At 49.9% G+C, this 70,253-nt stretch overlaps 2 protein-coding genes across 3 annotated transcripts; both read left to right on the top strand.

Moving 5' to 3' along the window:
* The first annotated feature begins 19,226 nt into the window (after positions 1 to 19,226).
* Positions 19,227 to 24,906, top strand: GINS3 (GINS complex subunit 3). The gene is made up of 3 exons (XM_065640984.1): positions 19,227 to 19,469; positions 20,054 to 20,287; positions 22,900 to 24,906. The coding sequence occupies exons 1-3, from the start codon at positions 19,296 to 19,298 to the stop codon at positions 23,128 to 23,130; spliced, it is 639 nt and encodes a 212-aa protein (XP_065497056.1). The 5' UTR covers positions 19,227 to 19,295; the 3' UTR covers positions 23,131 to 24,906.
* An 18,635-nt stretch (positions 24,907 to 43,541) lies between these two features.
* Positions 43,542 to 59,501, top strand: NDRG4 (NDRG family member 4). 2 transcript variants are annotated; one of them, XM_065640637.1, is made up of 17 exons: positions 43,542 to 43,611; positions 47,111 to 47,202; positions 47,698 to 47,742; positions 52,752 to 52,857; positions 54,087 to 54,207; positions 54,454 to 54,516; positions 54,723 to 54,783; positions 55,091 to 55,177; positions 55,273 to 55,329; positions 55,712 to 55,815; positions 56,361 to 56,417; positions 56,513 to 56,564; positions 57,148 to 57,195; positions 57,437 to 57,472; positions 57,667 to 57,718; positions 58,393 to 58,431; positions 59,085 to 59,501. In XM_065640637.1, exons 1-17 carry the CDS (start codon positions 43,575 to 43,577, stop codon positions 59,237 to 59,239), a joined length of 1,212 nt encoding a protein of 403 aa, XP_065496709.1. In that variant the 5' UTR covers positions 43,542 to 43,574; the 3' UTR covers positions 59,240 to 59,501. The 2 variants fall into 2 exon arrangements, with proteins under 2 accessions (XP_065496709.1, XP_065496710.1); XM_065640638.1 differs by lacking the exon at positions 58,393 to 58,431.
* Positions 59,502 to 70,253: the final 10,752 nt, after the last annotated feature.

Here is a 70,253-nt window from a genome sequence, read left to right as displayed (position 1 = left end):
CCCTTTGCAGGGCTGGGCACTTCTCAGGCAGAGTAAAGGAAGAAACTGAGCTCGAGCTAAGGAAAAAGAGAGGTAAATTGCAGACAGAAAATATCTGCCATACTCTCACTATAAGTCTAATAGTACAAGAAAACAACAAATTCTAAAAGCTGCTCCTCACAGCCCTCAGAAAAGAGAGCATTAAATGTCTTTCTATCACAGTCTACTCTGGAGCACACTGAAGTGTTGTGTTGGGGCAAGGAAAAAAACTAAACCTGCCAGGGTGTAATGTCAAGATGCACTTTGCACTGTTAAACATGCACTTGGGTGGATGCTGTAAGAGAAACACTGATGTCAAACAAGGTCCCCTCACTTCTTTTGCCTCACATTGTCACTGACTATGCTCTCAGAAAATCTGTTGATGGATACAGCAGCCAGCAGCACCTGGCTCAACTTCCATACAACAAAAGGTCTGGATTTTGATGGCATTGTGATTCACTGTACATGCACAGCTTGAAAGGCAAGCAGCAGCAAAGGAAATCAGATGAAACCTAGCTGTGAAAACATATGTATAATGAGAATCTCAGCTCCTTTAAGTCCCGTCTGCACATCAGGACATGCAAACACAAATCAGTTCTCATGTCTTGACAGTGGTGCACAAGGTAGCGGGATAAAAACATACAAGCCAACAGTGGCAGCTGCTTCCCAAAGATTAACACGACTTGTTCATTGAAGATCCACAGCCTTCCAGGGCAAACTGCAACCCTCAGCACCAGTTATTTCTGTCTCCATATCTGGGTGTAAAAGCTGGAAATATCTTTAAGGGTCAGGACAAATGTGTAACGGCTCTATCCAGGCCACCTATAAATTAGTCCTCCCAGTGACCAGTGTTTCACGTTGTGCTGGGGACAGCAGGTGACAGGGGCCTGTCCAGGGACACTGCCACATCAGGAGCCAGTGTCTGGCAGCCCTACAGAGCATGCAGTCTGGATGCTGTCCTATGTGCCTTCAAAGCTCGGCCCTGAGCGGAATCCTCACTGTTAACACTCTTTCACAAATATCACGGAATTTAACAATCTGAAGGGTTGTTGCACTACACAACAAGCAGGGATGGCAGAGCTGTGCTCATTCCCTATACACGTTCGATAGAACGGAAAAGGTTCAGATCCAGAAAAGAGCAATGAATGAATGAATCACAAGAGATAAATCCCGCTAAAGTCAATATGAATGTTGAAGCCCATTAATTTTAGCAGGAAGTTCCGAGATTAAATTGGTTGTTGAGTCTGGGCCCAAGTCCACTTAAAATAATACAAATGATTAGGAGGTAAATCGGCTGCCATAAAGGTCACTATGGCTTAGAGATGCAGCAGCAGAAGATCCCTTCTCCCCCCTGAGCAGGAGCTTTGTTCATAAATTACTACATAATGGTTGCAGACCCACGGAGAGTGGTGCCAGCAGCTGAGGAGCTGCTGAGAGGCTTTGCACAGGGAAAAGGATGTGACTGAAGTGAGTGCACTAAAAACAGGCAAGAAGAAAATACCATACACAGTTCCCTCATGTGTGGGATGGCTCTTCCTGCACAAGTGTCTGGAGAAGGGACATGGTTGCTGAATAGTGCTGGAATTTTCACTCCAGCTCTAAGAAATGCTATTTCTTTTTTCTCAGCCCGGACTCTGCGTGTTCCTCTCCTCCTGGCTGTGTCCCCACCAGCCGCTGCATGAAGCTGGCTGTGAACGTGGGGCCGACCGCCCCAGCAAACACGGACCGGTTCAAAGTCTCGCTCCTCAGGATCATCACAACGCAATAATCTGCTGTATCAGATACCGTGTTTTGATCCTCCAGCCACCAGAGTTACACTTCCAGGAGACAAGAGCCAAAAAAGAAGCTGGTGAAAAGCTGGAAATGAAATACTCTCCAGCTGGGGAATTAAGTTCCAGGGCAGAATTTAAGAAATACTGCAAAACACTCTTCCTTCAAAAAGCCTTTCTAGTGTGAAGTACTGACACCTCTTCAAGCCCTTTTTATTCACTCACCCGTCAAAACCGATGAAACACCCTACCCAAAGTAATGATTCTCACAAGACATGTGGAGCAGGGACTCAATGAAATTAACTGGTTTTGATATTGGTATTTTGTATGAAGGCATTTCAGTAATAGTACTGTGAAGGGCAATGAATGGCATTTGACAGTATTTAGAAGGGAACTAACATGCTTGTATTCCCTGACCTCCTTTGTTTTATGTTGCAAGGTAAACTAACAAAGCCTGGCTGTTCAACAGAAAACATGTATATTGACCTTACTGCTAATTTCAAGATGTATTCTGTAAGCAAGTCAGACTCTGTTTCCTGTAGAAATAAATAAAACAGACTAGAACATTACCTCTAGCAACAATATGACGTAGAATATGCTGAAAGAAAATAAACTGGCATTACTTGCTTACATTTATAAGCTTCACTGATTCATGTATATTGGGTAAAATCCACTAAAAGAAAAAACAGAGCAATTAAGGTACACACAGTTTTGATTGAAGGCCCTGTAAAATGACTCATTATTTTGTGTCTGCTATGATGAGAAAACACAGCTGCAGCCTCTGCTGCATATGAGCCTGTACAGACTGATGAGATGCAGATACCCCAGGGGTGGCTCTTTCCCTTCGCGCTGAGGATGACTGTAAAGGCTTCACCACTAAAACCCCCTTGTGTAAGCGGGACAGGCTGATGGCAGCAGGACAAAATCCTGCAGCCTTCTCTACCCAGGACAGAAAGGCAGAAAAAAGTTCTATTGGGATGGGTTGAGAGAGAAGAGCATTCACAGCACATCCTTTTGTGTGAAAAAGGCTGCCAGCTGGGGTGAGCAGCTTGCAGGGATAGCTATTTTAAGTGCTTTGTTACAGCGAGGGCTTTTGGAGAACTAGATCATGCTTATACTGGCATGAAAAATATACTTTATACCCCCTCCCAAATCTTTGAACGAATACTTCTTTACTGTTCTCAGCTGCCCACACTGCTGGCAGAAAGGGGTCTGGAGAAATTCTGCACGGAATCCTGGACCAGCCAGGTGGCAGCTGCTGGGAAGCCGCCACAGGTAGCATGGCAAGAATTATTTGTATTAACATGGCTACAAAGCTTTTCTTCTGCAGATCCCAAAGTACCTTAGAAAGTTGCAGTCTTTCACAGAGAAAACTTAGACCCAGGGATGCAAAGGGTCATCTAGCAGGACATAAAATGAGAGAGACAGCCCTCCTGATCCCAGCATCTTTTCTTTGCTTTCTTTACTCAGGGTAGGCACTGGAATTGTCATCTATGGGGTAGCTGTTGCGATTAAGGAGATGAGGGAGGGTAATTGCAGACATGATAAAGTGAGCCATTTCTGCAGTACATAAGCATTAAGGTAGTTGCAGAGGTTGTTATGAGAATGAAGGGGTGCAGGTCAGCCATAATTTTCCTATAATGTCAGATGCTAAGAACCGCATCCCAGCAGTCCTTATTATATGTGACAACTGAATCCCAGGCTTTTAGCATTAAACAAAAACCCAATATCTGTTGAAATAGCATCAGCATGAGATAAAAGAGAAATATCTGCAAAGAAAACACGAGACTTCAAAGCCCTTCATTGATTCCCTCCCACTAATGTCACTATGTCCTGAGGCATCACTCCATATCTCCATCTATTTTGTATTTGGATACCACAACCACCACAGCGTCTTCAAGTGTAATTAACTGACACTGAAATTGTTTATGCTGCAGCCATCCCATGAAGGTCCCGGGGGCTGGCGCGCATCCCAGCACGCCACTCACTCTAACACAACATGTCAACATCCCAGTGCAAGGACTCCTGCCGCTGTCAGTGTTCCAGACCATGCACCATGCACGTCGCCTGCACTGACAACGCAGCACCCTCAGCCCTGCCTGGCTGGGGCAATGGATCGGTGAGGAGCTGCTGGAGCTGCGGGCTGAATTTGGTCTGGTGCATTGGCTGGAGGTGAAAGAGTCCCCCACACTTCAGATCACCTCTATGAAATTGCCACATCCTTCAAGATCCCCTTTTAAGGTTAATCCATGACGATCAAATAGTAACTTCCATTCAAATATCCTAAAAAAGAGGAGAAGGATTAGAAAGGACTGTGTGAAATCCCCATGATTAGCAAAATACCACTGTGTGATGTCTGAAATTTTTATTATTTCACAGTGTAATTACATTGCTGTTGGACTTGGACACAAGGAAAGCAACCACAGACAGCTCTGGCGATTGCTGCATTTTTAGCAGAGTGCACATACAGTCCGTAGGACACCTGTTTACTCCTCCAGGGCCCTACAGAGTTAAGAAAATAGTTTTGCAATGTCAGAAATAGATTCCTGCTTTTTGACAAACATCAAGAGTCACATTCTCATTGGCAGTGAAGAATTTGTTCTCTATTTTTGCATATCCTAGGTGCCTATGCACTGATCAAATTTATAACCTCGATCTAACGATAAAGCTGAAAGAGCCCTATAAGCCCAGATTTTCGCTGCGTGGCAGATAAAATTCACTGCATCTGTAAATCAGACTGCCTGATTTTCTTCCTTGTCATGTTCAGTACAAAACGTTTTGCAACGTATAAGGGTAGAGCACCCCAAAGTCTCATGCTGAAAAGCTGATACGGTGTTTGTTCAGTGGAATTTAGCAGACACAGAGCTCAACTCTCATAAATGAGAGGCGAGCTGGGAATCCATCAAAGAGGGTTTCTAAGGCAAACACGTCCTCTTAGCAGGGTCTTATCTCTGCACCGGTAGATCAAAGAGCACTCCTGCACAGCCATGCAGTGAGCGGGCACTATTGCTGGTCCTCTGCAAAACAGGTTGACTTACGGGACTGTGAGATGAGCATTGCACATGAAACTCGTGCTGAAGATTTTGGGGGTTTTAACAAAATAACTTAAACTCAGACTTTCAGAACACAAAAAGCTCCACAACACCCAAGGAGTCCAAGTGAAGGGATTTCTCAAAGATACAAACTAATTTTATCAGCCACCAAAAAGGGATGATACAAAAGCGTGTTTGAAAATGTTTCCAGGAACTTCATGCGCCCTGGAATACTCACTAGCCACCAACACTTGCGATTTTATAAAATTATTTTCCATTTGAAAATTTTTTTCTATGCCTCCACTGCCTAGTGGAGGACACACACACACGAAAGGCCAGACAGGGGGAAGCAGCAGTACCTCTTGTACCTGAAGTGCTGTCGAATACACAAGATCAAGCTTGAAGGTGGCAGTCTTAGGTCACTTCTAAAACCAGTAATTTCCTACAAAGGTTTGATTTTGAAGGAATAATGTCACATCTAAGAGATTATGAAAGCAATAGTTGTTCCTTTGGTGGAAGAAGAAACTGCCCACTTCCTAAACTACCTCAGCAACCTTATGTAGCATTTGTTATAAAAATCCTTCTCTGCTGACAGAGAAAAAGTAAAGGCTGTAAAACGACGAATAGTTAGTTACTTTTACTTTCAGGTTCACTGGGTACGTGACCTGCTCTGACTGTCCTCTTTCATTCTTCCTGGAGCGATGGCTGGAATGTTCTGCCGCAAACAAAAAGCATAAAAAGGATCACAGGGATCAGGTGAATCCGAGGCCACAAACGACGTCACGTAACCAGGAATGACTGAGACCGCACCAGTCAGTTTCTCATGAAGTCAAAGTGATAGTATAAGCATGACTATTTTATCCCCTTCTGCTTTTGCTTTGATCCCTGGGCAGGCTCCAGCAAACTGGTTCAGGGATCCCTTGCCTCTGTCTTCTGGAATTCCATGGCCCCTTCCACCACTCCAGACCCTGAGCATCCCCACTCTCTAACTGGTGTAACCTACTTAACCCACCTGGGAATCAGGACAACACTGCTGTCCCCTTACAAATGGGGCACAGAGGAACAGCCAGACTGTTGTGCAAATTCTTAATTTGTTTAATTGTGTTTTGGCATTTGACTATGAGCTCCTCCTCACCATTGCTTCCTCTCGTCTCTAAGGTTTCAGCTGTGGATTGGGCACTTAAGTAGATCTTTGGCTTCTGGCGTAAATGACTTCTCCAGTGCCACACGCAGACAACATGGGAATCCTGGATCCAACACTGTAATTCTTGGGTTAATTTAAAAGGAGATCCTGTCATGAAAAATCTCCCCTTTGAGATTATGTACCTCACCAAATAATAGTAGTATAACCAGAAAGCAGGATTTTCTTGTAAGATCCTGTACTACACTAAAAAAGATTAATATGTTCTAACAAGACAAGAGAGGTTAAAAAAGCAGAATAACTATGACTGTGACTAAAAAGAAGCATGCAGGGTGGTAGTCAGAAAAAGCCCAGCATCAGCTTAACACTGCTGTCAAATTTGTGAAAAGCAGAGAGGAACTGAAATAATTTTAGCCATTATTCCCCATTAAGGCTACAGCTTCATGGCAAAAAGGCATGTTTTTACACCAAATTAGTTATCCAGCTTGAATCTGGCACATTGTGCATACACTTTACCCAATCTTTACTTATATGATCCCACATCTGTCTTCTGCGGAGCCTCTGCTTCACTCAGTCCACAAGGCAGAGATGCGAAGGAACTTACTCTGACTCACCACATCGGATGAGTCTTATTAGTTCCAAGTCAAGAGCACAGAATGCATCAAAGTGCCTTTTTCAAGCAGAAGAGCTCTGCCAGAAAGAACAGTGGTAACAAACAATGCTCAGAAGAGAATTGGCCCTGAAGACAGGGCAGGAATATTATTGAGTTAATAAGAAAAGCAAACTGAGAGGTTTGGAGGAGAGAGAGGAAGGAATTTATGCATTAACTCGCCCATCACTGTGAGGTTTGTCCATTTGTAGACACTTGGACCACAGTCGTCCTCCCCTCAAAGTCAATTGTAAAACCTCCCCTTGATGCACTGATGCAGGGTCTGGCTCTGCATGGAAATTTATGTCTTGCAATGTAGAAATTGATTAAACCTTTCAGCCTTGGTGAGGCAAGAGATGTCTACATGGCCCAATGGCGCTCTCTACCAACAGGGAAACTGAAAGAGCCAGAACTGTCTTTCTCCGAGTCACAAAGTACATCCTTGGCAGAGCTGGGAGGGGTTCAGAAAACTGTAAGGTGCAGAAATCCCAGTTCTCAGCTCAGCCCATGCATAAACAAATCATAATTTTTAATATCTGCTGCCAGTTACACTGAGATGGAAGGGTTCTGGGATCTGCTGACTTTGTGTCCTGGCAGTTCCTCTGACAGACTTGATGCCCCCCTCTCTGTGCCATTGATTCAGCGAGTAGGAGAACAGTTTCAGGGTAATGATGAGATACACAAACAAGGTCAGCAGCCCTCCAACTAAGAGAGAAAAAAACATTAAAGTGAAGCAGGACCAAGTTACCATAACTTCCCAAGTGCAGACAGTACAGGAAACTCCTCTGTGTTTGTTAATCAGATAGCAGATATCTCTGTTTGTACAGTCTGCCAGATGCATCCAAAATAGACATCTACAAATCATTCTGTTGTCTAATATGAGATGCAATGACACTCAGCTGGGCAGGTATAATTTTATTTTATACATACTTGGAACTGAACTCAGCGCAGCTGCATGTCAACATGGATATCTCATCTGACATGAAGGGTCCTCCTAGAGCTGAAAGGATGGGATCAGTCAGCCTCATCCCAGTCTGAATTCTTTCAGCAGTGACATACAGAGACCTTAATGAGAAATTCTGCACTGGAAAGGACAACTGGGACATGTTGTCACCTAGGACATTAGTAACACCACCGAAAAGCAATCATTTAGCAACATGTGAGCCCACAGGTGCCAGAAGAGCTATCATCTGTCCCTGTATTTAGAATAGGAAGTGACGGTGGTAGCATTTTTATTTTTTAATACCAGCCAGTATAGACAGTTAAAACCACAGAGCATAGCAGAAAAAGGCCCCTCATTCTAATACCTTTCTCTCTTCCCAGATATCACCATACAATTTAGATGGTACCATTAAATCCTAGCTTGCATACAGCAAGCCCTACACAATAGCCTGTATAAAAACAGGGACACTCTAAGAAAGTGATTTTATTCATTAAAATTTACTGTTGCACTAGATGGAAGGTCAGCCACGTGCCTGTCGCTCTCACCCCTCTGGTGTGTGAGCACACACACACACCAACTGCAATATGTTCACAGCCCATTCTTAAGTAGCCCACCCTAGACATAGAAACACTGACGGGATTAATAGCACAGACAACAGGACAAAGAATTCCATTAGCCACAACTTTCTGAAGTTTCAAGTGATTTATGAGTTGTTTCAGCAGATGGAGCCATTGCAATATACACCATGAATTGCCAACTAGGTCACTTCAGCATGTTCAAAGGAAAAAAAAAAGCTTCTGACTGCTACGAGGATATTTTCAAAAGAATCCTTGGCTGTATCCAGGCAAATGTGTGTCATCCAGGCAACTACCTGCACTTTTAGCAAATGGATTTGTTTGCCCTAAATCTCCTAGGACTGATTTTTAGATCTATAGGTTCATTAGCAATTATACATCAGTATCACAACCAAAGCTTACGGTTTTAGGATCGTAGGATGGTTTGAGTTGGAAGGGACTTTAAAGATCATCTAGTTCCACCCTCTCTGCCATGGGAGGGGTTTAAACATGCATTTGAAAGGTTGCAGGTCCCCAAATCATGCCCACTCAGTAATTCTGGTACACAAAGACTGGCCTTTGCCATTATAATGAGCTGGTTCCCCTTAATGGTGCCAAAATCCATTCTTTTAAAGGTCAGATGTCACTACCATCGAAGTAGCAAACAGCTACAATTGCAGAACTGTTATGTTGCAGGATACCCCTGGCTGATGGAGCAAGACTTTCAGAACATTTACACACACACATATTTAGAAAAGTAATATGACAATTCAAATTTCCAGAAATACATTCATCTATGAGTACGACTCCTTAAAGGTTCTAGGAAGATAACTATGATCATAAACTTAAGCATAAAACAGTGAGCAGTTCATGGTATAATTAGAATTTGTGATAAACGGATTAATAATCTCCTGCTCAAGCATCTAATTAAGAAGAAGCTGCATTCATCAAAGGATTCTGTTGACATTATTCATTACTGGAGGGGAACTGGGATTTAATACCTCCTTGGTATGCAAACATTACCATTTTCCCTGATGGAGGCTGCACACATGTACAAGGGGCAGAGATTATTATGCTTAATATAGAAAGGCAGAATGCCTTCAAGAACTGACCCCTATGCTCCGCATGCTGCATAACACCTGCTCGTAAGCTACACAAGAGTTACTTAGCTAATCTGCCCCATATACCTTTAAATGTTTTGTAATTAGAGTGTTAAAGATAGCACAGCAGCTCTTCTACAGTGACAGTCACATCAGTTCTGGGACATGTTGCCATATACTACTGGGCTGACGGTAAATCAGGGTAACATTTCTAGTCCAAAACAAATCTCTCACCTGGGGTTACGGATTTGACTCGACAGAGCATGACAGCAGGGAACGTTACAGTGAAAGTTAAGAGGCTGCAAGACCAGCCTATGCTTTCAACACCACGGACCTCTGAAGGATGCAAATGGTATGTTATTACATTATTCAGGGACAGCTTGGCCTTATGAGTAACATGCCATAAATCAAGGAGAATGTGGTGAAACTGAGAGGTCACAGAAGGGCTGGACAGAGACCAAAGTCAGGCATGCAAGAAATTTCTGCCATGCATTTCCACTGAAGGCTGGATGTCCAGCTTCTAACATATCATTTAGTCCTAGGCTCGAAATCAAAGCCTTCTCATTGCGCTAACTCCTGTGGTAGTTTTGGATGGAAACAGCTATTGAAATTGAGGCTGCAAAACCCTTCTCTTTGGGGAATAAGTCTAAATTTAGACCCTAATCTTCAAGTGAACGTATGAAGCTGATCTACTTCACTGCATTACTAATGTTCTTTACAAATGATGTCTTAAAGGCATTTTGTTTCCCTCTGTGTGTATGTGGCAAAGAGTTGGATTAAAAAGATGGATTCTGCTAGAAATACCCATTATTATAGAAAGCAAGCACAATTAATAAGCAATCAGTTAACTTGTCTCTTAAAAATACCTTTGTATAAAAACTGCAGGAAGTGCAAGCTAAAGAGAAGCTGAAATGAAGGAAATTTAAAAAAAAAAAAAGAAAAAGGAATAACTGTTTTATACACTGGTGTGAAAACACCATTGATGTGTATGTTCAGAGGCTGGGCTGGGCTGACCTTGTGGGCAAAAATGGCAAACTCAAACTTCTTTGGCGATCATCAGTCAGGCTCCTGCAAGTCAGGAGTTGCATTTATGGAGCTGAAGCTTCTGAGCCCATGGGCTCAAAAGAGGTTACCTAGGACTGACACAGTGAAGTGATGAGACTGCAAATAAGAAAAAGCACATTCACGGCCAGCTGCTAAGACATCCTCCTGCAGAGGTCAGACCTCTCTTGTAAGGAAGCCCCTGAGGACAAAAAAGCTGGGCAAAGAATCTATATGAGCCTAAACTGCTATTGTAGAGCTGTCTGTGTAGTCCCGGAGTGGCTCTTCAAACCTTTTTGCACCAGCCTCCTGAATTAGGGAAGGGAATCAATGCCATCTCTGACATCTCAGGAGGCCGGGTTTCCATGAGACATGAACTATGAAGCCTAAATGCTAATTTAAATTCATTGTTTTTAAAGGTGTCATTCCTAATCAGCTTTGCAGAAATAGCTGGCTGTTTTGGTGTGGGCAGCCAGAGTGAACTTTGATGATGCCATTGCCTCCTCAGCTAGTTATTTGGAAGGAAACTGAATGCAAGGGAAACATTTAAAAGCAGAGGAATATTCTGCAATAAAGATGTAACCTTGTGCAGAGAAACAAGATGAGCAATGTTTATTAGGAACAGGAGCTATGTGTCTATTTTGTAGTGCTTGTGATGGGTTGGCCTCAGCCAGCAGGCAAACACCCACCCAACCCCTCGCTCACTCCCCTCTCCTGCAGGATGGGGAGAAAACAGAAGGAAGGTGAAAAGACTCATGGATCAAGTTTAAAAGGGAAAGCAAAAAGAGGAATTCATTCATTACTTCCCATCAGCAGGCAGATGTCCAGTCAATGCCTGGAAAGCAGGGTCTCAGTACATATAACCATTGCTTGAGAAGACAAACATCATGACCATGAACGTGCCCCCTCCCACCTCCTTTCCCTAAACTTTTATTGCTGAGCACAATATCAAATGGTACAGAATATCCCTTCGGTCAGCTGTTCCAGCCATGTCCCTTCCCCATCTCGCCCACCTCAGCCTGTTCACTGGAGGAGAAGCCCCTGCTGCTGTGCAAGCACCACTCAGCAACAGCCAGAACACTGGAGCATCATCAACACTGTTTCAGTCACAAATGCAAAGCAGAGCATGATACAGGCTGCTATGAAGAAAGTTAACCCCATGCCAGCCAGACCCAGTACAATGCTCCATAATAAAATTATTCCTAATGTTTAAAGCTTGAATGCAAAGCATGTTTTAAAAATTTGCTGCAATTTTAAGCAATTGCATTAGACCTTCACCTTCAAGGTTTGCCTCGTGCATTTCACATCATCAGCGTTTCAGCTAGGCTAACCATCTCTTGTGTTTCCACCCTTTGTGGAAATGGGGCAACAAATGGCTGTGTGCACCAAGAAGTTCCCAAGTGCATCCCAGTTCACCAGTCATTCCAACATTGTCCCAAACTGGCTCTGCTGAGACACACTAGCCGGTCTCACCTGGCTGAGATTGTCATCTCCTTCACCTGGTTCTGCTTGGGAACAAGATTTTCTACCGTGTGAACAAAGCTCATCCGTACAGGAAACCAATAAGCCGTTAGCTACAGAGCTGTGAAGCCCCTCTTTAGTACTTCATGTCCCATTGATAATTACCTCCTAATGGAGTCTGGCACCTAAGAACTGTTGCAGAGCTGAGCCTTGGTCTGTGGAACAAGCTCATAAGGAACCATAAAGCCCATCATGTTTCACTTGAAGCCAAAACGACTGTTGTCCCCTCTGACATCTCTACTAGAATGCCATGGAAGTGTGGGCGTTTAGAAATGAAGCAGAGAGACAACTCTGTACAGCACACAAGTCTCAGAAAGGACATAAGGGAAAGGGTAAAATGTATATGACATGTTGCTTAATGCACTCAGAGGCTCCAGAATGGACACCATTAATCAAAAGAGAAGTAAAGCATTTGCATTTAAGCACCAATCAAAGAAGGTTTCAATCTCTTTAAGGACTGCTAATTGTAATATTAAAAGACACTACCAACAAAAAGAAAATCACCATTGGTAAATGGATATAACTGAACTTTCTGGAGTTGACTTACATCTATTTATGCCATGGAGATATTTGGCCCTGAAAATCTGTGAGGAGATAGATTTTTGAACTTTATATTTTGAAAATACCATCTATAAACCATCACTCATCTCAACAAGATTACTTTGGGTTTGCCAAACCTTCCCCACTGAATGTGCTTTTCTGCTATTTTACTAGCTCTGCTTGTAAATACAGGATTATAAGAAAATGTGGAAATCAAAAGACAGGCAGTCTCTCCTAGAAGAGGTTAAAACTCTGCCAAAAATCCACATCTGGGTTTGTGTGATAAAGCCCGCCACTGAATACAAGCCATAAAGTCCAGAGAAAATACCTCTGCTTTTAAAATATCTCATGCGGTTTTGTCACTTTTGAATCTAACATTCCTGGATGTTTAGCTGACGACACTCGCGCACTGCTGACTTACCAGCAATGAGATATAGTGCTGGCCACTTGCAGGGCTGTTTCATGAAAACCAAGATAAACTTTCTAGGATCAAAGAGTAGTCCATGCCTGAAGGAGAACAGCTGTCAGATCTGAGGTGCGCTGTGACAGGATGATCTCAGAACGATCTCAGAACGGCGGAGCCACTCGGCTGTCAGGTGATGCAAAATTCCTGTCTTGTCTCTTCTTCACGTTCCCCCACACCGTGAATCACAGAACTTCTTCCAGACGGGATGCTCAAAATGAACTGCATCATCCCCTTAATCCTTGGACTCCAAGGGCTGATATCTCACATGCTTCCTACACGCTTTGCAAGCTCCCACCACCTGGGACCACCTGCTTGGTCTGGCAAGGGACACTGGGCAGAGAGGTGACTCCTGCACCCTTCCAGGTGTCCTTTCAGCAGCTCAGCAAACACTGCTCCCAGCCCGCCCCTTTGATGGTTTCCTCTCATGCACAGCAGCTGCCTCTCCGGCCGCCAAAGATGCCAGGAATGCAAGCAAGGAGCTCTGGTTTTCCTCTGCTCCTCGTGGACCTCCTAGTTGTTATTACACTAATAGTCTTTCCCACTGGGGCACAGAATTTTTGGTGTGCTAATGCTGATTATAATCACATTATATCAGCCAAAATCTCAGTATGTATCCAGTGTAACGTGACATTTCTATAGCATTTTTTTTTAAATTGAAGGATTAAAAAACTCTCTTCTCAAGCTATGTACAAGATTCTCTACTTTTTGACACGACGCAGTGTGCTCCAGCAGGTGCTTTAGATTGCATTTCCCATCTGTGGTTAGAAAAGAAACAGTCTGGATCTTTTCCTATTCTAGCATGCCTCAGAAACGTGGGACAGCCTGACCAGAAATGAAAAGCAGCAGCCAAGAGGCAATCAGATGTAAGGGATTCAGAGATTCTGCTGGCCAAAGACAGCAAGCCATGGGCCAAAAGGAGCATTCACACTCTGACAAAGCAAAGGCAGATTCTGTTTCTAAGAACCCTGGGATATCAACATTCTGCGCATGTAACGCTGATGGATGAACGGCTGGAATAATGCTGGTAACACTGCAACCATGGTTCCAAGAGCACAGGCAGCTGAAAACATGAAATGTGGATGATTTCCATCCTCTCCAGCTAGTGATCCTGGGTCACTGGTACAGACAACATGGCAGGTACAGGAAAAAAAATAAAAAGGAAAAAAAGAAAAACAAAACAAAACCAACCAAACAAAAATAACACAAAATCACAAACCCAAAACCACAAACAACAACAAAAAGAAATCAAAACAATGCAGGTACAAGAAAGCTAAATAAAGGCAGCAAAGAAATTGGTAGTATTCATGTTTTGGTAACTAACTGATTACACGTGAGTTGATATGAACATCCCCTCGCCGCAACTCAGAATTCAAGCTCTTATTCTAGATCTTGAGAAATAAGTAATGTTGCTTTTTATTTTTTTTTCCCAGTAAGTTACTCATTTGTTAAAACTCTCCAGACTAACATGAAAAACAGTCAGAACCTAGAATGAAGAAAAAGATTCTCAGGATATAAAGCAATTTTTTTTTTTTTACATAATTTCTTTAAAAAAATGCTTTCTTCTGTGCACAAAGATTGATTCATTAGATTTTTTTGTCTCTGGGCATTGAGCAGCCTTTTGCTGAATGGAGTCAGAGTGCATGCAACTTAAGTGGAAGAGCATCATTTCCAGCACCTCCCTAGGATCTCCCTCTAAAGAATGAACACAGTACTTTTCTTTTAACCATGTCATTTGAGTGGATGTGAATGAAATAAAAATACACGTGAGGTTTCTACTCACATCATCACAGTCACCTCAAGACACCAAAAGTTTGAGAAATCTCACTCCTTTCGAATTTACTGCAGATATATAATTCTGTGCAGTAATCAGCAATTTTCTTAATTTCTTGCTGAAGGCAGTTATCACAATTACCATCTTCCCACACTTCTAAACAAAAACAATAGTAAATTGCCATCTAGAGAGCTCCAAATGCGAAAACCAAACAATTTTGGCAGTATTCCCATCTAAATCATAAAAAGTTTTAGCAACACGGCACCACTCCTTACAGCAAGAAACCTCCATCAAATGCCTGCTGCTGATTTCACTGTGACTTCCCATTTACCACCAAAACTACACAGTGGTTAAAAATGTCTTGGAAATTGCTGAATCCACTCCCACATAATAACAGAGATTCACACACTGAATCTCAGCTGGGAAAAAGAGTTCTAGAAGTGCCCCTATTTTCAATTTGATTGTCAAAAATGCTGTTTGCAATACCAGCTATACCGTGTGGTTTATCTTATCAATATTCCTGTTTAGTAGGTGCTTAAAAGATTTTGAAATTCATTCTACAAGCCAGCCAGAGTCCCTGCTGACCTCGCTGCCTCCTGGTAAGAGACTCTTGGCTGGAAGGGCCTTCCCATAGGATGCTGGGTTACCCTAAATCCCTTCCCCTCTTCTGTGGTTATTCTCCTAGTCGTAAAATGTGACACATCCCTTCTCCCTTCCTCCATGTGGAAAGGATAGATACTTTGAGATGTAAACATGAATACGGTGTATTGTTAATACTATGACTGAATCTCTCACATTTACAGATAAACTGCAGAGGAAAGTGATTATCTCCTTGGTTTAACTACTGGATTGTGTTGCTACCCTTTTTCCTTCAAAAAATAAAGTTGCACTGGAACTGCTGAATCTGTCTCTTGGAGAGCAGGATTTATTCATATGAAACAGCACTTAACTCCCTTATGATAATCCTACCGAAGCCAATTGGTTTACTTGAGTTATATGCCCGTATTTGCACAACAAAGGGCTTGCAAAAGCTTGTATCAAACATACAGTGTGACATTACTTACAAATAAGAACTCTCACTGCTGCAGGCAAGTTAGCTGATTAGGAAATGCAAACTGGTTGAGTGAAAGTTCCAGGAGGGAATGATCTGAGTAGCATCAGGAAGCTGGAGGATGTGGGGAAAGAATATGTGCTACGTGTTGCCTTCCATCGGCGGGACACCATGAAGCAGAAATGTCTGCTCCCATGAGTGTGCACACCTGTCGCGTCCCCCCCGAGAGCTCTGCCCTTCCCTGGGCTCCATCCCTGGGGGTCTTCCTTGTGCAGAATGGCCTGCGTTTGGAAGGGCTCCAGCCACTTTTGGGCTTTCCCTGCGTGTAACACAAGCGCAGGACAGGCACGGGAGCGCTTGCCATCCATCCCTGGCCAAGAAACACAGCGGAGCAAGTTTTGGAAGGCAAAAAGTGACCTTGTTATCGATACGTGTTCTACTTTGGAAAATACTCCACGGTACCACACACCTCTTCTCCTTCTTCCTCCACATTTGTGTGTGGTCAGTACCATTCCTCGTTCTTCAAGTTCTTCCTCCTCAGGAAACAGGGACGGCTTGGCCTCTGTTCCTGCTGCTGCTTTCCGTGGCTCTGTGGTTTTCCTTCGCTCAAGAACAAGAACCTGCCTAGTGACTTTTGCAGGATGAGAAGGCAAACATACTACAAAAACGGGTGATATAATTTTGGCTGCCAAACCCATTATTCTCTAAAACTCTCACAAAGGAACAATTCTTCAACCAATTTTACAAACGTCTTTCCCTTTGTGTTCTTTCAGCTTTGCCCAGCACCTTAGGCTTTCTGCACCTCTGTGCCTTATTTCAGTATCACATGCTATAGGCAGAGGCATCCTGGGTCACAGGAAAGCAGTGCTTTTCTTTCTTTTGTTTTTCCAGATGTCTTCTGCACCCTAGAAAAACATAATATTCCATTCGCAAATTTCTCTCTTCTCACTCACAGTGCAAGCTTTCATATTTAGCATAGAGATCTGTTTCATAAACCTGATTAAGCAGAGAATATTTTTACTAATCCAATTCAGCAAATTATAATTTTATCAGAACTGCCCTTTAGAAAGAGCTTTTGGAAGTTGCTCTGTAACTCATTTGGAAAATGTGCATAAATAGAAGGATTTATTTTTCAAGCAGAAAGACTTAATCTCTCATTAAAAAAAACAAAAACAAAAACAAAAAACAAGAAAACAAACACAAAACCAACACAGGACAAGAGTTAATGTTGCTAACTCTAAGACTCTAAGATAATGTCTGTTTTCCATACCATAGATAAAAATTCAGCATCTCACAAGAAATGACCTTTCACATTAAATCTCCTTTCAGGAGCTGGCATTTTCCTTACAGCTGCTACCAGGATTTAACGCACCTGACTAATGGGAAAAGGGGACATTCTAAAATCAGCAGTGTGCAGGCTTCACATTGACAAACACACAAGCACACATTTCTTGTGTTCCTGGGTCTCTATTTCTGGTACTTGTGTAACAAATAAACAGCATTTAGATTTTCACAAATCCAGCACGCCACAGCTCACAAAAAAACTTGCCATTTCTTTGTTAGCTGTATTTTTAGAGCATATTCCACCATGGTATCTAAGGGATGCGTAAGTGATAGAAGTACATCATCATCCTGAGGTCTCAGTCTTCACTGTCTGTGCTTTATTTTTCTAAGTAGGAAATAAAACAGCACAAGATCTAATAAACTGGCTTCAAATTTGATTATTTTTGCATGGTTTGACTTTGATCAAGATATTAAAGTACCAACATGCTAATTAATGAAGACAAAACAATATCAAATCACAATGGATCCAGCTTAAGCAAACAGTAGCACGAAGTATGCTGAAGTCATAAGAATTAAAAGATAATTGAAGAGGTATTGGCTTACGCCTTAGTCATGGACTGCAAATGTCATTAAACAAATCAAGCCCACTATAAATAACTCTGTAATTTTTTTTCAGAGACATTGTCAGGTCTCTGAGTTTCAACCCTGCTCAATTGTTTGTTTTTCTTCCTTAACACAACAAAGACCGAAATATTCACTAGATTATTTAAACTTTATTTTATAGACCACTGTATACAGAACCATAGAACAGTTTGCGTTGGAAAGGACCTTCAGAGCTCATCCAGTGCCACCCCTGCCAGGAGCAGGGACATCTTCAGCAGCTCAGGTTGCTCAGAGCCCCGTCCAGCCTGGCCTGGGATGTCTCCAGGGATGGGGCATCCACCACCTCTCTGGGCAACCTGGGCCAGTGTTTCACCACTCTCATCGCAGAAAATGTTTTCCTTATATCTAGTCTAAATCTCCCCTCCTTCAGTTCAAAACCATCACTCCTTCCTGCCTATCAAAACAGACCCTGCTAAATAGTTTGTCCCCATGTCTTATAGGCCCCCATTAAGTACTGGAAGGCTGTAATAAGGTCTCCCCAGATACATAGAAAAAGTAATGTTTTCAGCATATACAGCTTAGGGAATAGCAAGAAAACTTTAATGTGATGAAAAATCAACTGATTTTGAAACAACAAAACAGTGAGAGAAAAAAAAGCATAGAGTCAGGTTCTAATATGAAGTATAATTCAGATAAAAATGGGGCTAAGCACTGTTTTTATGCTTACACAATCAAACCCAGAATTTAGGACAGGGTATTTTATTCTGCCATCAAAATATGACTTCATTACTTATTTTATAGCACTAATATAAATTAATTTGGGATGTAGCCTCACTTTGGAATCCGTGGTATACACAGCTCATTAACACCGACTCCTGCCTGTTCAGCACAGCCACATGCATCAGTCTGATCTTGTACGCTGCAGGATAACCCACGTCCTTAATTGCCAAAAAGAAACATGGTGATAACCAACCACATGCGCAGCATTTGCTTGGCTGTTCGCACGGCTAAGTGGTGGGTTCAGATGGACATATTAAAGCCGGGGGACAACCCCTCCGCTGCCAGAGCCGCTGTGCTGAGGGGACAGACATTGCACTGGGCCAGCGGGTCGGTACCGCTGCTCTGCAGCAGTATGTGTCGGACCCGTGTTGTACGATTCTGTGCCGGGGGGTCCTGCTGGAGGACAGGCAAATGGCCTCAGGTTGCGTCAGTGAAGGTTCAGACTGGGTGTCAGGATAAATTTATTTCTGCAAAGGGCTGTCGGGCGTTGGAACAGGCTGCCCAGGGAAGCGGTGGAGTCACCATCCCCGGAGCGGTTTGAAAGATGTAGAGATGAGGTTCTTGGGGACACGGTTTAGTGCCAGAGTTAGGTTATAATTGGACTCAGTGGTGTCACCCAGCCAACACGATGCTGCGGCTTTATCAGGGGGCAGCGCTGGCCACGCCCCGCGCACGCTGCTGTCCGCAGCAACCGCGCAGGCCGCGCAGCTGCAAACTCGGCCTGGCGCCGGCACTGCTGCGCTGTGCCCTGGCCTGTGACACCGGGCTGCAGGGGAGGCGGCGCAGGGAACTGCCCGGGGCCCGCTGCCACAGCCCTCCGTGCCCACAGAGGCTGTTGGCGGGGGACACCCGCCGCCGTGGGGAGCGCACGCAACGCCGGCACCCGCAGGACAAGCCCGTCCACACCCCGCGCGGGGCGGGCGGTGCCACGGCGCATGCGCGGCCCCGGCGGGCGGGGCTTGACTGGCTGCGCGGGAGCCGCTGCGGGAGCTCCGGGGCGCTGGGGCTGCTGCGGCGCCCGCCCGGCCGGCCATGTCCGAGGCGTATTTCCCCGTGGGCCCCGGGCTGGGCCTGGAGGAGAACTTCTTGTCGCTGGACGACATCCTGATGTCGCAGGAGAAGCTGCCGGGCCGCGCCGAGAGCACCCTGCCGCGGTTGGCCTTCGCGCTGGGCCAGGGGGCCGGCGCCGGCGACTCGATCACGGAGGTAACGGGTGGGGGAAGAACTACAACTCCCAGCAGCCACCGCGCGGGGCGGGGTGGGACAGCCGGCTGGGGCGGAGGCGCGGGTGGCGCTGGGAGTTGTAGGCGTCCGCCCCCACGTGTCCGGGGGGGCGTGCGCTGAGCGGAGGTGCCGGCGGTGGCCGCCGTTCCCGCGTGGGCTCCGAGGCCCCTGGGCTCGCTGCCGTGACCTCTTTTCCCGCGTCCAAGCGGCCCTCTAGTTTTGGGGTCACTGCAAGGAAATTTATGCTTCTAGATACTTTTTTTTAAAAGTTATTTTTGCTTTTATTGTATGCATTTTGCATGGTGGTTTTTTTTTTTTCTTCTGGTGTTTAAATCTGCCAATTATATTATACATCAATTTAAAAAATCCACTTTCAGAATCTTGCAGTAATAACGCTTCTAAAATGTGTCTGTTTTATACTAAAATTACAATAGATTGTTCTGAAACGAAAATGACTTTTTGTAATACTGGGTCTTCACTAATTAAGTTCAGTGTCTGTCTTTGGGGTTGCTTTACGTGTACTTTCACGGCAAGGACAACTTTTTTGTTTTTTCTCATTCATGCAGGGAACAAAGCTGGAGATACCTCTGTGGCTTGCTAAAGGTCTGCATGACAGCAAAAGAAGAATAATTTCTGTGGAACTGCCAAAGATTTACAAGGAAGCCTGGAGGACTGTGTTCAGTGCTGATGCCACTGTGGTTGATCTGCATAAAATGGGGCCGTACTACTATGGATTTGGCTCCCAGCTCCTGAATTTTGACAATCCAGAGAATCCTGAGATAGCTCAGACTCTCCTGCAGGCAAGTATCTGAACTAAGTCTTGAAATTTAGTTTTATGTTTTTCCATCTTCCTAGTTGCTCAGCAGTCTTCTGCAAAAAAATTCTGTTGTAATCCAAATGGCTTCTGGATTGAATATGGATTTCTAGATCAAGCTGTAGGATGACCCTCTTGGCAGCTGCACAGTCTAGTGGTGGAAGCCTCACGTATACATCCAGGAGTGTAATTTTAGTTTGGAGTTTCCACAGAGTAAATACGGTATTTCATAAAATCCTGTAAAAAAGGGCTAGAGGAGATGTAAGATTATTTAATCATGCCAGTGCTCTAAGGCAGAATTAATTCACACTCTATTATTTCTGTTTTAAAGCTCTGTAATGACGAGGCTCCGCACTGCTCTGGGCAATCTGTTTCAGTGCTTCACCATCCTAATCTTAGAAGGTTTCCTCTAGTGTCTAAACTAAAGCTCCTTCCTAGCAATGCAAGCTCAGTTCCATTTGTCTCATACAAAGTAAATGCTGAGGACAGTTTATTCTCTTCCTTCCTGCAGCCGTCCCAATTCCTTTGGTATCTCCTTGTGGGTCCTGCTTTCTAACCTCTGGTTGTCCTTGCTGTGCACTGCTGGTATCTTTCCCGTTGATCTGCATCCGCTGTGATGTGCAGTGCCCTGAACTGCAACCAGCCTCCTGCTCACGACTTGCACCCATGAAAACAAAAAGATTACCACAAGGTAATCATGTAGGCCGTGATACTCTTTGCTCATCGTGGTGCAGCATCTTGGTTTTCATGATAGTGTGACACTGATACGCGTTTGCTTTGCAGTCCACAGTAGGATGGTATGGATTGCATATGCAGACGATTGTTCCTCTCCCTGTGTTTGTACAGTTCCCTATTTCTGCCTTAATATAAAACCTTACATTAGTCCCAGCTGAATTACATCCTGTTGTTTTCACACCATCTTTCTAATTTGTCAGGATTATGGTGAATTAAGAGTTCTGCTCCCCAACATTCTTGTGGTCATCCCTCCTCCTTCTCCTGCGTGTTGCTTGCTAATTTAAGAAACATATCTTCTGTTCCTTTAGTAAGCTTATCAATCAATATATTAAACAGTACTTGGTTCCAGATAGACCCCTGTTGAACTCTGCTCAATATGTTCTCCTGACAGGAGCTATGGATAATTGTCTTTACCAGCCCGCTACGGGTGGTTTAGCTAAATCTTGCGGGAGTGCCCCATGACAGATACCTGCCTGCTGCTTTTCCTCCCTTTGTACGGCCTGGCATCCCGCCAGCATAGAAAACTAGGCTGCTCTCTGAGTTTGTTCTTGGCAAGTCTATGGTGGCTGTTACTCTGCTTTCTATTTTCTTGCAGAGGTTTATGTGTAGTTTATTTGTTCCAGTATGTTTCCAGGAATTGATATTGATGGATTTTTAATTCCCTGGCTCTTCCTTCCTCCCTTTTCATCTCCCCTTTCTCTTTTAAAAGACAGATCCCATCTTTGCTAGTTTCTGGACTTCTGTGCTTCTTGAGCTTTTAAAGATAACCACTAACAGCTCTGAGATTTCTTCAGCCAGCTCTCTAAATTGTCTGGCATGATTGCTATTGGCTTTTTTGTTTGTTTGCTTCTCTATTCTTTAAATGAAGGCTGATGCAGAGAGGCTTTAAAGCACTGCTGCTTTCTTGGAGGTGTCCACTGAAAGCTTGCTTTCTGCATTGAGGAGGTGACCACGCCTTTCCTTGTCTTTTCTTTTTCTGCTAATGGACATCTTAGGAAAAAAGCTGCATTAGCACACATCGCTTGTCAGAAAAATCAAAGCATGCAAGGTATACTTCATTAAAAGCAAACAAGAAGGGAGTTGTGCTGACTTAATAAACCAAACACACAACCCCTCTCCCAAATATTCAGGAGTTATAAAGTATAATTATTTAGTGACAAAGCCAAAAAGAGAGTTATTAATTTGTAATGTATTCCAGAACTAAATCTCTAAAATACTACAGTTCTGATTATTCTAAAATCTCCTTCTGAAATAACAAAGCACAGTTTTCAAAGAGTTTTGACCCTTTTTTTTTTTTTATTCCCAAAAGCAAAGATAAGGAGGGAAATAAAAAATCCTTAAACATGTCTAGTTGCTTATCTTTTTAAAGTGTTCTTTATTAGTTGTAGATTTGGGGTGTTTTACTTTTTTTCATGGTTAAGTGTTTTTTCAGCATAGTGAATGGGTTCCAGGTGTGGTTTGGCTTAACTTGCAGCTTGTGTGTTCCTGCAGCAGCTGCTGTGGCATGAGATTCATTCCACCCGCTCTAAAGCAATGATTGCTTGCGAAGTGAGATGGAATAGGTCGTCACTGTGTAATACCCTGCGGTCTGCTCAAGCCTGTCATTAGGAAGCAGCCAAAATCTAATTGTGTGCTTGCTGCCCATCCAGTAAGTGTATCAGGCACTCGCTCTCCCCACTCAGGCAGGAAATGGTTTGTCTCTGTATGCAAGGTTAATAGGTACTGTGCTGTGTGCAGCCCCTTGGCTAGTTGTGAGCTAGAGCCTACAACTTTAGATTTTGAGTCTTGAAAGCTCAGGCCTCTGGCATTTGAGCTGAGGAAGCCTCTATGTTACCTGCCAGTAATTCTGCTTATCTTCTTTAGACATTTATTAGCCGTTTTCGTCATATCATGGATTCCTCTCAGAATGCCTACAATGAAGATACATCAGCACTGGTGGCTCGACTGGATGAACTGGAGCGAGCCTTGTTTCAAGCTGGCCAGAAAGGGCTGAATGACTTCCAGTGCTGGGAAAAGGGACAGGCTTCTCAAATCACAGCTTCCAGTCTGGTCCAGAATTATGGGAAAAGAAAGTTCACAGAGATGGACAGTTAAAAGCCTGAAGAACATGCAGCTACAGTGGAGGACACTGAGAGATTTACAATCTGTCTGTCACAGAAGAGAAAGATGAATGAGCTTTTGGGAAGGACAGGCTCCCTGTCCATTAATGGGAATTCTTCTCTATAGCAACTTTGGATTAGACTTACGGAAATTTTAAAGGCAGCCAGCAAGGGTGTAAAAAACAGATGGCATTGCATCACTGGATAGCTTTACAGCTTACTCATACAGCTCCTGAGGATTTACAGTTAAAGTGTTTGCTAGGTGGCTGACAGGGTAAAAGAGGGTTTTCTAAAAGGGTAATTAATATTTATTATTATCTTCCAAATTGATATTTACAATACTGGATCTGTTTGGAAAAAAGTGAAATTCTTTGTATTTCATCTTGCCCTTCCCATTCTAATCTCCTGAGCACACCTGTTTCCAGTTTCCATGATTTTTGGAGAGCCCCAATGATGTGGAAAAAAAAATGTGGTACAAACCGCATTGAATTTTTCGTGTTTCTTATATGTTGATGTGGAACAGGTACTGTTTGTGAGGCAGGAATGTTTTTTTCTTTGCTGACTTTTGTACACATTGTTAGTGGCCCTTAGAAAAATACCTCTTTAGCCCATGTAGCAAGTAAAGTGGCCATGCAGGTATCACATGCCACCTCATCCTTTCTCTGCCTTTCGGCCCATGTGGGCTTGATGCTGCGTGGGATGGAGAATGTTCTCATTTCATGTGAGTGGCTTTTGCAATGGATACATCTCTGTGATGTGTGTTAAGCTCCTCTGCTTGTTTAACGGAGGGGGCAACAGAAGGCAACAAAGACCTAGTCCAGACTAACAGCAACTTTTATGGAAACTCTGCCCCATTGTCAACCTCTGAGCCATCTGTTTTCCCATAAGAAATTCTTCTGATTACTAAATTTGATTAATAGAAGGGACAGAGCAAAGGAACTGAGTTTCCTTCCTTCTAAGCCATCAAAATGATCCTAGAAAATGCCATGCTTGCCGGTAGGAGTAACTGGAGTTGGAACTTGCTAAACAGCACGGTGGTTATCATGTCATGTGGATGTCCTTAAACCTAAATTATCCAAAGTCCCGTTGGATTGGAGACAGAAAACATGGTTATCTCTGTAGGACATAGTTCCCATGGTCATCAGGATGGTCGTCCTTTGTAAGCAGGTATTAGACATCTTATGAGTGGACCTTGCAGAGTACTTAAGTGGAGGACCCAGTCAGTAGTGACACCCAGTGTTTCCTCTTTTGTGGGAACCACCAGGAGGTGACAGCAAGATCCAAATCTTGGAGGAGTTGTTACTGGACTTGCAGATGCATGTGGATATTGGATACTTCAAACTGGAAACTTCAAGGACAAAGAGTGTGTGGCCATTCCTTGGCCAGAGGAGTGAAAGCTTTCACTCTGCAGGTGGTGAGAGGGGATGGCGTGCTGGCTTCACAAACACCTTGGTGCCTCTGCCTCAGCTGCACAGGGCCAGCCACAGGAGACTAATGGGAAGCTGTGCCCGACAAAGTCTTTCAAGTGCAAGATCAAATGCTGCTGCACTTAATGGCACATAATAGCCTATACATTTTCATGAAGCTTTTGTCTATTGTCTGTTTCTGGATTTTTATGTTGAATAAATATTTTGTAAGGGGACACTTGTAATGTAAAATGTCTGTTGTTAATTGCCTTGCAGCAGAAAAATGAGTCCTTGATGGGAGAGTGCAGGTCTCTACAAAGCTGTGGCTGTGATAGTAATGCAGTCCTGCTTCTAGCACTCCTCTTCTCTTACAGGTAAAGCGGTTGGGAGCTACACTCGTGCAGTCGTGTGAGTGTAGAAGTAGCTCCTGTCTGACTTAGCCCATGTGGGCAGTAGCTGTTTGCTCAAATCATGGGAGAGACACTGCTGAGCAGTCAATAAGCTATTGATTTTATAAATTGCATTTTTGTGAAACATGAGTGGAGGTGATTCAGTGTTACCTCGACTTTGTTATGGGTAGCAGGTGGGAATCATCTGTCTCTGTGTTTGTACCCTGCTGCTCTGAGCGCTGTTGCACAGACTTTGTGTTGCATGTCAGAGATGAGCTCGGTGCTTCAGCTGCAAGGGAAGCAAGTGTAAGTCCATCTGTGATGAGAAGCATCTTTCAATTGGAAGGGTGATTTTAATGAGATGGTGGCTTTGAGATCTAGTTGGTTTATAATCAAAATCACTACCTCATCAATTTCTGGACTGGTTTTGGTGACTACCCAAACTCATTTTCCTACATTTGTAAGAACATTTTTCTTCTCTACTGATGGGTGCAAAATCCAAGCAGATGGTTGCTCACTTGCCAGCATTTTGTGCAGCTACTTTTCAGAGTGGAGACAAAAGAATTCCTGAGGTAGTCCTCAATGTCACTGGCTTTTTGTAAGTAGACAATGCTGCTTTTAGTAACCCTGAGTGTTTAGAAATAACCACCAGTAAGAGCCTTAAAAAAATCTGATCCTGTAATCTTAAATTACAGTATTTGGTTAGTAGATTTGATGTTCTGTTGATTTTCTTTTTTTTTTTTTCCTTTTTTTCTTTCTTTTTTTTTCTTTCCTCCTTGCTGCTGGAATGCTTTTTTTTCTGTCCAGAAATACAACAAAAGAATGCACTGTACTTTTCATGAACACAAACTGTCCTTTATGATTGCACTGCGGCAAGCTGTAAGTTAGAGGAGTTTGAACTGGTATATTTTCAGAATGGCACAATAAATCCTCATTACAGAACTATGCAGAAGAGGTCTGAAAAGACTTCTTGCTATGTCCCTCAGCTTTTAAACTGAAGAACTGTTGATGTTTATGAGCAAGCAGTCTGTAGACACACTTTACAGTATCGCCACAATAGTTTTCATTGCAATCAAACAAAAAAATAGGCAGAATTCGAGATGCTGATTAGTTGTGCATTCACATAACAATATTTGTTTGGATTTTAATGCCCTGTTTTTGAAAAGAGATGAGCTGACGTGGCCTGCTCCTTCCCCTAAATTGAGGAGTTGGACTCAGTGATCCTTCTGGGTCCCTTCCAACTTGAGATATTCTATGATGAGCCCTATCTAACCCACCTCAGGATGATGTTTGTCCAGCCAGGCCTTTAGAAGCTGCCTGTGTGGAAGCGCCGCAGCCTCCCTGGGCAGTCTGTTCCCGCGCCTGGCTGCAATATGTGATGAACAAAGTTGGAGCTGAGCATTCAGTGACACAGCAGAGGACATGGTCAGCTGAGCTTCCCAGCCGTGAGTTCCTGTTGGAATGGTTAGTGAAACTGAAAATTTTTCTCACTTAAATTTTACATTCTCATAAAACTCTCCACTCCTCTTGTTTTCTATATTTTTTTCCAAGCAGACGAGGCAGCTGTGGTGGGTTGACCTCCAGTTAAATATAAATAGCTTTGCAACCAGCACACGCACACTTCCTCACCTATCTAAATTACCCTTTCAGAAAGCGTTCTTGTTTCTTCCTTGGACTCCTTTGCTCTAAACAATGTCTTAGTTTGTCCTCTGGCATTGGTTTATTTTTGGTCAGCAGAATGAAGCGGTTGGTTGCTTCTGCCAGTCTGGAAGCAATAGGTAGTGTCATCTGGACCAAGAGCAACCAGGAGGAGCAGCAGGAAGAAACGTTTTGAGAACTGACATGCCGTAACAACACGTATTATTTTTATGACAGAAACAGTGGCACCTAACTGAGGCGGGAGCACAAGACTTTCTGATCTTGATCAGTGATTTCCTACCCCCTTTTGGTGACCAGCTATTACAAGAGCTGCACTCAAAATTTTAATTTAACGAGTTGCTTAAGAGAGATGTGATGTAATTCAGTACAGGCACAGTGTGAATGCTTTCTTCACATAGAGCTGCTTCTGTCCCCACATGTGCTTTTTATAAAACACGTTGTCTGGTAGCACAGCATATGGCTCAGGAGTTTGTGGTTTTATATAAAAAAACCAGCTATTCATATGGTGCTGCTTCTGCCTGGCAGGAGGGAACTCAAAGCTGTTCCTTGCCTCAGTTTCCTTTCTGACAAACAAAGGTAACACTCCCTTATTAAGAGTATGTTTTGTCCTCTGGCTTGTAGGCAGTGCTTTTGTTACAGCAAATATGCCAGCCAGAATGTCCCAGCTCTGCTGCATCCGCCAGAACTCAAAAGCCTGCTTGAGAAGTGCTTGTCAGAGGTAACAGCTTCTCCTTTCTGCAATCACTCTGGTTTCCTTCATCAGTCCCATTAAACCCTTACTGCTACTCTTCTTCAAGACTGCCACATATCTGAGAGCTTACAAGAATAAGTGCTTTTCCCATTCTCCGCCTTCCTCTACTACCTAAAGAGCCACTTGGCCCTGCAGAAGGTGGCCAAGCGTGCAGTGCTAAGCACATGTTTCTCCTCTGTTTTCCTGACCTTACCTGCTCGGAAGCGCCTTCATAGAGCTGATGGCAGCCTGAGCGCAAAATGCTGAGCAAATCGTCAGCGGGACTTCGTGCAGAAACTGGTGGAAGGATAACAGATTGTCCTGGTTACATCACGTCACGCGAGTCAGTGATGGAGAAGGTCATGCACACTTCCAACTTGCGTCTGGTGGTTTTGCTTTTCAAGACTGGCTTTTGGGGCTGAACTCTAGTGGGTGTAACATGGTTGTCTGTGTTTTGTGTTGATGAGGCAATGTGATCAAGCCTGGGGCAGGCAGATGCTGCTTTTGAAAGAAGCTATGTCAGTTTGGGCTTCCCTTGGATGTGTCTCCTGGGTGAAGACCATCTGAGTACTTGCCTTGAGTTATATGTTCTACTGCAACATTGCTGGCTGAGAGCTGCTTCTTACATTGAGGCCTAGGGGTGTGTGGATGTGGGAACAGCCTGATGGCCTTCGTTCTGAAATTAAACCTGGCACTGGTGTCAGCAGAATCTTGAGGATGGTGTGAACCTGTTAATGTCATGCACTCATTGCTATGGAGAGGATGCCAACCTACTGCAGCTGGGCTGGAGCTGAACATACAAGTTACTAGTATATTGAGTTTTTATGTAGTTTAGTGTGTCCTCTGACCCTGTGTGCACCAATCAATCTGATCTCTTCAGCTCTAAGACACTTCTGCAATGAACTGGGGTCAATGAAGCTGGAGCTTTATACCCTGCTGGTGTTACGCGGTTTTAGAGACACCATTTTGCTCTTTTTCTGCCAGAGTCTGCAGTAACCTCTTTGCTGCTGGCTGAAGTGCACACGTTGGGTTTTCCCAGTGGTTCCTGGCGGGGTTTGGAATGGCGAGCACTGGAAGGCCGTGGCTTGGAGGGCCTGTGCATGCACTGCTCGGCAGCAGCCAGGAGAGGGGGCACTGAGCTGGAGGCATTGTTTTTGTGCAGGTCCTACCGTAACTGCTTTAAGTTGTAGTGAGAACCCTGTCTGGCCTCTGAGATCAAACTAGGTGTCTAAGTGACCTTCTGTTGTAGCTGCCAGGAGAAAACACAAGTCAAGTGAGATTTAAACCAGAGTTTAGGTCGTGCTACCTCGTCCTAGATTTGAGCATACAAGAAGAGTGGGTGTCGTGGTTGGCAGAGGCAATGAAAATGAAGTATTAATATTACTGATGGCTGTGTAAGGAGGAAAGCGGTGAGAAAGCTGCCAAGAAAGAGTAGCAGAGGAGGAGATGGGCAGACACTTGGCTGTGCCACTTCAGTTGGCACGAGTGCTACTTGCTTACTCCTTAGCTGGAAAGCCTGAGAAGTGCACTTAGGATTGAGTGTGTGTGTGTTTAAAGGCTGTGATGCACAGAGATCAGAGAGGGAAGAGACCAGCAGGGCATCCACATGTCTGTTCTCTGTCTGCCAGCCTGAGCCCAGTGCTCAACATGTACCATCTAGAAATTCAAAGCCCTTCTGCCAGGGACAAATTTGCTGTCCTGTGGGCACTGGCCACACTGGATGGAGCTGTGCTCTGCCTGTGGCTGTTCCTTTTTCTACAATATGTCCTCATGAATTTGTTGGGACAATGAGCGGCAGAGAGAAGGGCTGGAACACCTCTCCTATGAGGACAGGCTGAGAGAGTTGGGGTTGTTCAGCCCGGACAAGAGAAGGCTCTGGGGAGACCTTATTGCGGCCTTTCTGTACTTAAAAGGAGCTGATAAGAAAGATGGGGACAGACTTTTTAGCAGGCCCTGTTGCGATAGAACAAGGGGTGATGGTTTTAAACTAAAGGAGGGGAGATTCAGGCTAGATGTGAGGAAGAAATTCTTTACAATGAAGGTGGTGAGACACTGTTCCAGGTTGCCCAGAGAGGTGGTGGATGCCCCATCCCTGGAGACATCCCAGGCCAGGCTGGACGGGGCTCTGAGCAACCTGAGCTGGTGCAGATGTCCCTGCTCATGGCAGAGGTGGCACTGGATGAGCTTTGAAGGTCCTTTCCAACGCAAACTACTCTGTGATTCTAGGTAAAGTTGCATCTACCCTCTTCTCCTCACCAGTTGTTGGAGGGAGCTCTCCTAGCTGCCAAGGAGCAAGAAAAGCAGCCTCAGAGAAGTCGCCACCCATGGTAGCTGTGGAAGCGTCTGGCCATGGGAGCAGCGTGCCTGGGAAGGCACCGGCCGCATGGAGCGAGGCAGGGGGTGGCAGCTGCGGTGGTCCCTTTGGGTCTGCTTGGGCAGGAGACGAGAGGTGGGAAGAGAAGCAGCGAGGAGAGAGGAGGAGTATCTGGAGGCTCTCAGGAAGCAGGTTCAGCATTCACTGTGGTACTCCCTCATTTGAAGGGGTCCTGAAATGCCTCCACTTGCCATTGTAAAAAGTGTAACATCTCAGTAAATAAAATGCAGGACTGCGCATCATCACATGGTTTGTCTGAGACTGAAGACTGGGGCGAAGAGAGCTGGAGTTGTGTGGGGAGATGAAGGAGGGGAGGAGGAGGCAGGAGCTGGAGAGGGACCTCAGGGAGTGAAAAAGAACCCAGAGGGGGCTTGAGACAAGGCTTGAAAATGAGGGAAAAGGAAGAGTGTGCTTCCACCTCCCCCGGACACGATTTCCATTGAGTATGCTTAATGGGTTTTGCTTCACAGAGGAAATTGCTCCTGGGAGCCTCTCCTTCCTTGGGTAATGGCCAGGGTTCCGTGTGCAGGAGCCCAGCTTGCGGGAGGCGCGGCAGAGCCAGCCCCACGGCAGAGCCAGCCCCACGGCAGAGCTGCCCCCACAGCAGAGCCAGCCCCACGGCAGAGCCAGCCCCACAGCAGAGCCAGCCCCACGGCAGAGCCAGCCCCACGGCAGAGCCAGCCCCACGGCAGAGCCAGCCCCACGGCAGAGCTGCCCCCACAGCAGAGCCAGCCCCACGGCAGAGCCAGCCCCACGGCAGAGCTGCCCCCACGGCAGAGCCAGCCCCACGGCAGAGCCAGCCCCACGGCAGAGCTGCCCCCACAGCAGAGCCAGCCCCACGGCAGAGCCAGCCCCACGGCAGAGCTGCCCCCACAGCAGAGCCAGCCCCACGGCAGAGCTGCCCCCACAGCAGAGCCAGCCCCACGGCAGAGCCAGCCCCACGGCAGAGCTGCCCCCACGGCAGAGCCAGCCCCACGGCAGAGCCAGCCCCACGGCAGAGCTGCCCCCACAGCAGAGCCAGCCCCACGGCAGAGCCAGCCCCACGGCAGAGCTGCCCCCACAGCAGAGCCAGCCCCACGGCAGAGCCAGCCCCACGGCAGAGCCGCCCCCACAGCAGAGCCAGCCCCACAGCAGAGCCAGCCCCACGGCAGAGCTGCCCCCACGGCAGAGCCAGCCCCACGGCAGAGCCAGCCCCACGGCAGAGCTGCCCCCACGGCAGAGCCAGCCCCACGGCAGAGCCAGCCCCACGGCAGAGCTGCCCCCACACTGCTGCTCCCGGGGCTGTGTGCAGGAGGGCTGTGCAGCACAGAGCAGCGCTGCTGCTGCCGGGCCACTCCTCGGCTGTTGTGGAAAATTACAGGGGGCAACACAGCCCCCAAAAGCCAAGGCATTTGTTCTGGTTTTCGAAACACTTCATTAATGTCATTGACAATACCAGCAGGTTCCTGAGATTAGCGTGCTTCTATTTTTGAAGAGTTATTTTTCATGGCAGGTTGCCAGGCAGTGCCAGTGGCCTTAGTATCCTTTCTATCTGCCTTGGCAGGACACACTGTGGTCTTTTGCCTTTCGTTAGCCTCTGTAAATCTGTATAGCTGCAGCTCTTCACAATGCTCCCCCAAACCTTGGGGGAAATGTACCTTCTTCAGGTTTTCCAGCGAGTCCTATGGCAAGGCAGACATCTCTTGTGTTGAAGGACAGAAGCTGCTTTTCCTCTTGGTGCTGGGTTGCAGGAAAGCCACGGGCAGCACCCAGGCTGAGCCGGGTTTGGGGTGCAAGGAGCATGTAGGGACAGAGATGAAGTTTGCAGATTGTGGTGTGCACCTCCTTAGGGTGCTGTCTGGCTGTGCCTAGGTCTAGGTGCAGAGTTTCAGGCACAGCTTCTCAGCAGAACAATACGTCACAGTGATGGAGCAGGTGAGGGATGTGGCTGCCTCTGTGCGTGTTCCTGGGCTGGGCCACGGCTGCAGCATCGTGCTGTGTCAGGAGTCATGGAGGAAGCAGCTGGCATTCCCTGGGGGAAGGCAAAGTTCCTCTGCTCATCAGCTCATCCCCCTTGGAAACACAAACCGTGGGGCCTGCTTCTCCCCAGTTCCAGCTGGAGGGTGTAGGAGCACAGCAGCACCCCAGGACCAAACCCATTCATACTGGTATTTTCTCCTAAGTGTGTCTTTAATGCCTGTTGTGACATCAGAGCTGTGCTTGAGTCCTGCCATTTGAATGCATCGCAAACTGCTTTTGCCCCAGGTTCTCTTTGACAACTACCCATTAAAAGCATTTTACTTTCAATTAGCCTATGAAATGGAGAGGGGACCCCAAGGGTGAAGGCTGCTTTAAAGCTTGGAAGCCCTCTTCTGTTTGTGCTAGGATTCTGTAATATCAGAGAAAAATAGCTTCACGGTAAGAAATCCCAGTTTGCCTGCAGATGAGCTTGAGAAACTGCAACCCTAAAGACAGTCCCAGCCTTGCCCCCTTCCAGATTTCTATGTGCCTAGAAATGGGCAGTGGTAAGGAGATGCCTCCTGAGGGTCATGACAGTGCAGTTCCATCTCCGTTGTGATGCTACAATTTAAAATACATGGCAAAAAGCAAATGGAGATCACAAAAGCCCAACCTGTGCTCTCAGCTGGTGTGGCTTGCAAGGCTGGGCTTGTCTCTAGCTGTCCTGCTGGTCCCTTGAGGGCTCTGGGTTCTCCCTAGGTAAAGCAGAAGCACTAGGAGGATTATGACAAACCCTCACAAACAGGAGGTTTTTGTGGGACATAAAGGGCAAATTTTTCCCTGACCTCAGACCAAGAAGCTACCAAATGCTTGGGATGCAGGGTGGCTTTTTTTCTCAGGCATTAAGCAAAAGGTGAGTGAGGAGATGACTACACAGCAACATAGTCCTGTAGCTGGCAGCCCAGCAGAGATGCATCTGGGAGGAAGCAGTAAAGCAGATACAGAACTCAAGGCACCATCAAAACAATCCTCAAATGTGCCTGTTTCTCTTGCTGTGGGGCTGTCCTCTGCAGTGCGGGTGTATCTTGGCAGGCAAACTCCCATCACAGCAATGATTTATGATGAGTTTCTTGCCTTCAGTTCACGTGCAAATACAAGATTTGCAGTTTGTTTAAGTGTTTAATTGACAGCTTGGGGAGTGGGAGCTGAGGGATCCTGCAGCCCCTTTCCTTAGTGCTTTTCATGCCCAGGAGTGGCTGAATGACCACTTTTACTGTGCTGGGGCAACTCTGCAGCAGGGGTCAGGGAGCAGAGTGCTCGTGGGCTTGTCGGGGAGCCATGCACAGGACTGGGTTGTCATTAACAGAACAACCGTTGGAGTCGGACCCTTAGCAAAGGCTTTCAGAGAAGAGTTCCCCCTCACCTGCGCTGGTGGACACCCAGCGAGCGCTGGTGGAGCGGAGCACAGCTGAGCCAGGTGCAGCTGTGTTTTCCCGGGCAGGGCGGTACTCTGTTGTACTGCGCCTGTGAATCTGTGCTGGCTCTAGTGAAACCAGCAGAGTTATTCCAAATTTGCACCAAATCAGCAGGGTTTATTTGCAGTCCTGGTGGATTTACCAAGCTCTGCCTGGAGGCTGAGCTGTGATTTTTCCTTTCAATTTGGGCTCTCAGGTGCACAAATGCAGCTCTAGCTGCCTGGCTGTGTCTGTCCCATGCTGATGCAGGCAGAATGGGGTGAACAGATCTGTGCCTCCCTGGATGGCCAGGCCTCATCGTGGCCATGCTGTTCCCCTGATGAGCACTGTTCTGGATTTACAGCAGCATCCTCCAAGTGAGGCCCTCCCTGTGTAGCCCTGGGCATGCAGTGGATTGAACTCCTGAGCTCCTCTGCAAAGTGATCGCACTCACCCTGGAGCCCTCTGAGTCCCAGCTAGCCAGGCTGCACCCAGCACCTTGGGGCTTCAGCTGAGTCAGCAGGACAGGATGGCATAGGGAAAGGAAAATCACGGTGAATCGGGCCTTGGGAACAGCATCTGCTTCATGGCAGAGACCAATTTAATCTCCTTAGCAATCGCCTCAATCGTAGAATCAGCAGGATGCTAATTAATTGAGAGGCACTCAACAACAGACATTGAGATCCCTCCTGGTTTTAAGTGGAACCCGTTTGGATTTGGCGGTTGTAGCTGGCTGCTCTCCTGACGAATGGGTCTGCCTTGGGGCTAAAGCCCTGCATGGGGTGTCTCTGCACTGGTTAGCTCACAGCTGCCCGTCCCTCTCTGCTGGCTGGGGTTGGGGTGTCCACACACCAGTGAGATGATGCCACATGATGCCACGTTGGCCTCTTGACCAAGGCAGCCAGCAGACAGGGGTGGCTGCAACCCACTAAACCCCTCACCCTGCCTGTCCCCAACCCCTCTGGCCTGGAGCTGGCCCCTCATCTCCATTCTGAAAGCCCACAAGCTGATTAAGCCCAGCATGTTAATTAGCTGTGACAGCTTATTTTGTTATCTTGCATTTAGTTATTGATGGGGTGCATGTGACTGGGTTCACAGTGAAGGTCAGTGCCAGGCTGGGCCAGAGCCCCTTGTTTGGTCCATGCTGCGATCTGGGATGGGGCTCCAGAAGCTCTGCCAGGACCAGCTGTAAACTGGTGAATAGTCACACAGCCACCAGCAGCAATGTCAAGGAGGATTTTAGCCTAGGGATGTGCTGTACCCTGCCACAGGAGGACATGGAGGCTGGAAGAGAAGTGGGTTTGAACAGGTATTTGGCACCCACTGGTGAAAACCATTCCTTCCAGGGCTGTTTGACACAAGGATTTGATTTAAAACCCTTGAGCTGGAAGGATGCACAGGCCAGGACAGCACCTGGTGTCCAGCCTTCCCCAAGCCATTTTGGTGACTTTGTCTTAGTTTTGTCTTGTGCTTCTTCTGTAAGAGACACTGCTGAAAAAGAGAAGGAGAGGATGAGCAGGCTGGGCTGGTGTTCCCACACATGCACCCCAGCAGTGCTCCTGGTGCCAGGTGAGGTCCAGGCTGCTCCTAACGGGAACCTGCTAAAATTTGGTGTCTCCAGCTTGGGCCTCGCAGGGGCTGGAGGGGCAGCAGGCTGGACACCCAGGGAGGCTGGACCTGCAGGCAGGCAGCTGTGTGCAGAGCAGGGGAGCATGTTCAACTCCCCACCATTACCCAAGAGCCTGTACTTTCCTCCAGACTAAAAATTGTGTGCCTTGAGAAAAGGACTCTAGAAATGTTGGCTCCTGCTTCCCATTATTGGTGGGTCAGTGTGTCCTCAAGTCCCCATCTCCAGATAGGTATAGGGAGTTTGATGGAGGCTCTCCAGAGCAAGCAGTTGCTGAGTGAAGAAGCAATGAGAAATCACGAGGATACATTGGTGGAGTTTGGTTAAAAGCTCCAAACTCCTGGCTGAGACACTCAAACATACTGAATGTGCCTTTTGAAGGATCTGGAGAGCTGGGAGAGGAAGGTTTATGGCCCTGCAGTGAGCCATGAGCTATGGGAGGAAGGGCTGAAGACCTGCCTCTGTGGTGGAGAGGGTTGTGTTGCAAAGGGCTGATGCTAGGAGTTAACCGGCTGTCCTGAAACAGCTGGGGTACCGCCTTCGGCCAGCCCTCTGCCTCTCTCCCAGCATCTGCCAGGTCCATGGCTCAAACACAGCACAACAAGAATGCATTAGTGAGAAGCGGGATGAAATCGTTAGGATCGATGGACTTCCCTAGAGCTAGAGGTATTGATGAGCTGCAGGCCAAGGAGAAGGTCAGGGGCAGAGCTGGTGGGGAGCTGGGTGTTTGACTGCTCCTGTCAAGGCTTTTGGGATGAGCAAGGAGGAAGGGATGCAGGTGGCTGCTTGGACCCCTCCAGATGCCTTCTCCTGCCTAGGAGAGTACTGGCTGTGCTGGAACTCTTCCTATGTGTGCTGCAACTCTTCCTATGTGTGCTGCTCTGCCCCGCTGCATCTCCCTCCTGACCCAGGCGTTTCGGCAGAGAAGCTGATGCCTGGAAAACCCCAGATGTGTTGCTGTGCTCCAGGCTCCTCTGTTTTTCTGACTGTGACCCTAAAGAGCCCCCAGCCTTTGGGGCACAGCTGGCTCCACTTCTGCCAGCCTCCCCCACCCAAGCACAGGGAATTCGGTCCCTGGCTTGTTTTGTCCAAGGCTTTGCTGTCCCTGCTATGTGACAGCCCCTCCTTGGCTCTGCCACCCTGTCAGGAGCCTGGGCCAAGGCTCCAGCCTGGCTCCATCTCGGGTGTGCTGACAACATCCTGGGAGTTTGGACAGCACAAATGGAGCAGGCTTGGCCCGCCTGGATCAATCTCTGCCTGCACAAGTGACGGAGCACCAAAGCCACCCAGGGCTGCTGCGGCCATCTGTGAGACTCCTGAGACCCCCCCGCAGGGGTATCCATATCAGGCCAGGCTTAGGTTTGACCTAGAGCAGCTTAGTTTCATGGGCAGCCTGCTGATGTGTTCACTGCAGGCGATGGGCATCTGCCACCTTCCAGGGAGAGGTGGTGGGTGCCCATCCCACCAGGTCTCTCTGCAGTTTGAGCATAGAGGGGAGAACCCAGATGCAGCCTCGTGCAGGGATCAGCAGCATCTTGCTCTGTCACTGAGAGGGTTACTAGGCTCACCTGAGCTTGCTTATCGTTCCGATGTTAGAAGCCAAATATAATCTGCTTTAAAAAATCTGCCCTGCCAGGCCCAGGTGAGTGGTCTGTGTTTCGAGACCCAAGTGCCCTCAACGGCTGGCGTGTCCTGGTGTCACCGTGAGACAACCTTGGTATGTGCTTGTGAGACTCCCTGGTACCCAGGCAGCAGTGGGACCCTCTCCTCACCTCCTGGCTGAGCTTCACATAACCAGCCAGCAGAGAGGTGCAGCCCACGCACGCCTGGCCCCTGTGTCCTCAAGTGAAGTTGGTGGCAATGGGGGAACTGTGGAAACTGAGAACTATTCAGTCTTCCTAATCCATCACCCCTCTCTTAAACCACCATGGCAGCTCCCAGTCAGAGCAGCCAGCCCTCAGAAATGGCATTATCCAGCTCTCCAGGGGAAGGTAAGAGCGGGCAACTTTGCTCCATTGCGATGGGTGCTGCATAATTGAAAATGCTGATTAATGCTACCTTTGAGAACATGCCAGTCTCTGGCCTCCGAGGAGAGAGACCCTGCTGTCTCTGCTCTGTCTCACGCCTATCAACTTGCTAAAAGCATCTGCACACATGCCGTCACTCTCTGAACAGTTCGGCTCTGCTCTGCTGACAGGTATTTATTTAAAACCTGGCTTGGCTCCGAAAAGGGGCTGTCGCAGAAGTGGCACAGCGGGGCTGGGTGCTGCTGCTGCCTGCTTGTGTGACTGGGAGCAGGCAGGGAGGAATGAATGGATGGAGGGATGGATGGAGGGATGAATGGATGGATAGAGGGATGGGGCTGCTCAGGGGAGATGGGCAAGAGGTTGGCTTGTGGGCGCAAACGCTTTGGCAACCCAGTAAGTCACAGCAGGGCTGCAGGTGGGCTCTGCAGATGAGGACCTGGGAAATAGCACCTCCAGAAGAGGTGTCTGCTGGTGGTGGGAGAACTCTTCATGTGCTAGGCCTGTTCCTGCAGCTGTCCGTCTCTCCCAGTGCTTCTGTGTGTTTTGAGGCAGCTCTTATCCAAAGCCACGTGTTTGTTGGTTCTAAGACACCTTGTTGCCACATTAAGCATCCTTCGTTTTGTACCTTTGCTTCGAGTGCCTTTCTCTGTTTATCCCTGGTGCCACTCTGAGGGGTGTTGGGGGGTCATGCTGCAGTGGGGGTGGAGGTTGCACCTACTTTGGTGTCTGCAAAACCCAAGGGAAATAGGTGAACCCTTCTGTGGTTTCCATGTATTTCGATCCAGGCTCTGGTGCTCCTGGAGGTGTTCTGAGACTTGGAGATGGAGGCTTTTGGATGCTCAGCTCCTCCCTGTAGCACAGAGCCCAGACCTTCAATTCCAGGCAGAGGTGCCCATGCAGAGGCAGCTTTGGGAACGGCAGAGTCCCCGGAGCTGTCTTGTTCCTGGCCCAAGAGTGCAGCTGAGCCGTGGGAATTTTTCTTGGCAGGTTACTGGGCCTTTTATTTCCCTGGCTTTTGGACAAAATCCTTCCTTTTCACTGAAGCAGAGGGGCTGTGAGCACAGGGAGGAGCAGGGCTTGGAGGAGCAACCATCCTGCAGAACTGGTGGGCGGCTCAAACAACAACAGCAAAAGGGGGGGACTCAGGGTCTGAATGAACAGGGAAACTTGAACAGTGCCCAGCCCTATTAGAGGGATGGAGCAGAACATCTCGTTAGGACAGAGCCCGCAGCCAGGATGGAAAATTATTGGTAGCCCCGTGTTGTGAGTGCAGGAGGCAGCCGGGGGGGCGGGGGTGGCAGCTCGCCAGCCCCAGCACATGCTTTGTGCTGCGGTGTGGGAGCAGACAGGGCACGGAGGCAATGCTTCCCATCCCGGGCTCGCTGGCTGTGTTGCAGGAAGAGGGTGCTGAGTTCCCTGCAGGATTGCATCTTCCCAGAAGATGTATGGTGTTAGGCTGTAGAGCGGCGTGGCTGGCTCCTGCCAGTTGCTGCCTGCAGCCCAAGCCGTGAACTCATGCACAGGCAGAGCCACGTTGCAGCCTCCCCTTGTTCTGCATGAAGCCCAGCGGTTCTGGGGGGCCTGACCTGTCCTGGGACCAATCTGAGGGCTCTGGCCAAGGTTTGAGGGGTCTCTTTTGAGGTGTCCAAGGTCCGATTGCCCTGCTGTTGTTCTAGCCCTGATTATTTTGCAGCCAGCAAGCTGTGGGCCTTGCGTTGCCCTGAGGATGCAAGACTGGGGCAGATCGCACCTGCCCTAGAGAAAGCAGGCAATGGGGTGCAGGATGTGGCCCACCACGGGCCACCAGTGCTCCAGCACTGCTGCCTCAAGCCCGAGCCAGCCTGGTAACCTTCTTCCTACAGCCATGGCTCCACAGCAGGCAGTCCCATGGCTGTGGAGCAGCTCTGCCTGGCAGACACCCCTGCCTCAGCACAAGCATAGCCTCATGGTCACCGAGGTCACCCTCTCACTTCTTTGTGTGCACTGCTGGTTTCTGAGAGACAGCTCATGGACAATTTTGGAAATAGGTCCTTGGGAATATGTCTCACCGACTGCTAATTCTCCTTGTTTCTCCCCCGTTTGAACAGCTTGACTGAAACAGCCCTTCAAAGGTCCTAGGCTTAGCAAGGCAGGGCCAGCAGCCACATGCTCCAAACAATGTCTTTATTTAAGGGCAGCAATAAAAACATCACGCTCACGCACAACCAAGGCTAAATTTAGTTCCGACTCTTCTGTGCATCATCACTGGACTGCATGTGCCTTGGGGTGGTACCTCATCCCCGTGAAACCCTTCGATACAGGCGCATCGACCGCACTGATCCCCTGCCCAGCCAACACAGGCAGCCAGCACATCTGCCCCAAGCTGCCTGCCCCCAAATTAGCCCCGTGTGCTAACAGGATGCACCCTGGAGCTGTTGGCCTGCGTCAAACCCTGCCCTGCCTCAGAGCGTAGATTCAGACCTCCGCTTCCCTTGCTGGTCAGTCACTCACTGCCAGGGGCGGCTGAGTGCTCCATCCATCACCAGCTGTCCTCCACTGGACAGGCCCTCATGGCACTGCCAGAACTGGGTTTTGCTGTGGGAAGGGTGGCCGAGAGGTATGGATGTACCTGCAGCAGGGTTGGAGGTCCCAGCTCACCTCTGCCAGGTCAAGACAGCACCGTGGTCCCTGCAACAGGAGCTTTGAGAAGGAACAGGGCTGTGCTGGAGCAATTTTGTTAGAGTTTTATGGCCTTTACCCTCTTTCTCATGGCAGCTCTTCAGGTTTCTTTTGGAGACAGGGAAAATGGAAAGTCTCAGGGCCTCGTGTCCTGCCACCTCCCCTCTGCCAGCAGTGGCGTCACTGGGTTCAGGAGTTCTGGCCACTCTGCCTCTCCATGTGCAGGTGTGACTGCTGAGACAGCTCCAGTGCTGGGGATCCTGGCTAGAAGGGCAGCCCATTGCTCTCAATCTGGTCTTATTCAAGAGAGGCGGCTCTTGGAGAGTGGGGGGGGACACTGCTGGGAGCTGAGCTTTTGCTGGAGTTTTGCCCTGGAGCTCCAGCAGCATCCCCATCCCAGCTCCCTTCTCCCCAACCACCTGTCCCGCTCTCTACCACACCACACTGAGAGTGGAGGTGCCATAAGGCTGTCTGTGGATACGGCTTGTGAGCCTGGCAGCCCCTGCCTGGGCCCAGCCACTCTGTGCCTTGGTTTCCCTACCAACAAATCCTGCAGGAAGAGCTCTGACATGGAGATACATGAAACCTTTACATGGATGTTTCTGGCTTGCAGTGATGCTCGGTACAGGTAGACAGTGTAAAACCCCATCCCCACCCCTGCACATGACCCTGGGCTTCAGGGAGGATCTGCAGCCCATCACTACGTGGAGTGAGCCGGGTCTGTCCCAGTGTCTGTGCTATGGAGTTGTGACTCAGAGCAGCTCCAGCTGGGGGGACAGAAAGGAGCTGCCATTTTTGCATTGGTGACGACAGCCCCTCCTGTGCTCCTTGCGCTGCTGTTAACATTGGCAGTGCTGTGGAAAATCACCCTGCGCTGCTGGTGAAGGATTAAACTGGTGCACCAGGGGAAGGAGGGGGCTGGAAAATGATGCTGGCTGGGGTGCATCCTTGGGAAACACACCAGACGGCTGGGGTGGAGGGGTCCAGCTTCCAGCCAGCAGGCTTAAAATAGCATCTCCTGCTGCCTGGCTCTGCCCCCTCAGTTCACCATGGGGGAGGATGGAGGCTGGCTGGGGGTGAGAGGGTGAGTGGCCCTGGTATGGCACACTGCAGCCCACAGTGGAAGGGCACTGGGTTGGGTCTGGTGAGTGGCACTGTGCTTCTGGCAGCCTTTCCTAGCCCCCTTGTGACCTGACTCATCCCACAGCACCCAACTTCTTCCTCCCACTTCTGGCTCCTGTCCCACTGGGGAGGATGCCCAGCACCCCGTGGCACAGACGAGGTGGCTCCCAGGCTGCTTGGGTTCTGCAGGAGCCCAGCCAGAAGGCCCTGTGCTGCTGGGAAGGCTGATGGTGGCCAGCACAGGTGCAGACTCCAACCCATGGGGGAATGGCTCACTGCAGGGTGTAGAGTTCGGTTTGTCCCCTCAGACCCACATGCTTTGGTGGACTGAGGTTCAAGATGTTGGCCTGATGGGCACCCTGAGCCTGTATCCATCACCATCCAACTACACCAATAAACATGGCAGCACAAAGAAGGTGGGAATCTAGCCCCAGCCCCAGAAGACCAAAGTAAAACTCAGATGGGAGAGACCAAGGGGTTTGTCTGTGGCAGCATTTGGTGCATACCCCTCTCTGGGCAGGCCCTGGGCACCAGGGAACATGCCCTGTGCTTGACACATCCCAACATGATCCCCTGTCTTCGGTGCAAGAGACAGAACATCCCTCAGATGGTTGCAGCCCAGCTTCAACATCATCACTGGTATCTCCAGGCAGAGGGCTCCTTGGGTCCTCGGGAAGTGCTGATGCCACAGCATCACCTGGAAATTATCACCAAGGGTATGTGACTAAATGTCAGGAGATGACACAAACCTGTGAACGGCATCCCCAAACCCCTAGCAAGGTCCTAAGGAGTCCCTGTCCAGGGTTCTGACCTCCCTGGTGCCATCTCTGGAGCCAGATCTCGGTTCGACTGGCTTAGTGTTGCATGGCTGAGCTAAAAGCACAGGGAAAGCCATGTGGAAAATCCCACATTGACCTGTATTAAAAGAGCAGTGAAAAATAATGTGGAAAAATCCATGCTGTAAAACTCTCTCACTTCCCTTTAATCATGCAATTCAGGGTGTGGATGGCTCCATGTGCAGGTGATTTCTGAACCCCTACATTGGGGGACACCCCAGTCTCTGCAGCTTAGAGCATGGAGTGCTCTTCCCAAGCCTAATTAATTGTGCAGTTGTTTCAGTCACATGGCCCTGCACCTTTGGCAAGGCAGCCATCTAAAAGCTGTTATTTGATAAAGTTGGACTTCATATGGAGAAGATAAATCGTCAGTGTGAAAAATAATTTATTCCTGTAGAAATCCCTGGCAATTGGTGGAAGAAAACGTTTAAATTTGCACAATGTCAGGAAGATCTGAATCCAACTCTACCTCATCCCTGACCAGTTCAGAGGAAGCCCCTTGGCTGCTGGACTCGCAGAAGAGGGTGAAAGGTAGCCCAGAAGGAAGGAAAGATCTGACCCCATTGAAGTGCTGTGTGCTGGGCTGGCTCCTAGTTGAAGGACTAAAGGGCCCCTGTGCTCTCTGACAACCCAGGTGTTGTCTCCCTTTGAGGTGACGTGGTGAACACAGCCTGGATGCAGAGCTCCTGGTGACTCAGCGGGAGAGGCTGAAATCAGCTGAAAGCTGGTTGCCATCCAAAAAGCCTGGGACAAGCTGTTAAAAGAGATGTACCAGGGATGGAGATGAATGTCTGTGTCAGCAGACATTCCTCCAGGCCCTCGGCAGGAATTTGTAGGATGAGCTGCCTGTGGCTACTCTCAAAATACTTCACGGCCCAGCAGTGAAAGGTGCTGTGAAACACAGGGGTACGCTGGCCACCGTGGCTGGCCAAGAGATGATGAGGCTGAGGCCTGGGACACCGGGTTTAACCCAGGTGCTGGGAGCAGCCTATGGGCACCCATTGCCATCCTGAGAAGTTAGGGTTGGGGGCAAACTTGGATCTCTGGATGACAGTGGTGCTAATAAGACCTTGGTTCAACCTCCTTGAGATGCCAGCACTGCTCCCGAGGCCCATGGCTGGTGGTTACAGGGACCACCAAGAAATCCCTCTCCAGGACCAGCCTAGGCCTGCAGCCAGCTGGTCCCCAGGAACTCCAGGGCAGAGGTTTTATCCAAGATCCCAGTACTCAAATCCCAACCCTCTTGTAGCATCTGGCATGGACCCCTCTTGGTGTAGGAGAACCTGAGCCTCACATGTCCTACAAGAAACCTTGGCTTTCCCATGCTGACAAGTAAATAGCACTGAAACGCAGGATGAGGCAGCATCAGTCCCTGACTCATGCACGCTGTCTTTGCAATGGAGATATGAAATATTTTGCCTGGGCTCTCCTGGCAGAAATGCCCAGCAGGGAAGAGGAGTGAGTGATAGCCTGGACACCAGACCAGACCACAGCCCTGTGCCTGGGGAGCAGCCTGAGTCCTCCCGGGTGAACATCACATGCGGCTGGGTTCTGTGCAGAACCAAGCCCATGGAGGGGAGGTGATGGGAGTCCTCAGCAGTTTCCCCATGGGGATGTTTTGGTAAGGGCCAGTTCTGTGTTTTGAATGGTGTGTCCTGTGCGGTTGCCTCAGGCAACTTAGCAGTGGAGGCTGTTATATCCCTAACTGTGGAAAAAAATACGATACCGAAGAAGTACAGAGGAAGGACTAGTGGCAGGATGGGCGCCCAGCTCGGAGGCAAGTGGGAATCAGCCCTTGCTCTAGGTGCAGGCTGGGGCCCTCTGTCCTTGCTATCCCACTTCAGCTACCCCCCCGCATCGCTACATCTCCCGTGTAACCCCCCCATCCCTCTATATCCCGTGTAACACCCCACCCCCCGCCATCGCTCCATCTCCCATTTAATCCCCACCTCCCCCAGACCCCGACCCGGACCCATTGTCCTCCGGGCGCTCCCCGGCGCCGGCCCCGCTCCCGGCCTCGTCCCCTCCCCTCCGGCCCCGGCGAGGGGAGGAACCGGCCCGCGGGGGCCGTGCCCAGCCTCGCCCCTGCGCCGCCCTGCGCGCCTCTCACCGGCACCGGCTCCGGCACCGGCTCCGCTCGCCGCACAGGGGCCGCCGCCGCCGCCCCCTCCCTCCGCCCCGCCCCGCCTGCCGGCGGCGCCGGGACCCGCCGCCCCGGGATGAAGGTTCTCCGGCACAAGATCGAGCTGCTGACAGGTACGGCCCGGCCCAGCCGCCCCCGCTCCGCCGCCGCGGGAGTGCTGGGGCGGTGGGGGCAGAGGGCGAGGCTGGGAGGAGCCGGGTGATGGTATAGGGGTCGGGGGGGGGGCGAAGAGCCTTCAGCCCCTGCCTAGGAGATGGGGCTGCCGGTCCCCCCGCTCCTGCCGCTTGCCTGTTCTCCCCCAGGTATGGAGCTGCTGGAGGGAATGATGCTTTTTGGGGTACAGGAGGTGATGCCTGTGGAGGTGCTAAGGCTGCAGTGGGGGAAGCCCAGCCTGGTGCTGCTGGGAGGGGAGGGGGGGTCTGAGTTGGCAGCCTTCTGGCATGGGGGTCCGCCAAGCAGACGGCCCGAGGCGGGGGTGCCTGTGGGACTGCTTGAGGGTCCCTGCTGTGCCCGCTCCTTCACCAGCCTCCCCTGGGAGTCTCCTCGCTGTCTGAGTACTCCGAGGATGGGGCTGGAGAGGAGGTTGCTCGTAGCAACAGACAGCCTACACCCCCACAGAGCCCCTTGCTGCCACCACCGCCCCCCAAGCCTGGGGTGCTCCCTTGCATCGGTGGCACCAGACCCCCCAGTCCGGTGGGTCTCGTGCTGTGGCCTGCCTGCTCCTGCGCTCCCCGCTTGGACCACACTGTTAGGCTGCTTCATAGGGGCTGCTGGGGTGCAGACCTGTGCCCCACCATGGAGGCAGAGCAAGCTGTGGGTGTTTATCCTGCACCGGTGGGGCAGGAGGTGGCCCAGGCTGTGTCGCACCAGTGTTTTCCTTCATCCCATCACGGCTCTTCAGTGCTCCTGCTCAGGGGCCAATGCTGTGGGCACAATTCCATGTCTGGACTGGGCTGCATGTTCCCTTTCTCCCTCTCCCTGCCTCGCCGGAGGTTGCTTTGGTTTTGCTGCCTGGCAAGAGTCAGCCCTCATTCCTCTGGATTTGCCTCCTTGTCTGTTGTGCACTGCTCAGATAGTCTGGAGAATCTATGCTGACATCTCGTGGGTGCCACATTCACACCAGTGCAGGGACACAGGTGGTCAGTCAGAGACTCCTGTGAGGCTGGTGCATCGTCTGAGGGAGCTCTGCCTTCTGACCAGACACACTGGCCAGTGTTAAACCTTTCCCATAGCCTCGTCATGGTGATGATAATAATAATAATAACAACAATAATAGTGTATTTCCTTGCCATGAGCTGGTTCTCCTCCAATAAGCCAACACTGGGCTGCGGTTCCCTGGGGAAGGTAAGCCGATGTGGCTGCTTCCATCCCCATCTATAAATGCAGTGCCAGGGCCCCAGTGGGGCAGAGTACTAGTCCCAAACAGAACACTGATGTTGTGCTGGGTTTGGGACTGATTTGGGATTAGGGAGGAGGCTTCTCCCAGCTGTGCCCAGGAAATGGTGACAACCACACTGGGAAGGCAGAGTGGGAGCAGAGAAGAGTGCGCTTGGGGCAGCACCCTGGGGGTGGGTGCAGTTGGGGAGAATTGGGGTAAGCTGGAGAGAAAAGGGCTCATTGCCAGTCGTGGCTTCCGCACCAGCCCTTTGCAGTGATAGTGGCCCAGCTAGGCTGGGCGACACTGCCCACAGCCCCACTGCTGCGCTGGCAGGAGCAGGGACGAGGGAACCTGTGGGGTGGCGTGGGAAGCAGAGCATCCCCGGGAAGCCGGCAGCATGGCTGTGATCCTGCTCACTGGCTGTTGCACGCATGGGACCCCCTGATGTACCGATCCCTCCTCTGTTCCTGTGCTCAGCACCGCTTTAGTTGACTGTCCCGCGCTGAGGATGCTGGTTGCCGCAGGGCTCTGCCATGTCCCTCATGAGCCAGCTTTCCCTGCTGCGATGCGAGCAAGGTCATGGGGCCCTTCCTCATTGCTCAGCCACCCACCCTCCCATATTAGCTGGAGGCTTTAATTAATAAAGGCATTCACCATACGCTAAGTGCTGTTCCCAGCCACCCTGGGGCTGCAGCCACACGGTGGGTTGGCGTGGTCAGCGTGGGACGCTCCTGCTCTCTTCCAGACCCAGCTACTGGTGAGGCTGATTTTTCTCCCATTTTTTAACCCTGGGATTGTACTCCAGGAGATCGTGGGGTTGCTCGGTCAGTGGCTCTGCAGGCTGCATTGTCTCAGCTGTGCTGGTGGCCTGCAGACAAGGGCTGTCCCCTTGTGCAAAACCATTTTCTCAGCAGCAGCCCAGCCTGGAAAAGCACGCCCCAGATGCATGCATCTCCATGGAGCTGTTGGCACCTCTCCCTGCTGGGGTTTTGTGTGGCCCCTGGCCTGGTAAGACCCTCCATGTAAGGGGTAATGTGGATACCCCTGGTAGTGGGCACCCTGGGACTCCTGGGGACTTGGTGATGGTGTTTCTCCCTCCAAAAAGTTCTGGTTTGTTGGATGGCTCCCAAGGAGCATAGCAAAGTGCCGTGTCTGCAGAAAGCAGCCAGGTGGCACAGCCTGCTTGGTTTCTGAACGGAAAACCCGGTCAGATGAGCAAGAACTGGCTTTGGAGGGAGTTTATGACCAGCTGCTATATTCCTGGTGGTCTTGCAATCCTCCTGGCGTTGTTTGGCCTTTCCGCATTGCCAGCCCGGGCGGACCTAGGTTTAAAGGTGGACAAAGCATGGAGCAGCCTTGGCTGAGGCTGTGGATGGAGCAGGGTCTGTGTCTGCTGTGGTGCTAGCGTGGCTCCATATCACTCCCAGTGTCTCCAGGGAGATTGCAGATGGTGGCAGCCAGTGCAGGGGTTATGGGAGCCATGCTGGCCCATTCAGAGCAACAACAACTCATCTGAAGGCTTGGCCTTGGGGAAGGGGTGGAAATTGAGGCTGCGAAGGCAAATGCCTGAGATCTGGATCCTGCCTGAGCACAGATAATCCCCTTGCACTGGGACTTGCCAGTTACCAACCCTATCTGTACACAGAGGAGCCTGGATTGTCCTCCGTGTCCCCCACGTCTGTCACCTTCTGTGTGCAGCCAGCTGCTGGGGGTGCAGGCTTCCCTTTGCTCCCCTCTGCTTTCTAAGCTGGGCTTTTGCCTGGAGGTGTTTTTGGAGATGCTGGCATTTAGGAGTACGAAGTCCTGGTGCTCTGGTCAGCAGTATCCAGTCTTGCATCTCTGCTGAGTGGTGGCTCCATGGTGAAGACTGTCCCTGCAAGCCCTGGGGATGAACTGGTGCCTGGCCAGCACCTGCTGTGCAGGCAAGGAGAAGAGTTTGGGAGTCAAGGCTTCACATTTTGTTTTATCCCATCACTGCAATACAAACTTCAGGCTGTCTCCCTGCTCCGCTGCTACTTGGAGCAGCCCTCTGCCTCTCAGCACGGTGGAGAAACATCACCCCTCATTCTGGCTGTACGGGGAGATCTTCCTCTGTCCCATTCATATCTGCCTGCAGCCTAAAACCAGCCAAAATATTGGATTTTCTCCCTCTGACGGATCCTGTAAGCTGGGGTGGGGCAAAGGGGACTGAGGTACGTCCCCATGGGTGCTGACATCTCCCTCGCCCTGGGCAGGGCTGCTGCTGCAGGAGATGACCATGGCGGGGCTGCATGAGCTGCGCTTCACCGAGGAGAAGCCGCTGTTGCGGGGCCAGGACACCGAGCTGGTGAGTCTGGTGACTGCTCTGGCTCCTGCACGTGGGGTGCCAGGATGGGGTGCTTAAGTGGGAGCTTAGGGGGGGTGTGTGCAGCTATTGGGTGCACATGTGTGCAGATGTGGTGGTAATGGGTGCACACCTGTGCATGTGTGTGGTATTCAGTGCATGCATGTGTGCGGATGTGTTCTGGTATTGATGCACATGCATGGGTGACTGTGGGTTCTGGTTTGGCGTGATGATGTGTGTGCAGATGTTGCACATACATAGTAATACACACCTGTTTGTGCACACTTGCAGGCGGTGCATGCACAGGTCTGTGGGTACTGTAGATGTGCATGTATGTGCACGTGTGTGGGCATCACGTTCCCTTGCAGCCAGCGCTGCCCCGGCGAGCGGGTGCTTGTGGTGTCAGGGGGCTTCATGAGCCAAGCGGGAGGAGGGTTGGGTGGGAGTGATCGGTGGTGGGAGTCTGTCTCTGTCCCTAACAGCTCCTTCGCTCCCCAGGAGAACTCCGATGTCTTCCTCTCCACTGTGGACACAGACTGGAAGGTAGGACCAGCCATGGAGGGTGCCCCCCACCCCTGGGTTCTGCATGGGACAGCAGGCTACACCTGGGGAAGGCTGCAGGGTGCTGAGTGGACCCGGTGTTGTTTCTGTCCCCCTCTTCAATGGGGATGCAGTGCCTGGTTGGTGTCTATGCATAGGGCTGCATGTCCATCGTGGTCCCCAGCTGGAGAGGATGGGGGGATGCTGCCAGGCATGCTCTGTGTTGGGGCTCGGATGTGGCTGGTGGGCACTTGGCAATGGGCCGGGGACAAAACCTCTTTAAAACAAGCGATTTCTTCCCAGGAGGGCTGAGCTGCTTTTCCAGCCCCTCTACCATTGCCATGGCAATGGTTTCCCAGGCAATGCCAGCTCCCTGCTTACATAAGGATGTTTGAAAGATTCTTTCTTTTTTGGAGGGCTGGGGCATTGCCCCCTGTACCACCCACCTCTCTCAGAGAGCAGGGCCCCTCTGTTCCCCTGACTGGCACCCACCAGCTTTGTACCTCTGTTTTGCCTCTCTAGAGGAGCCCAGTGATGTGGCTGTAGGGCTCAGGGGGGCTCAGTTTGCGCCTGGCTCCCATGTTGGTCTTCATCGCTCTTGCACCTCTGCCCGAGCTCATCCTGTACCAGGCTCCCCTGCCAGAGACTGGGGTGCTGGTAGACAGGGAGGGAGGGTAGTGGGGCTGCTGGATCCCAGCTCACTGCCTGTCCCTCTCCCAAAGCATCATCCTGCCAGGGGACACTAGTGACTGATGTCAGGTTGTATGTTGATGCTTTGTCAGTGGCTGGGGCTGCCGAGGGGCTGGGCTCGGGTGGTGCTGGCTGAGCCCTGCCAGGTCTGGCACTGAAACAGCAGCACCTGCAAGGATAGGAATAAATCTGGATTTTGTTCATTCTGGAAGAGGGGCAGGGGAACTCAGGTCCTTGTTTTGGCAGACCCAAAGCAGCGCTCAGGCTTTTGGGCCTGGCCTACTCAGTCTTCATCACTCGTATGGGTGGCAGGGTGCAGCTAGGCAAGGAGCAAGGACTTTTTTGTCAGCATGCTGGGCACTGGCTACCAGCTCTGGGTTATCACTTGTCCAGGTCAGGGAAAGGGCTCTCTCCAGGGAAAAGTGCCTCAGCCCTGTTATTAGACATCAGAGACTCCACAGGAACAAGCCCTCTGGGTGAAGCTGACCACACGGGGCTTTGCTATGTGGAGAAGCTTGTTTGTGTGCTGGTGATGGCAGCTGGACCACCCCCTGCCCATGTGCACGCCAGGGCATGGTGGAAGCAAGCCATGGGGAGCTGATGTGGTGGGGATGATGCAGAGGTGATGGCAGCCTCCAGCTGGTACGGAGCATCCCTGTGGTGGGCAGGGAGGCCGGAGGGTCCCCGCTGGGTGCTGCCCTGGTCCAGCACTGGCATGTGGCTCTCCAGCCCCTCTGGGCAGGTGCTAGAAGGACTGTGGAGCTCTTTCTCCATCCATGATTGCCCAGCTTCGGCTGGAGAGGTTTGGGTGCTGGTTGTGCTGAGCTGGGCAGTGGTGCTGGGCTGGGCAGGGACAGGCAATGTGCGGGGTGGTGGCACCCAGAGCCTGCCAAGGGATTCTGGGGCCAATGGCTGCATGAGGCCATCTGTGGATGCAAGCTGCAGGCAGATGGACTCGTCCTCTTGCAAAGCCTTGTTGGAATCAGGGCAGAAACCATCTGCCTGCATGCATGTGCATGTGGAATACACACGCGTGTGCACACAGCACGCATCAGCACAGGGACAGGATCCAACCCCTTGGCACTGCTGGGTTGTCTTTTCTCCTGCCTTATTTACCTGCCACCGGTGATGTCCAAGTTGGGGATAAATCCTGCACGTCTCCTGTGTGCCAGCAGCCAGCAGCAGGTGGAATGACCGGGCAGTGTTCATGTGTGTACATGCATGTGTCACTTCATGCATGTGTGCGCAAGGTTCTGTGTGTGTGCAGGTCATTGTGCATCTGTGGGCATGAGTGGTGGCCATGGCATACATGCTAAGCACATGGGAGAAGGATGCAGCAGGCATGCTCCTTACATGCACGTGACCATGCACATACATGCATGGGAACACATACTGTCACAGACACACAGGGATCAGCCCTGTGGGGGTACGCACAAGCATTTTGTAGGGTGCATGTGCTTCAGCGTGGGTCATTGTATTTATTTTTCAAAGTTTACATGCACAGACATGTGGGGGGCATGGTTTTTCCTGGCCCCTATGTAACTGTGTTGGTACATGTTCCTGTGCATATGTATGCACGGTTACGTGCATACGTGTGTACCCATGTCTGTTTATGGGGGTGTGTGCCCTTCCTGGTGCATGTGCATTGCTTCAGGGCCTTGGGCTGGGCAGCTGCAGCCTCCAGCATGACTTTGCATGTTTGTGTGGGGCCAGAGCTGCGTTTGTGTGTGATGGGTGCGGGTGAGCACTGCTGGGCTCTGCCGCGATGATGCTGCCTGTGTTGCAAGGGGTGTGAGTGCAACCATGTCCAGGCACTCCTGCCTGTCTTGGTCTGCTGAAGGAGGGAAGATGGAGCAGGTACTACACAGTGCCAGGCGTTTTTTCTTCATAAACAAGGGTATTTGGGGCCAATTGGAGCGTGAATAATTCCCGCGGCAGCCAATGGCTGAGTGCTGGCTCCATCGCAGTGCTCGCCCGCAATGGAGGCCAAACCTGCCGGGGCTGCGCGTCGCGTCGAGGGGGAAGGGAGAGGGAGGGCTTAGCGCAGGGCTGGGGCTCCGCTATAAATCGAGGCGAGGGGCTGAGCCAGCGCAGAGCTCCGCTTCACCCCAGCCTGCTGCACCACTCTGCCTGGTGCCGGGACCCCGTACTCAGCCTGCCCTGCCCACACATCCTCGTCCACCCGGTTCCTCACCATGCCGGAGTGCTGGGTTGGGGTAGGTACCACGTTTCTTGTGCTCGCTGTCCTCCCTTTCTGAGCAGTTTTGCCCCAGTACCTCCCCTGCTTCCCCAGGCTGGACCTTTGCACCCAGCAGGGCTTAGTGTGGGCCAGGCAGGTGTTGGTGCGGGGGGGACTTGCTGCTGAGGAGCCCTTCCTTCCACCAGCCCCACTGCCGCATCCCTGACATGCTGCAGTTTCGGGGACGCATTGTCCTTGAGCGTGTCCTCGCTGAGCCCAGCGGAGATGCTGTGCCGAGGCCGAGGGTGAGTGAGCGCAGCTGCAGCGTCTACGGGCTGCGCTGGAGCTTACTGCTGATGGGGGGGGCGTGCAGCCCCTTCCTCACCTCCAGAGCTGCAGAGGGAGAGGATCTCTTGCTGTTTTGAAGCAATCCTTTGATTGGCAATGGGCTGTTGTGGAGGGGGACAAGTGAGGTGGGAGCACTGCAGCGGCGAGCAGGTGACCTGGACAGAGCTGGACTCTCTCAGGCACCTGTGGGTGCTGCAACCCCTGCATCCCTCCTTGCTGGAGTCACGGGCTGGCAGTGCCCCCCACTTGCTGCCTGCATCCCCTGCATCCCTAGCCTCTCCCCGCCAACAAGCATCCCTGCGGCAAAGGGTAGGGCTGTGGTACCCAGCGATGCTGCAGAGGCTGCACGACAGGCAGGGGTGTGCCTGGCCTGGAAGGGGTGGCAGGGGGGACAGGTAGCAATGCTGAGGAGGGAGCTGTCACCTTGGGCATTTAATTTTGGGTTGGGATTGCAGGCTGAGCTGTTGGAGCTGTGGTGGGCACTGTGGGCATGAGGATTGCAATGAGACAGCCCTGTGCCCAGGATCAGACCACATGGAAACCTCCTGCTCTGTGACCTTGGGCCAGGCCCTTCCCCTGCCTCAGTTTCCCCATCTGTTTTTTTGAGGTGATGTCCCTACTCATCGCCTGCTGCCTGATACAGCCCTGGGGAGCGGAGGGACAGCTGTGGATGAGGGCTGGGGTCAGGGTGCCCTTGGGGAGCCAAGCGTTGTGTCCACAGAGACCTTGATCTGCCCTCGGGTGCTGTGTTCCCCTGGGGACAGTGGATCTTGGTGAGGAGAGAGGCACTGCAGTGAGGAGACCCTGTCCTCAGGCGGTTCCTCCCACCCGAGGCCTGTGTCCTTCAGAGTCCTTGGTGGTGTGTAACCCATGGGAGCATCCGCGTACCTGGTTCCCTCCCACCAGCCCATCCATGGGGCTGCCAGTACCTGCAGCAAGGACCGCGCCGTTGGCACCCTGCCAGCATCCCCTGCCCGGTGCTGTTCTGCACGTGATGCTCCTGCACCCACCAGATCTCAGCTTCGAGGTCACTGCCAGTGGGCTGGCTGGCAGGCATGGGCATCTGGAGAGGACCCCTGGCCACTTGTCCCCAGGGGGATGACTTGGCCAGCATCTGGGCTTGCAGCCTCAGTTTCCCTTGCTGGCTGAGGATGATGGCTGTGAAGGTGAGGCTGGAACCCTGTCAGCCAGGGAAACTGAGGCATGGGGCAGTTGTGGTCTCTGTATGGGGGCACAGTCATTTCAGACCAAGGAATTTTAAGGTTACTGTAGCTGTCATTTTGGGATCGGCCTGCAGCATTTCCCAGGGCGGTGTCTGACGTCTGACCTCTGCCTGTTTGTCCCAGGCACAGTGAATTCAGGCCAGCTGGGCCATGCTGTGGTGCTCTGTTGCCAAAATTCTCTCAGTCTCAGGCCCTCAAAGATTTAATGTCCCATCCTGTGGTCTACCTGTCCTGTCCCATAATCCTCCTCTCCCAAGCCCCCTTGGACCATCCCATCCCATCCCTCTGGTCCTAGATCCCATCCTGTGATGCCATCCCATTACACACCTGTCCAATCCTAAATCCTGTTATCCCTTCCCTTCCCTTCTGTCGATGGAGGCTGAGAGCATTTGTATGTGATTTTTCCTGCCTTCTGCCACCTCCAGGATGCCCATATCTGGGGGTTTTCCCAGGATGGCCCCTCCTCTTTCCCTTGTGCTCCCATGGGAAGCAGCAGTGAGGTGTGGGATGGCAGGGCAGGAGAGGATGTCTTGGGGCAGCCAGGCATCACCCCATCTCTCCTCTTACCCCAGGAACATGACATTGAGACTCCCTACGGGCTGCTGCACGTGGTCATCCGGGGCTCGCCCAAGGGGAATCGTCCGGCCATCCTGACGTACCATGATGTGGGCCTCAACCGTGAGTGCTGGTCCCTGGGCCATGGGGAGCAGGGACAGGCAGAGTGAGACTGGGACTGCACAGGGCACTGGGACATCGGCCAAAGCCTCTGACTCAGCTCTTTTGCCTCTTCCCATGGAGGGTCCCCAGGCTGTGTTGGGTCTCTCCAGGCATCTGAAAGCACCAGGAAGGTTTGGTTGCTCAGCTGAACCCAAAGCCCGGGCCAGGCATAGCCAGGAGTGCCTGGCCACCCCAGAGCTGGCTGTCCACATGCCCGTGCCAGGCAGGGATGGGACATGGGGGATGCCAGGTTGGTCCTTGCTGCTGCTGCCAGCCTTTTGGTATTCAGAGCATGGACCCGGCTGGTGGCAGGAGACAGTGGGGGCTGCAGGAGACAGGGAATAGCAGGGAAGGAGGGACCCTGCGCCAGGGCTCTGAGTGTGGGGATGCTGTGCTCTCTGTTAGCCTGCAGCCTTGGGCCTGCACTGCAGACCCCTGCCCCGGGCTGTGCCGGGTTGCCCAGCATCCTGCAAGCGGAGGGAAGCATCTCTCTCTCCACTGGTGGCTGAGGCTGAGTCACCGGCCTGCTGTGTGAGCTGCCTCACCATCACAGCAGTGCTCACGTGCTCAGGGAGCCATCATGTTGGTTGTGATGGACCTTACAATCTGCCTCGCTGCCACATTTTGGAAGGGGTGTCCCAGCACCTGTGCCATAGGGCAGGACCTCTCCAAGCCCTGGCAATGACTATGTCCCCCTGTGATGGTGGTGGCCGGTCCACAGCAGTGCTGGGGCTGCTTCTTTGATGGTTTCCAAGCAGGGAGATGTACAGCCATTTCTCAAATCCCATGTTTGCTTGAGCCCCTTCTGGGGATTTTGGAATGGGTTGATAATACCCCAGGTTGCTAATCCTGCTGCCTGCAGGGTGGTCCTGCTGTTCTGGGCTTTGCATCCCCCAGTCTTATCCTTCCAAGCAGACAAAACGCACCCCAAGCTCCTCATCCCCCTGGCTGTGTCCGTCCATCCCCATGCCTCCCAACACCAGTAGGGACGCAACCCTTGCTAACAGTGGCTGTGGTCTCTGCGTGGGGATGAGGAACCTGGAGGGAAGGGGATGGGAGGGCTTTGCTGGCATGTCACCTCCTGGTTGAAGGGCAGTGGGAGGGCAGGTAACCTCTCTCCATGCTCCCCCAGCCCACCAAGCCCCAATGCTGAGGCATTTGGTCTCTGATCCCTTCCTGCCCTTTGACAGACAAGCTTTGCTTCAACACTTTCTTCAACTATGAAGACATGCAGGAGATCACAAAGCACTTTGTGGTGTGCCACGTGGACGCGCCGGGCCAGCAGGCAGGAGCCTCTCAGTTCCCTCAGGGGTAGGTGCCAGCTTTGGGGGCTTGCTATGCCCATGGGGATGTCACGTCCATGCCCACTGGGTTGTTGCTGCTTGGGCATTCGTGCCCTGCCTGCGGGCCTCTCTGAACTGTGGCAACTGACTGTCCTAGGGTGGGCAATGGGGTGGTTTGCAGGTAGGTGGCATTTCCTTGCCCACTTCGGGCAGCCCAGCCTTCCTGCTCTGCATGGGTCCCGTAACTACCATCCTGTGCCTCTGTGTGCTGCAGGTACCAGTACCCATCCATGGACCAGCTGGCTGCCATGTTACCCAGCGTGGTGCAGCATTTTGGGTGAGTCAGCCCCTCCTACACATCTGCTGGCTGAATGTGCTGGGCAGGGAGATGGGCAGGAGGAAAGGGTTTGGGGCTGAGGGAGTTGTCCCTATAAGCCGACACCCTGCATTTCTTCTTGTGCTCCAAGCTGCGGGTAGAGGGGTGCCCCAGGGAACCCATGCTGGAGCCCACCATTCCCCCATACACACCCCTTTGCTTTTCAGGTTCAAGTATGTGATCGGGATCGGCGTTGGGGCAGGAGCCTACGTGCTGGCCAAGTTTGCGGTGAGCCTGGGGCTGGGATGGCCTGGTCCTGCACTGTCTGTGCCTGCTGTCAGCCCAGGGCATGGGGAAGGGCAGGAACTGACACCCCAGGCAGGCTGTGCCACTGTGAAGGCTCCTGGAGAGATAGATGGTGGAGCTGGAATGGCAGTGCTGTGGCCATGGTGGCTGGGCAGTCTTGCCACAGGTGTCCCATTGCAGCCATGTCAGCCCCATGCATTGCTTGTGCAGTGGGCAGCAGTGCTGGTGGGGAGCTATCCTGGGCACATCTCTCCTTCCTGCTGAGCATCGCCCCTCTTTCTCACTGCAGCTCATCTTCCCTGACCTGGTTGAAGGACTGGTCCTCATGAACATCGACCCAAATGGCAAAGGCTGGATTGACTGGGCAGCTGCCAAGGTGGGCAGAGCCCTGACCCTCCCTCTTGGGCTGGTGGCTCCCTGGGGCAGGAGCCAGCTGTGGCAGCGCCATAACTCCCTGTGCTCCCTCCACAGCTCTCTGGCCTCACCAGCACGCTGCCAGACACTGTCCTGTCCCACCTCTTCAGCCAGGTAAGGGTTGTGCATCCTGCTGGCCCCCTGCAACCACCCTGCATCCCAGCGGGGTCACCCGGGCTTGTGCCCAGCCCTGGTGCTGAGTGCCGCAGTGCCACTGGTCCTGCCCTGTGCCCAGGGATGGGGTTAGTCAAGCCCTGCCTGTATCCCTCCTGCCTGATGGGGGCTTAGCCTTGACAAATGTGTGACTTGTGCCTGTGTCCTGCCTGAGTGTCTTGCCTGGGTGTGCTGCCTGCAACACCGCCATGCCCAGCTGCATTGCCCAGCACCCTCCTGCTCTGCCCCACTGGCCAACACGGCATGGGCAGGCCTGGGGGAGCAGGGTGTCTCCACAGCACCCGTCAGTGCCTGCCCTGATCTCTGTCCCCTGCTGGCACAGGAAGAACTAGTGAACAACACGGAGCTCGTGCAGAGTTACCGGCAGCAGATCGGCAGCGTGGTGAACCAGTTCAACCTCCAGCTCTTCCTCAACATGTACAACAGGTGAGCACCCTGGGTGGCCCTCCCAGCGGGGCTGCCCCCCTGTCTGCACCAGGGCGAGGGGCTGCAGCGCTGGTGGGGGGCCCTGAGGCCACCATGGGAACCCTTACCACGGTTGGATGCTGCCATCACCCTCTGGCATAGGCCATCAGTGGTGCAAAGCTGGCCACCAGTGCTGGCCAGAGATGCAGGAGTGGTGGTACCTGTGCCAGAGCCTTGCCGTGTCACAGAGCCCATGGCCGTGGGGGCACATTCCCTGGTCTCCTCCTGTGCTGGGTGCTAGTACAAGGCTGGGGAAGGGGGCAGAGATGCTGTCCCATGCATACAGGGGGCTGGGAGCCTTGCTACTCTACTGGGTGCTTCATCCCACGGCATGAGCTCTGCTCAGGTCATGGCAGAAATGGCCGTGGGGTTCTCCATCCATAGGGTGCCAGGACAGCAGGGCGGGTGCTGCTTCCTGGAGCTGGCAGTACTCCAGCTCTTTCACTATGGCATTGATGACAGCACCTGCCCATGGGCTCACATTGGCTCTCTTTCTCCTCCATCAGCCGCAGGGACCTGGATATCAACCGGCCTGGGACTGTGCCCAACGCCAAGACGCTGCGGTAAGAGTCACACCGGCATGGCATGGGGGGTGCCAGGGCAGCGGAGTCCACCCAGACCAAGCCCTGACTGTGCCGCTTCCTCCTCTCACCTCCAGCTGCCCTGTGATGCTGGTGGTCGGAGACAATGCGCCTGCTGAAGAAGGGGTGGTGAGTGATGGAGTAGTGTCTGCGGGGAGGCATGCAGATGGTGCCCACGTGTGGGCATGCTCATGTTCGCTGACTGTTCAGACACATGGGAGCTCCCATATGTGGGAGCATGCTCAGGGGCAAACCTGCCTGCTCATGTGGGCATGAGTGTACATGCATCTTGTACACAGTTGCCACATCTGAAAAACCTCCCCTTCCTCATATGCCCAGACATGCTTACAATGTGCACGCTCCCTGCTTGGCCACATGCCCCCAGACAGATGCCAGCACATGCATGTGCTCACACACATCCACGTGGTTGTCCACACTTGCACAGTCAGCCACAGGTACTGTGCAGGTGGCCACATCTGTACGTAACGTGTAATTGTGTGCACACACCCCCTCCTCCAGCACACGTACCTCTGCATTTGCACATGAGCACACTTGTGTGCCTGTACCCACGTGTCACACGTGGGATGCCTCAGCAGCCCGTCTCCTCCTTTTCCAACTCACACCCTAGCACGGGCTAGTGGTGGTACCCATGGGCAACTTCTGCCAGGCTCAGGGCACCGCAGGGTGCTAATATCATCCCTCTCGCCCACAGGTGGAGTGCAACTCCAAGCTGGATCCCACCAACACCACCTTCCTGAAGGTAGGTGGGTGGCAGGGGGCAGGCAGGTGGTCCCTGCTGCCCATGAAGTACCCCATTGCTCTCTGCCCCAGGGCTGCAGGGTGTCCCCATCTCCTCCTTCCAGGTCTGTTCTGGCTATGAGGTTGGGGGCGGATGGGGAGAGCAGGGGGGTCCGAACAGTGGCATTCTGCCCACGGGTACCAGGGGACAGGGTGGGCTGCAAAGGCACCCTCTATGACTAAGCAGAACCTTCTCTCTGCAGATGGCTGACTCTGGTGGGCTGCCTCAGGTCACACAGGTGAGCCCTCATGATTTTCCCAGTTAACTGGGTATACTGGGCCCTGAGACATGCACTGGTGCTGTCCCTGCCCAGCAGGGGATGGGCTGAGGTGGGCACAGGGGTCTTGTGCCAGAGGCTGCCAGAGGCAGCTGGGGGCTGAGTGGGGTCTCAGCCATGGTACTGCCTCAACTCTTCTTGCTCTCTCCCTGCAGCCTGGCAAGCTGACCGAAGCCTTCAAATATTTCCTGCAAGGCATGGGCTACAGTGAGTGCCAGGGCTGGGCACGGGGCTGGTGTGTGCCTGTGTTTGCACCTGTGTGTGTGCCTGTGTGTGTGTGTGCATGCTGAACCTGCTGCGGTAGAGGAGCCTGGTATCACCATCTCCTGATGGAGAGCTGCACATGCCTCTGTGGCATTCTGTGTGCAGGTGTACAAGATGTCTGCCCGTGTGTTTGTAGGGGCGTGGAGTGTATAGGCTCTGCATGCACACAGACGTGTGTCCAAGGGCTCTGTGTGTACATATGTGTATGGACAGAGTTGCTGTGCATGCATGCACACTCCTGTGTGTGTGGGCGTGCACAAGTAGGGGCTGTGTGTGTGGACACAGGTATGCAGACTCCATGTGCACAAGTCTGTGTGCATATGTGTGTGTATAGGTCCATGAGCGTGTGTGTGTGTGTGTGTCCAGGTCCACGTGCATACCTGTGTGTGCAGTGTGTGCACATGTATGAAGGTCCACGTACATGTGTGTGTGTTTGCACATCCATGTGCACAGGCACAGTGTCTTTGTACAGATCTGTGTGCAGTTCTCTGTGCACACGTGCAAATCCGTGTGCATGCACACATGGGGCTGGGTGGGGGCTCCTGGCCCAGCGGAGCGGCCAGCATGGCTGACGCTCTCTCTCTGCCCTCCCTGCCCTTTTGCTCCACTCCTGCCAGTCGCCCACCTGAAGGACCGGAGGCTGAGTGGAGGCACAGGTACCGCTCAGTGCTGCTCGGCCTGTGTCAGCTGCTGCATGGTGCCCGCCTGGCCTGTGCCCTCGAGCTGCCCGGGCACCTTTGGGAGCAGCCTGGGTGCAGGGCTGGCCCTTCCCAGCCAGGTGCCCTCTGCCTCGCTCTGCTTTGCCTGAAATGGCACCCTGAGCCAGGGCCGGGGGCTGAGAAATGGCGTCCAGAGAAGTCCCGCCCAATGCGGGCACAGTCTCGGCAGTGTGTCCATTGTGCCCTCCTCCAGCTGGCCAGCAGCTGTGCCCGCTGGGCATCCTGGCTGGGGGAGGATGTCACCTTCCCTGCACACCCTGGGGAGCCAGGAGCCCTCCCATCCCTGCTCACGCCTTCCCTGGAGCGTGGCAGCCAAGGGTCCCCACTGCCTCGTGCCCAGTGGTCACAGATCCGGGAGATGTGCCTGGTGTGCAGCCTGTCCCAGGGCGTCCCGTCCCTGCCCCACTGCCCCTTGCCAGCCCGGAGCTGCTCATGTTGTCACAGCACCGCATGCTGCAAGCTTGTCCCCGGGGTCATTCACATCGGGGAGCAGAACTGGCAGCTTTGCTTGCATGAGGCAATGTCAGCTCAGATCCTGCTGGCTTTCGGAGGGAACTGAGCACCCCGGCCATCTCTCTGTGCCCGTGCAGTGCCATCCGCCAGCATGACCCGCCTGGCACGCTCCCGCACGGCCTCCCTCACCAGTGCCAGCTCGGTGGATGGCGCCCGCCCGCGTGCCTGCACCCACTCGGAGAGCACCGAGGCCATGGGGCAGATCAACCACACCATGGAGGTATCGTGCTGAGGTCCACGCCTGCTGCCGACGTCTCCTCCAGAGCCATCTCCCATCCGTCAACATCCCGCCAGCACCCACCCGCCCTGTGGACATCCTCTACCAGGGCCCTCGCTCCTTTGGGGTTGATTTGTCTTTGCCGTTGGCCTCATCCCCTTGTCTGGTACCGGAGAAGGAGAAAGCCTTCGCTTCACTGCCTCCTGACTCTGGCTCCTGGCTTCGCCCAGCAGTCACTCATGGTTCTGCATCGGTCCTCACCTTCCCCAGCACCAGCCTGGCCCTGGCTTGGGAGGGTGGGTGGCAGGGGGATGGGGCAGGGTGGTGAGATGGGGACAGGATGGTGGGATGGGGCAGGACAGCAGGCTGTGGGCAGGACAGCAGGATGTGAAGAGGACACAGGAGGCAGGTTGGTCTCCCAAGGTCAACCGATGGCTGGCCAAGCCAGAAGGAAAACAGGGACAGGGAGCGGTGCTCACTGGAAGGTCACTGGGCCCTTCCTGGGGATGCAGCTCCCATTTCTCCCCACTGGCCCTCCCTGGGGAGAGGTAGCACAGGATCCCCCAGCGCACCCAGGACCTGCTGCCCCAGAGCTGGCTGAGCATTGTGACACCCTGAACTGTCCCCTTGCCCTGGTCACATACCCCGAGGGCTGCCCTGGGTCAGGGGGAGATGGCTAAGCCCTGCTCCAGAAGCCATCATGGCAGGAGAGTGGTGGCATGAGGGTCCCCCACCTCTGCCCATGCCCTCACCCATGGTGGCACTTCCTTGGTCCCTTGTTGCAAGAAGGACAATCACCCCATGCCACCAAAAGCACACCAGGGAGCAGGGGGGCTGTGTGTCCTGCCTTGCTCGGTCCCTGCCACACCTGCAGTTCCACTCCCAGCTCTTGGGCTGGGGCCATCAGGGCTCAGAGGCCACCAGGTTTGGGGATGTGGCATGCCAAATCCCCCCTCCAGTTTCACCACATCCTGTGGGTGTCACCGCAGTGGAGCCATTAGCAATAAGATGAGACACTTGCCCTGTCCCCCCACCCCCCTCCATTGCTGGGGAGCCCTCAGCACCCCCTGCCCTGCAGGTTGTATCACCGCAAGGTGACTCATGGGACGTGGGGAGCACCCCAGTGTTTGGCTTTGCCCACAGAGCTGGCCAGACTGACAATGCGCCCCCAAATTCACAACCCCCACTCCCAGCATCTTGCCTGCACACTGAGTGGGGCGTCTCTCAAGGGCTTGGCTCCCCGCAAGCTGCAGGGTCCCATCTGGCCACTGGCTCTGGGTGGATCCAGCCTCTCGTGCTCAGCGTGGAAAGCTTTGTCATCACGTAACCCCACCGTCGGCCACCCAGCCTCTGCTGCCATTCCTGGCCTGCCCCTGGGCAGCAGAGCCCAGCTCCTCCTGCACCTGGCGTAATGGAGAACCCGGCTCTGGTCGTGGGTGCTCAGGTCGTTGTGAGTGGTCCGTGGGGGACCCGAGCCAGGAGCTGTAGGGGACCCATGAGGTGCCACCATCTGGGTGAGCAGAACCAGCCCACTGGGAGCCCGTCCCATCCAGCCCCCCAAAAACGCTCACCTGCCAGATCCCCATCACTGCTCCCCAGTGAGGGGCACAGGGGTGCTGGGGCTTCCAGTGGGTGTACGAGGGCTTTTGACCCTGAGACCTGCACCCCACCCAGACCCTCTCATATTGAACAGCCACCCCCAAACACCAGTGTCCCCATTTGTCCCCCACTTTGTTCTGCCGTGTGCTTCCTTCTCGGTGTGACTTTGAAAGCTACGTAGCTCCTTTTTACTGTAGATACTGCTGCGATCTCTTGTTTTCTCAGCGTGTCCTTCCAGATGATATATATATATAAATACCTATACATAATATATATAAGGGTTTGTCTGGTCCCTGACCTTTTTGGGTTCATTCCCCCTTGCATTTTTGTCCAAGCGGTGCCGTGTGGTTCCCCTGGAGGTGGTCTGGCCGTGTTCGCCTTCAGTTCCTCACCTTGGTTTTGTTGGTTCGTTTGGTTTTCCCTGGTGGTTTGTTCTTTTGATTTTTGTTGGTTTTCCCTTTTTCTCAGTCACAGCAGAATTTAACACATTTTCCTGTCTGAGTGCAACATGGTTTTGTCACGGCAGCATCAAGGCCACAGCACTCATGAGACGGCAATATGTAAACTGGATTTAACTAACCTGTTGCTGTAGAGAGGATTTACTGTGTTGGAAAAAACCCAACAAACTAATAAAGACATTAAGAACCTGCTGTGCTCTTTCCAACATGCTGCAGGGAAATGGGTCTGAGTCCATCCTGGCCTGCCTGGAGAGATCTGGCAGGCAGGGAAGACTAGGGGGACACCGTGGCCACCAACCCCATCAGGGGTTGCATGGCTGGAAGAGGGGGACCAGGGTAGCCATCGAGGAGAGCCCAGGACCCCAGGTTGCATGTTCACCAAGGCAAACTCATGCTTGACCATCTTGATAAACTTTTATGATTAAATGACTGAAAGAAGAGCAATTAATATTGTCTATCTGGACTTCAGTAGAGCCTCTGTCACTGTCTCCCGTAACATCTTCCTCCTAGACAAGCTGTTGATATATGGGCTGGATAAGCATACAGTGAAGTGGTTCAAAAATGGGCTAAAAGGCTGGGCCCAAAGGGTGGTGATCAGTGGCATAAAGTCTAGTGGGAGGCCAGTAACCAGTGGTGTACCCCAGGGGTCAATACTGGGTCCAGTCCTGTTAACATCATCATTAATGATCTGAGTGTCCTTCCCTGGCACTGGGGGCTTGGATCAGTTTCCTGGGGTGGAGAGGGACTGGAGAAAGATCCTTCATCATCCCTGCAGGCTCTGGTTGCCATGGACAGCAACCTGCATGTCTTGGTGCTCAGCTCTCCCAACTCCTGCCCACCGGAGCTGCAGAATATCCTGAAGATTTAGCACTGGCGAAGCATGGGGTTGGCAGCGGCTGTTCCTCACCCTGAAGGGAAGGGACTGTCCATGCTTGAGGGGACAGTCCCCACCCCAGTGCCATGCACAGAGAACACTCTGCAGGCCGGGTGTCTCCCTCCCCGGGGGAGCCGGGGGCTGCCCACTTTGTCCAGTACAGGACAGGCATTTGAGGATCTGGGAGGCAATTTGCATATTTTTCTTAAAAGCCAGTACTGACAACATTCGTTCCCACCTGTGAGGGCATCTCTCTCCAAGGTCTAAAGCAAATATGGGCAAACAATAAGCAACATTAACAAAATAGGAACTTGCTTCCCAGTTAATTTCCTTCAATTTTTGAGCATGTACACTCTTGTGGTTTGGTTGTGTGATACGTATCTGTAGAAAGATAATTTCTGATTTTTAAACCCTTGGAAAAATGAGGTTTTGCAAGTCCTGCCCAACATTTGCTCCAGATGCAAATCTAAACTTTCAGGCCATTAATAGGTAGGTGGAATTCTCAAACTGTTAATAATGTATATTCCCAAATCAAAGATATACATATTTTTCTTCATAAGTAGAATTTCCTCTTGCCTTGCCTCACATCGCAATTTTGCACTCTGCCCCACTGCTACTTATCTGCTGATAATGTTGATTTTTTTTTTTTTGAGTAGGATAATTTATACTATTACTTAAAAGCTTGAATATTAATGAGAGAGCTTTTATGGATATTGTATCTGCTTTCATTTTCGGTGTCATTAGTTCTCTGTAATATAAATTAGTTTAACACTTCCCATAGGCCAAATTCTAGTCTTACATATGCCAAAACCCTGCTGAATCAAGATTGTGAGTCTGTTCCTACAAAAGTTCTTACTTAGGTGAGTAGTAATTTACAGATGATGGACTTATATGATCTTCTATTTTAATATCTGAAGGAGAGCATCTTAAAAGTTTTTGTAATGTTGATTATGTTACTCTGTAAAATCTTTGCTAAGGTTAAAAACTTCTGTTCCTGATAATTATATATCATTGCATTTCCTGGCATTGTCAATACTGATTACAAAATATGGTGCAAAAGCTTGTGTGAATGCATTAGGAAAAGTTTTGCAGGAGGGAAATGCTTTGGGTTTTGCTTTGCTTTCCAGTTGTGTTCAACTTTTAAAGCAGAACGAGACTTTCCTGTAGCTGGTTGCTTTCAGATTTCACCATAAATAACAGAATTTTGAAGGGATAAGAGAATCACAAAGGGCGTCTGACGCTACAGAAAGAAATCTATTGCTTTTACATCTCCCTTTCAAGCATGTTACTTTTTAAAAAGATGAGAAAATAGACATTGGAGGGAAACCCTGCAGAGGTATTTATCCTTTTGGTTTAGAAAATAAGTTTCAGAGTCTTCTTTCCAGCAGTACTGGAAAAACAAAGAGAACAAAAAATATCCATTGTATTGGAGGGCAATTTCCAGTTTTTGGTGGAAGAAATTACAGCTGGCAGAAACTCCACTGTAAACTTCTCAACCTTGGCCATCTCCGTGTGAGCAAGTTGCCCAATATATCACAGCACTAATTCAGGCTTGGTTTGGATCAGGTGCTCATTTGACTCGCATGCTTCTGGGCTTTTTTGATAGAACCAGGGGAAAAATTGGCAGTAAAAGATTAGGCAACTTTATTTGGATCCCTGGCTTGTCTGGTTGTCTGTGGCCTCTATCCAAATTTAACTAGGGCAAGCATTTGGAAGCGGTAGCCAGCCATTCTGAAAGGCTTTTGGAAGCGGCTGTGTTACAGAAAACTTCTACACTGACAAAAGGACATTATGGAGCCAAATAATCTATGAATATCCCAAAGCTGGGATTTCATCAGTTACTTTAGCAAAGCAGGGGGATGTTACATTTTTCCCATTTTAACTGACCTAAATGATTTCCTTCTGTATTGACGTAAGAAATGCACAGTCCACACAGTCCAGCATCTTTGAAGAGTTCCTTCAGCTGTGGCAATGCTGCCCCTCTTCACTGAAGCTCTGAAAAGGCAGAATTTATTTGTGCTAGCAAAGTGTTAAAGTGGTTGCCAAATCCATGTACTGTCTAGTTGAAACTTTCCCACTTGGTTAAATCTTGTTTATATTTCCAAAATGATATCGTTCTGCTTTATTTATTTATTTATTTATTTATTTTTAGTGTCTTATACCATTTGATTGCTTCCTTCAGTAAAAACAAACTCACAGTCTTTGATGGGAGTCATCTCATTAATCATGGCATGCAGCTAGAGGTACTATCCACATATGTGGGGCATATGAAAAATTTTGTTAAAATTTGTCAGTAATCTTTTAAAAAAACATTGTCAGGATTTTTTTTTTTTTTAATTAGGAACATTTTGCATGAATGTACTAATTTCAAAAAACAATTATGAATACAAGCTATCTGGAAATTAAAAGAAAATCAAATCACTTGTGTGAAACGGAATTAAAACAGCACTTTGGCAATGATTTCTCTTCCCTACTGTGTTCTCATAGTACGGGCCCTTTCGATCCTTAGTTAACACCTCTTTTCTCATTAAAAAAAAAAAAAGAAAAAAATTGATGCATATTTCGTGTAGCTAAGAAAAGGCTTTTTTTCCCCCTGCCACTTCACTGCTCTGCTTGTGCACCCCTGCCCCATATCTACTGGGGTTTCCCCAGCCCACCCGTGTGCTGCAGGCTCCCCTCTCGCTGCCCCGACGCCTCCTGCTCCCCTACGTGTGTGCTGTGGGAAGCTCTTCCAGCCAACTACCCTGTTTCCCCCCAAATAAGATCTACTCTGAAAATAAGCCCTAGCATGATTTTTCAGGATTTTTGAGGATGCTCAAAATATAAGCCTTACTCCAAAAATAAGCCCTAAATACAGTTCGTTAAGAAGTCAATTAAAATAGTGTCCAGGCAGCTATACATGTAAAAAAGTAGTAAGTTTTGGAGCAAAAATTAATATAAGACCCTGTCTTATTTTTGGAGAAACAGGGTATACATGTCGCTCTTAGGGAAAGCGTGTTCTTTCCTTCCTGACAATTTGTCATCACTCCCAGGACAGAAAGGTGAACCATTGACCTCTTTTTTTTTTTCAATATATGATAATTTGCATTGACTATGAGCAGACAACAGGAAAGGATGCTGCCTTTCACATCTCTAAAGTATCAAAACCACGAAGCCAAGAGAACCTTGCTGCACCATTTTAAAAAGCATTGATGTCTGAAAGTCAATCTCTTGATTTCCATGTCCTTAAGATTTCAGTTGCATGTGGCTGGCATGGTCTCTGTACTGGCAGATATAGATTAGCTTTGAACAGCTGCTTTTACTGGTTGTTTTCTGCAGTTTGGGCATTTGAACACTCCAGCAGCAGTATAGAGTATAATGATGATGCAGCGAAAGTTCTGTATGGATTTGAAACAAGTCAGAAAACAAACATTTTCAGAAAACAAACATTTTCAGAAAACATGTTTGGATTTGAAATGAAATGTTCCCAAAACACTACTATGCTCTTTGAGCTCTCTAATTGCTGCCAATCTGTCACAATACTGCTTTGTTCTTGCACATTTTACAGTAACACTTACCTGCTGTAAGTATGAAATATGAAAACAAGGTGTCAAATAGAAGCAAATCTCAAGAATATGCTGTCGGCATATCTATTAAAATTAACAACTCCCACCCTCAAGACTTGATATCAGTAAAAAGGTGTCTTTATCCACATGAAATGCATCGACAATGAAAAAGACTAAATCTAGGAAAGGAGGCAAAAATGTCTCTTGATGATCCACATACAGCATATATTATTAAGGAATTAGCATTTCTACAAAATAGCCAATGGAATGGACCCACTACAATCATGTCTAGATTAAAGAGTAGGAGCTCACAAGAGGACAGAAAGATTACAGAAGACAAACTTCTGAGACTAGCAGAAAACCTCCTGGAAATATATTAGAAATTTCCCCTGGCTTTGTATACTAATCAAAGTAACCTGAAATTTTAAAGTATTGTCATATAGACAGAAGTACATATGTCAGGAAGGGATGCAGGAACATTTATGCGCTGAAGGCCTCTTGCATTTATAAATTTGCTAGGAAATGCTTTTAGAGGATAGAGGACTAGTTGTGGAGGATGAACCAGGTGATAAAACCAGTCCAGCACCTGCCAAGAAGACGTTGCAGAAGTCCAGGCCCATCCACACAGCTGTTGCCAAAGTAGAAGACAGTTGAAGACCTGACCTGTCTTATATTTTCAATACAGGTATATTGAGCTAGACTCAACTTTGTTTAGAGAAATTTAGTTGCCTGGCAGCTATTGAGAAACTATGTATGCAGGTAGCTAGTTTATGTGACCCCATTGAGTTTCAGTGAAATTAACAATATGCTAAGTCTGTTGTTTATGTAAGATTCCACTTTCTGTAGTGTTTGATTTTGTATACATGATTTGGCATCATTGGTGTAAATGGAATTATTCTTCTGTGACTATGCAGGTGGCAGAGGCAGCGAGTCCTTATAGAGGGAGCCTGTATAAAGGCCGTGTTGTGCTGTTTGAATGTTGTCCCACAAAGCACACAAGGGATTTATTTCAGCCTTGTGGGTGAGATGACACAGACTTTTAGGCTACGAGCACAGGTTTGCACACATGGAGGGCTGGAGGAAAATCCTCACTATCTGCGGTTCATCAAGCACCGAGTCCTGCTGACAGCACAGATCCGAACGCCAGCGTCACAACGGAGGGTAAATCCAGCCAGCGCAGCTCCCGCATCCCAAACGAGGACGCACCCCGTGCAGTGTGAGCGGCAACGCGGGGCGGCGCAGCTGCGGGACGCGAACGCTGCAGCTGCCCCCGCGCCTTTAAGCGGCCGGGCGGGCCGGGATGCCCGAGGTACGCGCCGGGCGTGCCCGTGAGGTGCGGGGTAACTGCGGCGCCTGAGGGCACCTGGCCGAGCTGGTCCCGCCTCGGGTGTCCTCACGGCGGGGCTGAGGGGCAGCGGTGGCCCCGAGGTAAAAAAGAGAAGACCTCTCATTTTCTGTCCCTTAGGTGGTTTGCTTGCAGATCACCCCACGGCACTCTGGTAGGAGTAATACTTCAGTTGATGTTTATCATTATCAGTTTTTATCCACATGCAAAATTCTCTGAATTACTAGAGGTTTTTGTCATGCTTTTCAACAAATGTAAATAAGTTAATCGCAGAATTATATGAGAGAGAGACACTCTCTGGGATAAAGCTGTCCTAACAGAAAAGTCTTTGTTGGGGTTTATGGGAGCAGCAGCATTTACTTTTAGACTTAAATAAGGTAATTATCAGTCATGTGTGTATGAGAACTTGGTTGCTAGTCACAAAAGTGATTTCAGAAAGTATGGATTGTTAATCAGTTGGCTATAGAAATTAATTTGGAATTGGCTTTGAGTCTTTCTTAACTTTTAATAATGTAACTTGAATTTGAACTAAACCCTCTCCCTAGATTTCGATAACCATTAAGCATCTGTTCTGAAATGCACATGAAACATTCAGATGATTTTAGTGTCAGTTTGGTGCACAACCTCTTTTGTTTTTCTATGGATATGGCACCATTTCCCAGTAGCTTCTTGACATTAGTCTGTTATGCTTCTGGAAAAGAAAAAGATATTTGAAGAAGTAACTTCAATGCAGCGTAGTGCTGGTGTGCTAGCCCAGAGCTTGGGTGAAGACGCACAAATCTTTTTGAGCACAGTCCCTTCCCTCCCTCATCCTTTCCCTCTCCAGTAGTTTCTTGCTATAACATGTCCAGCTAGAGGGTTTGTTCCAAAGCCTGCTGCCATTACTGGAGGCACCTTAAACACAGGAGCTGGGGATCTGCCCCTGCAGTTTATATATAACAACGCAAAGTCTCTGCAAAACACTTTGTAAATTAGGTAGATAGGCTGACAAAAATGCAATAATCCCTGAACAATCTGACCATTTCTTTTCCACCTTTTCAGGCAGTTTTGTATCTTAGGGAATTTCCAGTTGTGACTGTGGAGTTTGTAATGTTTACTTTTGTAAACTCCTTAGGACTGGTAATGAGGTTAATAATGCTTGATATGCCTGAGGAAGTTGTTACAAAAGTACTTTTTGGGTCTTTTTTCTGTACTGGTCTGATTCTCAGTCTCTGTGGTCTGATCAAGGTATTACCACCTGGACTTGGTTTCAAACTGCAGCATCAGGCCGTGGTCTATGGTTATTCCCTTCCCAATGATCAGCTGCCCTGCACTGGGTTTCTGAACAGGAGCCAACAGTATCCGTTCACTACTTTGTGTTTACTTGTTTAGGTGGGTATTTAGATAGCATGAATGGGCTATTATTATATGTGTAACTCATCAGTGAGGTTTCATTTTCCAATCTAAAAACCAAAATTAGGTGGTTAGGCTTAATGCCGTGTTGGTCTATTAGATGTTGAGCTACTGTGGTGACAGTAGGTGGCCGAAAGCTGTTAAGCAGATGCAAGTATAAACTTTGGTGTGTGTGTGGAGTTTTTTTATTTTTATTTTTTTCAATATTGCATAAACTTTTGATATATACCTGGTACGGTTAAAAATAATTTTGATAAATACTGCTAATTGTTCAATGAAATTAACTCATGATATTTCTAATTTCTACCACCTGGCATAGACCTGCAACCGTGGTCAAGTTTATTCCCAGTGCTGAACAGTGCATTTATTATCTGTTGTTTCCTCGCTTATTTATTTGGGAGGTAACATCTTTTCATTCCTAAATAGCTTATATTTTTGTAAACAGCTTTACCATGGAAAACTGTGGTTCTGACATGCAACAAATATTTCCAGTAAGCCATCTATAAATATACTTTTATGTTGATTTATTTACTGAATAATTGTTTGGTAAATGTTAGGATTTCTGTCAAGCTGAGGTTTGTAGCTCTTTAACCACTAGAAGGCACTGTGGTATAAAACGTCCTCTTCAACATCTTACAAAACTTGCATTTAAGTAAGGACAAAACATAAACAAACAAACATGACTAGCTTTGAGCAATTTCTTTCTAAAGACAGCTGCGTTTGCTCTTAAGTGAGATGATAGCCTGCACATTATTGTTTGTCCAGCTACACCAGAGCTTCTGCTCACATGCACTCGTACTGCAAGCACGGGTATGCACAGTAATCAGCGTGTCGATTTATTGTGGCTGTTTTGTCAGATAGCACTTAGGCCAGAAAGAGCTTGAGTTGTCTCACATGCTGTGGTACCTACATGTGTATACCGAACACATTGCTGACATGTGCAAGTGGGATTTTTTGCCTGCTGAACTCTGCTTTCAGGGCTGAATCTCTCTCTTGGCTTCTGTGAGTGGTGTTACTCCAGCACCCTAAACTTTTGTGAAACATGCAGTGTTAAAATTCACAGTAAAAATAAACATAGAGGTCTAGAGATGTGAATATGTTGCTATAGTAACACTAAATTTTTTTGTATGTCAAGTAGTTGCACTTGGGAATTGCTTGTTTTGTGAGGTTATGAGATGTTTCCAGTTTAGTGAGTACTTTAAAAAACAATAGGTTCAAGTTAAAACACTATTAAAAGTAACTGATATAATGTATAATACAACTTTATTTTTTCGTCGTGTGTATTCGACTAATTTTCTGTTTCTATACATTGAAATGTTACATATTGGGATAAAAAATCCCAGACTTCTGGGGTTCAACATTGTATCACTTTGAGTCTCGACATTTTTAAAAGGTGTTCTGTGAAGTTATTTATAGTGCATTTGGTACTTGCAAAATATTTACTGAAAAGATATGCAGAACTATACATCCTGATCAGAAAAAGCAATCATATTGGAAGAAATCACCTGACCAGTGAAATTCAGTAGATGTCAGCAATAAACTTGATAATCAGTATAGCTAAAGGTTGAATGTCAAAATCTGAATCTTCAGAAATGTTGTTCTTCTCATTTAAATATTATATGATTTTGAATAAGAATGTACCTGTTCTCCCTTCTTGTTTTAGTAAGAAGTTTGCATTTTGGGAAGGAAAACACATAATTAGAAAAATGTAAATAATTTACTAGGTTATAGTGAAAAATCAGGAGACCTTGAACTTGAATCATGTGACTTTCATTAACCCTGGTTCTCTTCTTTTTCCTCATATTTGATGTTTTGT

Source organism: Caloenas nicobarica, chromosome 9 (genome assembly GCF_036013445.1).
Source record: "Caloenas nicobarica isolate bCalNic1 chromosome 9, bCalNic1.hap1, whole genome shotgun sequence".
Taxonomy (NCBI): domain Eukaryota; kingdom Metazoa; phylum Chordata; class Aves; order Columbiformes; family Columbidae; genus Caloenas; species Caloenas nicobarica.
This window is presented reverse-complemented; position numbering and strand designations above follow the sequence as displayed.

Bases quoted from the DNA above. Each gene is read 5' to 3' on its own strand.
- GINS3 (XM_065640984.1), top strand. From the start codon at position 19,296: ATGTCCGAGGCGTATTTCCCCGTGGGCCCCGGGCTGGGCCTGGAGGAG. The intron at 19,470-20,053 runs GTAACGGGTGGG...TCATTCATGCAG, and splicing joins CCGGCGACTCGATCACGGAG to GGAACAAAGCTGGAGATACC. The intron at 20,288-22,899 runs GCAAGTATCTGA...TATCTTCTTTAG, and splicing joins TAGCTCAGACTCTCCTGCAG to ACATTTATTAGCCGTTTTCG.
- NDRG4 (XM_065640637.1), top strand. From the start codon at position 43,575: ATGAAGGTTCTCCGGCACAAGATCGAGCTGCTGACAG. The intron at 52,858-54,086 runs GTGAGTGCTGGT...GCCCTTTGACAG, and splicing joins CCATGATGTGGGCCTCAACC to ACAAGCTTTGCTTCAACACT. The intron at 55,178-55,272 runs GTGGGCAGAGCC...CTCCCTCCACAG, and splicing joins TTGACTGGGCAGCTGCCAAG to CTCTCTGGCCTCACCAGCAC.